The sequence below is a fragment of the Spinacia oleracea genome, chromosome 4 (assembly GCF_020520425.1).
Source record: "Spinacia oleracea cultivar Varoflay chromosome 4, BTI_SOV_V1, whole genome shotgun sequence".
In the NCBI taxonomy this organism is placed as follows: Eukaryota; Viridiplantae; Streptophyta; class Magnoliopsida; order Caryophyllales; family Amaranthaceae; genus Spinacia; species Spinacia oleracea.
This window is the reverse complement of record NC_079490.1, coordinates 35,299,268-35,371,356: the sequence shown is the minus strand read 5'-3', so window position 1 is coordinate 35,371,356 and position 72,089 is coordinate 35,299,268. Positions and strand designations below refer to the sequence as shown.

At 37.0% G+C, this 72,089-nt stretch overlaps 2 protein-coding genes across 7 annotated transcripts; one reads left to right on the top strand and one right to left on the bottom strand.

Moving 5' to 3' along the window:
• The first annotated feature begins 27,082 nt into the window (after positions 1-27,082).
• Positions 27,083-28,109, top strand: LOC110803751 (pathogenesis-related protein PR-4-like). The gene is made up of 2 exons (XM_022009283.2): positions 27,083-27,399; positions 27,798-28,109. The coding sequence occupies exons 1-2, from the start codon at positions 27,136-27,138 to the stop codon at positions 27,960-27,962; spliced, it is 429 nt and encodes a 142-aa protein (XP_021864975.1). The 5' UTR covers positions 27,083-27,135; the 3' UTR covers positions 27,963-28,109.
• LOC110803750 (uncharacterized) lies at positions 27,877-44,121 on the bottom strand. Of its 6 annotated transcripts, XR_008919731.1 has the most exons (9): positions 43,924-44,120; positions 43,044-43,610; positions 41,275-41,433; positions 39,905-40,451; positions 38,074-38,675; positions 37,213-37,765; positions 36,335-36,843; positions 35,999-36,153; positions 27,877-28,222 (listed from the first exon to the last, which is right to left on the bottom strand). XR_008919731.1 is itself a non-coding variant. In XM_056827600.1 (8 exons), exons 3-8 carry the CDS (start codon positions 41,329-41,331, stop codon positions 36,094-36,096), a joined length of 2,328 nt encoding a protein of 775 aa, XP_056683578.1. In that variant the 5' UTR covers positions 41,332-41,433; positions 43,044-43,610; positions 43,924-44,121; the 3' UTR covers positions 35,863-36,093. The 6 variants fall into 6 exon arrangements, 1 of the variants encoding a protein (XP_056683578.1); XR_008919734.1 differs by lacking the exon at positions 41,275-41,433 and having other exon boundaries at positions 39,905-40,499; XR_008919733.1 differs by lacking the exon at positions 41,275-41,433 and having other exon boundaries at positions 39,905-40,449.
• Positions 44,122-72,089: the final 27,968 nt, after the last annotated feature.

Sequence of the window (72,089 nt, the reverse complement as noted above, 5' to 3'; positions counted from 1 at the left end):
ATGTATAATGTGATATATAGATCGCCAAGATAACTCGTGAACATTGGATCGTGACGAGTTTATACCAATCTCTATTGATCTAGATCAAAGATCATTGGAACAGTATCAAGACCATCCAATACATTTGGATATGTAGGATGAGCACTTGATAAGAGGAATTGAAGATAACTAAAGTTTTGATGCTACATGCATTTGCCTAAGCAAAAGTTAGATCTTGTTGTTAGGCAAACCACAAACAAACACGGGCAATCAGGCGTCGTGATTAAAAGGTGGTTACATAGGTTCTAAATCATATGTGATGCATGGGAAACTTAATCAATGATTAGTTTCCAAGTTCTCATTTGAAAGATGTATCTCCCACATCTATGTGAACTGGTTGGAGCATTCCAAACGGAAGCATCATTTGAAATTCTACATAATTAAAATGAATTCATTGTTGCCTAAGAAGCAATAAAAGGGCATTGTTTTTAGTGGGAGTTCTTCAATGAACTCAGGTTGATCACAAGTCTGCTACCTGGATGATTTTCTATTTTAGATATGATTATCATTCTAAACAGCAACGAAAGACTAAATCATTCTAGAAACATATTCAACGATCTTTTCATCTTACATCGAAAGGCTTTCGATAGAAAAGATGCTAAGGATAGCAAAGTATGATAAACTAAACCTCTGCATTGAATGATACACAACATTCATATGCAGATATGGAATCAAGTTTGAGTTACATGAATGTTTTAAGTATTGGTTGAAAGGCCTATATCTGTAAAACATTAAATGCTTGATTTTGGGTTAGAGGCCCACAAATTGGTAGGCATTTGGTTTAAACATTTATCATTTATGAAATTATATTTCAGAGTTCATTTAATCTTGGTTTAGTATTAAATGATAAGTCCATGTGATTCAAATCATTCAAATGGGATGTCAAGATGGATTCTTCGACAAAGAAACACCCATAAGTGAACTTGAATATTGAAGTCACAAAGGATCCCTAATCCATGTCATTGAAAGGTGGACGACCAATGACTAATGAAGATTAGATTGCAAGTAGATTACTTAGTTCTGTTTCTTGAACTAGAGTGACTGGATGTCAGAATCTTTTGCATAGATACTTATTGGATCTTCTATCGGATTGACCATGAGAACGCTTTAAGAGATTAAAGTCATGTCATAGGCAGTTCTCATTAATGGTGATTAGAAACCGTTCCTCAGAACATGAGCGATTATGTCTGCTCGTTTGAGAATTAGTTCGCTTTGATACTAGCTAAACGTCGCACCGTAAAAGGAGGCTATAAAAGCAGTTATTGGGCGTACTATGAATCAAAGTGAGTGTTCATATATTGCAAGAATGGATTGTCCTTCTATCTTTGATAGGATATGGTGTTGTTGTGTAACAAGGCCTCTCGGAGAGTTAGATACTGTAAAATGCATGGCCGTGCTCAGAATGGTTAGGCTTAACCTTCTGCAAAAGTTTGACAGTTCAACTCTGTAATCCGATAAACACTTCTGGACCTAATAAGGATGGCTTGGATCTTACCTTATGTTCAGTAAGTAACACTATGTGACAAAGGAATGTGGATGCACACTTGTCTGAATGACAAGTGGGATATTGAAGGAAATATGTCCTTCATCCAAGGTGCATTAAGTCTAATACCAAGGTTCAGATTAATTGCGAACAATTAATTCAGTGAGATCAAGTGACCGGAACAGCTAGCTGGAGCAATGCTTCCGATCAGTGAGTTCTAATGCATATTTGAACTCACAACTTACTCTTGACTGAACCTAAAAGGTCACACCAATGACACGTAACAGATCACCGGATTAAATGAATCGAAAATTCATTTAATAGCTTTTCGGGAATTAGTTGGAAAACGTATTATACGATACTACCTTGCATCGGAATCGTATATCGTATCGCGAATATTCGTAAGCTAGGCGAAACAAATAAATCGTATCGTACGAAGGTGATTCGTCGTATACGAAACGATAAATAATATATCGGAAATATATTAATCGCGGATACGGAAAGGGGCAACGCTGCCAGCGCAACGAGCCAAGGCGCGCAAGCGCGCAAGGCCCACTGGGCGTAGCAGCGAGCCAGCGCGCAAGGCCCAAGCCTTGGCTGGGCGCGCCCGTGCATGCGAGGAACAACAGCAGCAGCGCACACAGCGCGGCCCAAGGCCCAGCGCCTGTGTGGCTGTGCGCGTGTGAGCTTGCACGAACGGGGCTGGCTGGCGCATGGCCTATGTGCCGTCGCCGGTTGATATTATAACCTAAGGGTTATAATATTAATCCATCTCACGTTTTCCAATAACCTAATGCAAAAATCAGATTACACATAAAACCCTAAGGAGGAGATAGAAACCCTAATTCTCTCTAGCCTCCATGGATGTGTTCTTCCCAAAATCACAAACTCTTGAATGATTGTCTAAGCTACGATTATCAAGACGGATCTGATCGTGTCGGTGAACCAAGTAGAGGAACGACAAGTGGAGTTCTTTGTTCGTGTTCGTTGACATATTATTGTGGAAAACACGCTTCGAATGTAAGTTTGCTTAATATGTGCTTTATACATGTTTCCTGGCTTTGGGGATTGTTTTGCACATGTTATTATGTTTAACTGTATTCCCCTACCATTACTAGTTGGCACCTAAAGTTTGTAGTTATGAGTACTCTAGCTTGTACATATTTAGTTTTTCATTTTAGTCGTTATTTTAATTCAAAAAAATAATAAAAAAAAAGAAAAAGAAAGAAAAAAATCAAAAAAAAAATGTTACTTATTTCCTTAGTTAGATAACCAAGGAAAGAGTAGAAGTGGATTATTAATTCATATTTTTTTTTGGTACTTCTCCCCCTATGGCTGAAAGTTGGAAATTATTGAGTACGTAGTTTTATGGGGATGATTGGCATTGGTCTCATTGGCTATATTTTGCTCCCCAAGTTAGAATTTACCCTCACATGTCTAAATTTCTCCTTACCCCTTGTTTATACCCGGCCAACATTACAAGGTTGAATAAAAGTCCTTTTTGATCATCGTGCAATGTGTGTATAACAATAGGTTAAAAATAGTCGTTTATCAAGAACCAATAGTATATGTGCATTTCGAGTCGACTCCAGGGTAGGTTGAGTGTTTAGGAGAACCTTCAAACACACAAGTATAGTGAGTTGGGAGGGGCAACTATTCATTTGATAGTATGCATATTCATATGGGAAGGTGAGTGAACATGCCACGTTTGGTTCACTTAGCCCGCCACATAACGAGAGGAGTGATTCGATCACTTGGTGAGACCCAATCTTGATTGTATGCGTATGTTTTGTGTGATAGGTTATGATACATATGACAAAACATAAATCATGCGGAAAACCTTAATGCCAGGAAACATATTATTTACACATAATCATTTAGCATAATTTAGGAGCATACACTTTGTAGCGTGCCCTCCCTAGCTGCGCCCGAACCGAACAAGAACAAGTCTTTAGGACTCCAAATGTCGTCCCTCCGTAGATAGTCCACAGTACGTCCGGATCCGCCTCAAGTTAGACCAACTAGAATCGCCCTTAAGGTTACTAGGAATTTCGGCTATTGTGTTTGCAAGTGTATGGCTGATTTTCTTTCAAAAACTTACCCTTTGAATACTTCAATCGTATCTATAAATTATGACCGTAGGCACTTATTTATAGAGGTATGGAAAAGGAATTATAATTCTATTAGGATATTAATTAGTTTAATTAGAATCCTGCTAGGACTCTATTAAATAATCATTATCTAATAGTTTTAGGATTTAATCATATTTCGAATCCCGATTGCTTTAGGATTCCCGCACAAGCATTGCACGACCACCGTACACCTGCGCAAGCCTTGCGACCCACGCTAGGCGCACAGCGCTCGGCCCATGCTGCTGTGCTCTCGCGCGCGCGCCCCCAGGCCTTGGCTGGGCTTGGCCTTGCGTTGGGCCTGGTCGAGGCTTGGCGTGCGATGGTGCGTGTGGCTCGCTGGGCGATGGCCTGGCTTCGTGCTGGGCCTTCGTCTAGCGGGCCTCGTCCGATGCTAATTCGTACGATACGCTTCCGATTAAATTCCCGATTCCGGAATTCATTTCCGATACGAACAATAACAAATATTTAATATTTCCGTTTCCGGAATTATTTTCCGATTCCGATAATATTTCCGATTCTGACAATATTTCCGTTTCCGTCAATATTTCCGATTTCGGCAACATTTCCATTTCCGATAATATTTTCCGATACGTACCATGTTTCTGTTTCCGGCAACATCTACGACTTGGATAATATTTATATTTTCGATACGATCCATATTTCCGTTTCCGGCAATATCACCGTTTTCGGAGTATTCACTTGCTTGTGACGATCTCAGCTCCCACTGAAACCAAGATCCGTCGATTCCGAATATCCATAGATAGAGTATTTAATGCCATTAAATACTTGATCCGTTTACGTACTATTTGTGTGACCCTACGGGTTCAGTCAAGAGTAAGCTGTGGATTAATATCATTAATTCCACTTGAACTGAAGCGGCCTCTAGCTAGGCATTCAGCTCACTTGATCTCACTGAATTATTAACTAGTTAATTAATACTGAACCGCATTTATTAGACTTAACATTGAATGCATACTTGGACCAAGGGCATTATTTCCTTCAGTCTCCCACTTGTCCTTAGGGACAAGTGTGCATTTCCTAATTCCTTTGTCGCTCGATGCTTGCTCTTGAACATAAGGTAAGAGTTGTCATCCTTATTATGTCCAGAGGTGTTTCTCGGTTTCAGAGTTCAACTGATCAAATAAAAAGATAATCATAGCCTATGATTCATCTGAGCACGGCCATGCATTTCACAGTTTCTAGCTCTCCGAGTGGCCTTGTACAACTTTTAAGCATCTCATCCCGATTTATGGGAGGACAATCCCAATCTTGCGATCTTGAGATTAGACTTCGTTTGATAGGTAATTACCTGAGCGTTGCCTTTATAGCCTCCTTTTACGGTGCGACGGTTGGTCAACGTCAAAGCAACCAGTTCTCAAACAAGTAATCTCAAATCACTCAGGTATTGAGGATTTAGTGTCTAATAATTTTAATGAAATTTACTGATGACAGACTTTCATCTCTTACAGTAAAGTTTCATAGGTCTGTCCGATACTAGTCTTCCCAAAGTAAGTATTTATGCAAATGATTATGACATTGCCATGTCCACGTAGTTCAAGAAACAGAACTACTAGTCATCTTGCATTCTAGTCGTCTAACGATTTCTATGCGTCCAATCATATAGAAAAACTCCGACCAGGGACCATTTTCAACTTTTGACATTCAAGTTCACTTGATAGACATTTCGTAGTCACAAGACTGGTCCTGACAGTCTATCTTGAATATATCGTCAAATTGAAGGGACTCATCATTTAATAAACCACAAATTAAATGGAAAAATGAATTCTATTCATTTATTGTGAATGATTAACCAATAATGTTTTACAAAGATTTAAACTCCAAAACTTTAAAACATTAAATAAGGACAACAAAGCCATTCTCCAATATGCTTTATCCCCATGGCTGCAGTGTGCGAGTTGTGCTTCGCCTGCGGCAGAGGTTTAGTCAATGGATCTGATATGTTGTCATCAGTTCCAATCTTGCTTATCTCGACTTCTTTTCTTTCAACGAACTCTCGTAGAAGGTGAAATCTATGAAGTACATGCTTGACTCTTTGGTGGTGTCTAGGCTCCTTTGCCTGTGCAATAGCTCCGTTATTATCACAATACAGGGATATTGGTCCTTTAATGGAGGGGACTACACCTAGTTCACCTATGAACTTCCTTAGCCATATAGCTTCCTTTGCTGCTTCATGTGCAGCAATGTACTCCGCTTCAGTTGTAGAATCCGCAATGGTGCTTTGCTTAGCAATTTTCCAGCTTACTGCACCTCCGTTGAGGCAGAAGACAAACCCAGACTGTGATCTGAAATCATCTTTGTCGGTTTGGAAACTTGCGTCCGTATAGCCTTTAACAATTAATTCATCATCTCCACCATAAACTAGGAAGTCATCTTTGTGCCTTTTCAGGTACTTCAGAATATTCTTGCCAGCAGTCCAATGTGCCTCTCCTGGGTCTGACTGGTATCTGCTGGTAGCACTGAGTGCGTACGCAACATCCGGGCGTGTACATATCATAGCATACATTATTGAACCAATCAATGATGCATATGGAATCCCATTCATTCGTCTACGCTCATCAAGTGTTTTTGGGCACTCAGTCTTGCTTGGAGTCATTCCATGAGATACAGGTAGGTAGCCTCGCTTGGAGTCTGCCATCTTGAACCTATCAAGCACCTTATTGATATAAGTGCTTTGACTAAGTCCAATCATCCTTTTAGATCTTGATGCCCAATATGTACTGTGCTTCTCCTAGATCCTTCATCGAAAAACATTTCCCAAGCCAAATCTTGACAGAGTTCAACATAGGAATGTCATTTCCGATAAGTAATATGTCGTCAACATATAATACTAGGAAAGCAATTTTGCTCCCACTGACTTTCTTGTATACACAAGATTCGTCTGCGTTCTTGATGAAACCAAAGTCACTGACTGCTTCATCAAAACGTATATTCCAGCTCCTGGATGCCTGCTTCAATCCGTAGATTGATTTCTTTAGCTTGCATACCTTTTTAGCATTCTTTGGATCCTCAAAACCTTCAGGCTGTGTCATAAACACAGTTTCTGTTAAAACGCCGTTTAAGAAAGCGGTTTTGACATCCATCTGCCATATTTCGTAATCGTAATATGCAGCGATTGATAACATTATCCGAATAGACTTTAGCATTGCAACTAGTGAAAAGGTTTCATCGTAATCCACACCGTGGACTTGCCTGTAACCTTTTGCAACCAATCTAGCTTTGAAAACTTCAAGTTTCCCATCCTTGTCCTTTTTCAGTTTGAAAACCCATTTTCTTCCAATGGCTTGGTAGCCATCTGGCAAATCGACCAAATCCCATACTTGGTTTTCAGACATGGAGTCTAATTCAGATTGCATGGATTCTTGCCATTGCTTGGAGCTAGGGCTCGTCATAGCTTGTTTGTAAGTCGCAGGTTCATCACTTTCAAGTAATAGAACGTCATAGCTCTCGTTCGTCAAAATACCTAAGTACCTTTCGGGTTGAGATCTATATCTTTGCGATCTACGCGGGGTAACATTTCTAGATTGACCATGATTCTCACCAGATTCTTCTAAAGATCTCTGAGTTTCATCCTGAATGTCATCTTGAGCATTCTCTAGAGTTTTTTGTTCGACTCGGATTTCTTCGAGGTCTACTTTTCTCCCACTTGTCATTTTGGAAATGTGATCTTTCTCCAAAAAGACATCATCTCGAGCAACAAACACCTTGTTCTCAGATGTATTATAGAAGTAATACCCCTTTGTTTCCTTTGGATAGCCCACAAGGATACATTTGTCAGATTTCGGATGAAGTTTGTCTGAAATTAATCGTTTGACGTATACTTCACATCCCCAAATCTTAAGAAAAGACACATTTGGAGGCTTTCCAAACCATAACTCATATGGAGTCTTTTCGACAGCTTTAGACGGAGCTCTATTTATAGTGAGTGCAGTTGTATTTAGTGCATGTCCCCAAAATTCTATTGGAAGTTCGGCCTGACCCATCATTGACCTGACCATGTCTAGCAAGGTTCTGTTCCTCCGTTCCGACATACCATTCCATTGTGGTGTTCCAGGAGGAGTCAATTCTGATAGACACTACTACAAAAATGGGCAAAGAGATCTTCAATAAAAGACCCTATAGTCGAGATGACGGGTCTCTTTAATATAAGTGATCTAATTTTAAAGTTAACAGGTCTCTAATAAAACTAAGGTTCCACCATTTTTCCGCTGAAAATAAAATGAGAGAAACCAGAGATCAGTTATTTGATTTAACGGGTCTCTTTTATGTCAAAGGGCCCACCATTCATTTCCGAAAAATAAAGAGAAATAAACCAAAGACCCGTTAATTTAAATAACGGGTCTCTTATATTAAATGGGCCCATGTACAAACAAATGCAGAAAAGGGAAAGACCCTTATTTGTGTTACCGGGTCTCTTTCCCAACTATTTTTCATTAAAAAAAAAAACTCTCTCTCCTCTCCATCTCTCTTCCTCTCCCAATTTCCCCACCGCCCCTCTCGATCAGAGAAGCAAGAGAGTGAACTCGTCGATGTAGGCTCTTCAGTACTGGATAATCTCACAGATCTGTACCTGAAGAAGTTATGGCATCAACCTTCTCGAGCTACAAAAGTTCACTGCTCTCATAATTTCCAGGTTGGTAATTTTTTAGATTCAATCATTGATTTTTGTTATTCTTTTTGTTGATTTCGTGTGAACTTTTTGTTGATTTTGCCGCATTTGTGTTGCTTTTTTCTTATATGTTCTGTGTTTTGCGGAATTTAGGGTTTGTTTTACTGTACGGGTATGTTGTGTGAGGTTAGGGTTTTAAGGAATTGATCTTCAAGCGGGTTTGAGTTGAATTAGGAATTCATATTGGTTTAAAAGTTTCGTGGTTTGAAGGTAATTGAGGAACTAATGGGAAAATGATTGAATTTCGGTTTGTTTGTGCAGCAAGTGTCGTTTGTTGAATGAAACCCTTTTCTATTTGATTTCCCCAATTTCACACGACCCATTAATCAACTCATAAATTCCATATTAATATGTTTTTCATGAAAACAAATCCAACTACCAAAAATCACTCAATCTAGTAGAAAAGGAATAAGTAGAAAAAGAAGTTCAAAAGTATGAATCTGAGAGGTAAATCAAGTCACTTTGAAGCATGAACCTTGTTAGAACGTTAGCTTAATTTTGCTGATATTACTTAATACAAGATTGAATTTTTAATCTGGAGTTTGATAGTTTTTCTTGATTGTTGGCAGGAGTGTTACTAGTTTAATTGTCTTTGTGGCTGGCACAACGGTATATTATAGCTGCCAATTTTAGTGTAGTGATTGGAATTTGAGGTTTTTTGTGTGAAAATTAAGGATGTCTATTTTAGTTGGGGATTAATGGTAGTGAAAGTTGAAAAGTATGATGATCCCCAATTCGTTGCATACCATATTGCATATGCATTTTCAATGTTTGGGAATTAAAGACATTTTACGGATTTTTAGGTTTAGTTCAGTACTGAATTGTGTCATTTGGATTCAAGTGTTATAAACAACTAAATACTGGATAATACGATAGCATTGTCGTTAAAATTTAAAATTGCAGTATTTGATTAATGTTTTTGTGTGTGTAAATCAACACTGTCCAGATGTTTACTGCTTCGAGGAAGATTAAAAAATAAAGGGGTGTTGACCCAACTGACCTTGAGGAGAATCTTGCTCAGGTAAATTCTGGAAATTGTGATGTGATCAACTGAGAATTAATTTGTGGCAAAGCTAGAAATGTGGATTTATATTTTGCAAGCAATATTTGACCTTGAGACCAACAACAAGGATATGGGAAATGAGTTGAAGGATCTGTTTATCAACTTTGCTTCGTAATTGCTACATAGTTTTTTGTTTGATTCCATGAAAATTAGGCTTTCCTTGAGGTTTAATAAGGTTGTCTTTTACCTTTATGCAGTCAGGTTGACATTTCAAAAACAAGAAGCCTACTGTTGTCCATGTTCCATACAGATTGAGAAAAGCGCAAAATTCACATCGGGTTGGTCATGGAGCTAGAGAAGAAGTTCAGTGTCAAGGTAAACCCAACTTGCCTTGTTTTTGTCATTGCTTCTCTTGAAGTTATAGTATAACTTTATCCATTATGAAGAATACATCCCTTCCTTCTTATGCCTACGCTAGTTAATATGATGGTGTATCAACTGTTGTGAACGACTGTTCCGTTCTTCTGATCTTCCTTTACCTGAAGAGATTGCTTGAAGCTAAAGGAAGATCAGAAGAACGGAACAGTCGTTCCATCTTCAAGTATTTTCGTTATAGACTGTATACTTGCTAATTCAACTTCTTGGGTATTAGATACAGGTTGTGGCTCACACTTATGTTCCAATCCACAGGGACTAAGAAGAAGTATAAAGTTAAGCAAGGGTGAAGTCGACCTACGAGTGGGAAATGGAGCACGGATTGCTGCATTAGCTGTAGGAACTTACTATTTGTCGTTGCCCTCCGGGCTAGTTTTGGAACTGGAAGAGTGTTTCCATGTTCCAAGTCTTACTAAAAACATCATTTCAGTTTCTTGCTTAGATGCTAAAGGATTTTCCTTTTTAATCAAAGACCATAGTTGTTCGTTTTATTTTAAAGAGATGTTTTATGGATCTGCTAGATTAGTCAATTGACTTTATTTATTAGATCACGACAAACAAGTATATAACATAAATACCAAAAGGGCCAAAAAGAATGATTCAGATCTCACCTATCTGTGGCATTGTCGATTAGGCCATATAAACTTGAAACGCTTAGAAAGACTTCAAAAGGAAGGAATTCTAGAACCATTTGACTTAGAGGCTTATGGTAAATGCGAATCATGTTTACTTGGCAAAATGACAAAGCAACCTTTCTCTAAAGTTGGAGAAAGAGCAAATGAACTATTGGGTTTAATCCATACAGGTGTATGTGGACCAATGAGTACAAATGCTAGAGGTGGTTTCAGCTACTTTATCACTTTCACTGATGACTTCAGTAGATATGGTTATGTCTACCTAATGAAGCATTAGTCTGAATCCTTTGACAAATTCAAGGAATTTCAGAGTGAAGTAGAGAATCAATTAGGCAAGAAGATTAAGGCACTGTGGTCTGATAGAGGCGGTGAATATATGAGCTATGAATTTGATGACCATCTGAAAGAATGTGGAATTCTATCAGAATTGACTCTTCCTGGAACACCACAATGGAACGGTGTGTCGGAACGGAGGAACAGAACCTTGCTAGACATGGTCAGGTCAATGATGGGTCAGGCCAAACTTCCATTAGAATTTTGGGGACATGCACTAAATACAGCTGCACTCACTATAAATAGAGCTCCGTCTAAAGCTGTCGAAAAGACTCCATACGAATTATGGTTTGGAAAGCCTCCAAATGTGTCTTTTCTTAAGATTTGGGGATGTGAAGTATACGTCAAACGATTAATTTCAGACAAACTTCATCCAAAAACTGACAAATGTATCCTTGTGGGCTATCCAAAGGAAACAAAGGGGTATTACTTCTACAATACATCTGAGAACAAGGTATTTGTTGCTCGAGATGGTGTCTTTTTGGAGAAAGATCGCATTTCCAAAATGACAAGTGGGAGAAAAGTAGACCTCGAAGAAATTCGAGTCGAACAACAAACTCTAGAGAATGCTCAAGATGACATTCAGGATGAAAGTCAGAGATCTTTAGAAGAATCTGGTGAGAATCATGGTCAAACTAGAAATGTTACCCCGCGTAGATCGCAAAGATATAGATCTCAACCGGAAAGGTACTTAGGTATTTTGACGAACGAGAGCTATGACGTTCTATTACTTGAAAGTGATGAACCTGCGACTTACAAACAAGCTATGACGAGCCCTAGCTCCAAGCAATGGCAAGAAGCCATGCAATCTGAATTAGACTCCATGTCTGAAAACCAAGTATGGGATTTGGTCGATTTGCCAGATGGCTACCAAGCCATTGGAAGCAAATGGGTTTTCAAACTGAAAAAGGACAAAGATGGGAAACTTGAAGTTTTCAAAGCTAGATTGGTTGCAAAAGGTTACAGGCAAGTCCACGGTGTGGATTACGATGAAACCTTTTCACCAGTTGCAATGCTAAAGTCTATTCGGATAATGTTAGCAATCGCTTCATATTACGATTACGAAATATGGCAGATGGATGTCAAAACTGCTTTCTTAAACGGCGTTTTAACAGAAACTGTGTTTATGACACAGCCTGGAGGTTTTGAGGATCCAAAGAATGCTAAAAAGGTATGCAAGCTAAAGAAGTCAATCTACGGATTGAAGCAGGCATCCAGGAGCTGGAATATACGTTTTGATGAAGCAGTCAGTGACTTTGGTTTCATCAAGAACGCAGACGAATCTTGTGTATACAAGAAGGTCAGTGGGAGCAAAAATTGCTTTCCTAGTATTATATGTCGACGACATATTACTTATCGGAAATGACATTCCTATGTTGAACTCTGTCAAGAATTGGCTTGGGAAATGTTTTTCGATGAAAGATCTAGGAGAAGCGCAGTACATATTGGGCATCAAGATTTACAGAGATAGATCTAAAAGGATGATTGGACTTAGTCAAAGCACTTATATCAATAAGGTGCTTGATAGGTTCAAGATGGCGGACTCCAAGCGAGGCTACCTACCCATGTCTCATGGAATGACTATAAGCAAGAATCAGTGCCCAAAAACACTTGATGAGCGTAGACGAATGAATGGGATTCCATATGCATCATTGATTGGTTCAATAATGTATGCTATGATATGTACACGCCCGGATGTTGCGTACGCACTCAGTGCTACGAGCAGATACCAGTCAGACCCAGGAGTGGCGCATTGGACTGCTGCCAAGAATATTCTGAAGTACCTTAAAAGGCACAAAGATGACTTCCTGGTCTATGGTGGAGATGATGAATTAATTGTTAAAGGCTATACGGACGCAAGTTTCCAAACCGACAAAGATGATTTCAGATCACAGTCTGGGTTTGTCTTCTGCCTCAACGGAGGAGCAGTAAGCTGGAAAAGTGATAAGCAAAGCACCATTGCGGATTCTACAACTGAAGCGGAGTACATTGCTGCACATGAAACAGCAAAGGAAGCTATATGGCTAAGGAAGTTCATAGGTGAACTTGGTGTAGTCCCCTCCATTAAAGGGCCAATAGCCCTGTATTGTGATAATAACGGAGCTATTGCACAGGCAAAGGAGCCTAGACACCACCAGAGAGTCAAGCATGTACTTCGTAGATTTCACCTTCTATGAGAGTTCGTTGAAAGAAAAGAAGTCGAGATAAGCAAAATTGGAACTGATGACAACATATCAGATCCATTGACTAAACCTCTGCCGCAGGCGAAGCACAACTCGCACACTGCAGCAATGGGAATCAAGCATATTGGAGAATGGCTTTGATATCTCTGTTTAATGTTTTAAAGTTTTAGAGTTTAAATATTTGTAAAACATTATTGGTTAATCATTCACAATAAATGAAAGGAATTCATTTTTCCATTTAATTTGTGGTTTATTAAATGATGAGTCCCTTCAATTTGACGATATATTCAAGATAGACTGTCAGGACCAGTCCTGTGACTAAGAAATGTCTATCAAGTGAACTTGAATGTCAAAGGTTGAAAATGGTCCCTAGTCGGAGTTTTCTATAAAATTGGACGCATAGAAAACGTTAGACGACTAGAATGCAAGATGACTAGTAGTTCTGTTTCTTGAACTATGTGGACATGGCAATGTGATAATCATTTGCATAGATACTTACTTTGGGAAGACTAGTATCGGACAAGACCTATGAAACTTTACTGTAAGAGATGAAAATCTGTCATAAGTAAATTTCATTAAAATTATTAGACACTAAATCCTCAATACCTGAGTGATTTGAGATTACTTGTTTGAGAACTGGTTGCTTTGACGTTGACCAACCGTCGCACCGTAAAAGGAGGCTATAAAGGCAACGCTCAGGTAATCACCTATCAAACGAAGTCTAATCTCAAGATCGCCTGAGTGACCCCGTCGCCTGCGGCTTCGGGCATCGCCTCTTCCAAGACATACTCCTTTTCTTCCTGCATAAGAACTATTTGCAAGTTCCTTTGCCAGTCAAGGAAGTTTTTCCCGCTCAACTTCTCCTTTTCGAGAATTGATCGAATGTTGAATGAATTGTTGTTTGCCATAGTTAAAACTACAATTGAAAAGAATAAACAAATAAATAACCATTCACAGTTTCTCTTAATAAACTTAAATTCTAGCATACATGCATAATTCAATGTTCATTAAGCATTTTATTCAAGTTATGTGTTCCGGCAGGTGTGAATAAAATGATTCCAAGATCCTAAAATCCATTGAAGAATTAAGCACAGTTTGTCGACTCAATCCTAAAACATCTTAGGTAAGCAAAAACCTTTTGCTAATAGTCTAGAAACTATTCTTGGTTGATAGGCACGTCTAAGAACTGAAGGAAATAATGCCCTTGGTCCAAGTATGCATTCAATGTTAAGTCTAATAAATGCGGTTCAGTATTAATTAACAAGTTAATAATTCAGTGAGATCAAGTGAGCTGAATGCCTAGCTAGAGGCCGCTTCAGTTCAAGTGGAATTAATGATATTAATCCACAGCTTACTCTTGACTGAACCCGTAGGGTCACACAAATAGTACGTAAACGGATCAAGTATTTAATGGCATTAAATACTCCATCTATGGATATTCGGAATCGACGGATCTTGGTTTCAGTGGGAGCTGAGATCGTCACAGGCAAGAAAAGAATACTCCGGAAACGATGATATTGCCGGAAACGGAAATATGGATCGTATCGGAAATATAAATATTATCCAAGTCGTAGATGTTGCCGGAAACGGAAACATGGTACGTATCGGAAAATATTATCGGAAATGGAAATATTGCCGGAATCGGAAATATTGCCGGAAACGGAAATATTGTCAGAATCGGAAATATTATCGGAATCGGAAAATAATTCCGGAAACGGAAATATTAAATATTTGTTCGAAACGGAAATCAATTCCGGAATCGGAAATATTAAATATTGTTCGTATCGGAATTGAATTCCGGAATCGAGAATTTAATCGGAAGCGTATCGTACGAATTAGCATCGGACGAGGCCTGCCAGACGAAGGCCCAGCACAAAGCCGGGGCCATCGCCCAGCAAGCCAAGCGCAACAACCACACGCCAAGCATGCGACCAGGCCCAGCGCAAAAGCCAGGCCCAGCCGAAGCTTGGGCGCGCGCGCGGGGCTGCGACGAGTGGGCTGGCGCTGTGCGTGGGCCGCAAGGCCTGCGTGCGGTGCTAGCGTATTACTCGAAGTGTGTTACTCGAATCCTAAAGCGTAGAGAATTCGTTTAATGATTAAATTCCTAATCCTAAAAGATAAATTATTTAAATAAGAGTTCCACTAGGATTCTAATTTAATTAATTCATATCCTAGTAGGATTCCAATTCTCTTTCCATACCCCTATAAATATGTGGCCTGGGTTCACAATTTATAACGAGTTTTCAAATATTCAAAGTGAGTTTTTGAGAGAAAAATTCAGTCACATACCTTGCCTAAAAGTGCCGAAATTATTAGTACCTTAAGGGCGATTCTAGTTGGTCAATCTTAAGGCGGATCCGGACGTGCTGTGGACTATCTACGGAGGGACGACACTTGGAGTCCTAAAGACTTGTTCTTGTTCGGTTCGGGCGCAGCTAGGGAAGGCACGCAACAAAGAGTATGCTTCTAAACTATGTTATATGATTATGTGTAAATAATATGTATTCCTGGCTTAATGGTTGTTTCCGCATGATTTATGAATTGTCATATGTATCATAACCTAACAAGAACTTATTAGGTAAACCTATCGATTTTGCCACTACATAAAAGGACTCCTTACTTATATCGTTGAGTTTCACCAAAACTAACATGTACTCACAATTATTTGTGTACCTTGCCCCTTTAGGACCAATAAGTAACACCTCGCTGAGCGAAAACTATTACTAGATTGATGTAAAGGATATCCAAGCAAGTGTATATTTTGGCATGGCACCTTTTAACTCAATTTTTAAGTTTGGAACTTAAGGCTCTTACTATGTTGGTTAGATTTTAAGTGAACTAAAATCCTTAATCATGCAACATAATCAAGCCACAATCTCATGCATAATTGAGACATATTTAAAGCAATAAATAACTTAAAGCATGCATAAGATAAATGTGATCTAGTATGGCCCGACTTCATCTTGAAGCTTCAACTTCAAAGTCCGTCTCGAAAATCTCCGTGGGAGGCACCATTTTCTTCAAGTAGGATAAGCTATGATTAAACTAATTACAACTATTTGATGGTACGCAGACCATATTTGAATTGAAAAACAATTTTGGTACTTTAGACCAATTACATTCAAATTAATGGTACGCAGACCATATTTTCTATCCTATTTGGGCCATACTAGTCACTTCATAACCTGCAAAACAGTACATATACAATATATACCATTCACCCATTCATTATCATGAATGGCCCACATAGCTGGTTAGTAAAACACGTTATGCATCACATAAATATTTGCAGCAATTAATCAAGGGCATCAATAATCTACAAATTATTCAGTCCTTATTAATTCTAATCAAGTTGTTTTAACCTTAAGGATTTGTAGACCTAATCAAGAGTTTATGACTAAAAGGGCTCCCACTTAAACCAATAAATTCATATGTTTTACTAATTTTAAACATAAAAATGTATTTCTGGTCTAACCGGAAACATACAAATTTAATTAAAATTTAAAGCTCATATAAATTTATAATTGAATCGACATATTTAATTTATTTTCAGTCGTATTTAAATTAATTCATGATTTTAATTTTAGTAAAATAATTAGAATAAATGAAATTTATTATAATTATAATATTCAAAATTAAAATCCAAGAAAATAATTTAAATTATTAATTTTAAAATTAATTAAAATTACGTAAACTGAAAATTTCAAATTAAAATTTTAAAACGATCTAATCGTAACTCAAGGCACGCAACATCACCACGCAACGCACAGCCATAGGCCACACGCACGCAGCCATCGCTGGCCATGTGCGCGCAGCCTATGTGCTGCATCGCATCTGCTGCTGCTCACCATCGCAAGGCATCATCGAAGCACGCACGCGAGCCAGCGCTCGCTGCGCGCGAGGCTTCGATGCAGTCGTAGCGCTCGTCGCACGCGAGCCATCGCTCGCTGCGCGCGAGGCTTCGATCGCTGCGCGAGGCAGTGCGTGTTGCACGCGACTGCTCGCTGCCTTGCTCTCGCCCTTGCCCACTCGCCCATCGCACACAGCACACGACACAAGGCAGGGCTGCTGCCTTGTGCTCGTGCACCATAGTCTTGCTCATTGCATTCGTACCGCATGGGCGACGAGCTCCCTTGCTCGTCGTCGCATGCCCGCACTATACAACACCCCTTAAGGGTAACACGTAGCGTCCATTGCTTTGTGCGTGCAAGTTATATGAGCGAATCGCATAAAAATTAAAAATTTTATTTTCAAAATTAATGACAAATTAATAAATCATATTAATTTCATAATTTTAGGGCAAAAAATCAAAAATTTATTAATTAATTGATTTCCGATTAACATGGATTCAAGTCTAGGTCATAAAAATTTAAAATTTAACACAAATTTAAAATTTAACACAAATTTACAATTTTTATGGTGGTTTTTAATCATAGGTATCTAATTTAATTATTAACTAATTATGAAAATCAAATTAATTCTAAATTATTCCAATTTTCAACAAATTAATCATAATTTCAAATTAGATTGCATAATTAACAAGGCTAGGCATTCATACTTGTTAAACATATACTGTAGGTCAATCAAAAATTCAAGATTTAACAACAAGAATCGCAAATATTTAATTTAACATCTTAAATTTACAAAATTTTGCGTTCGAAAAACTAAAACCTCCGAAAAGTCATAGTTAGGCTTCGAATTTGAGAATTCTGGGTTCGGCCGAAAAACATTATTTTTGTCAAAATTTTTGAATGCCTTTTACATGCGGAATTGACACATAAATCACTGGATTTTGATGAGTAACGAAGAAACTGCCGAAAAACTGCGTACATATAATTAAATAAACGCAATTTGCAATTAATTAACAATTACGAAAATTAATCACCCCTTTTAATTCTTGCAAATTTGTAATATTTAACCATGTTTATGCAATTTAGATTATGAAAATAATAAGAGGCTCGTGATACCACTGATAGGTTATGATACATATGACAAAACATAAATCATGCGGAAAACCTTAATGCCAGGAAACATATTATTTACACATAATCATTTAGCATAATTTAGGAGCATACACTTTGTAGCGTGCCCTCCCTGGCTGCGCCCGAACCGAACAAGAACAAGTCTTTAGGACTCCAAATGTCGTCCCTCCGTAGATAGTCCACAGTACGTCCGGATCCGCCTCAAGTTAGACCAACTAGAATCGCCCTTAAGGTTACTAGGAATTTCGGCTATTGTGTTTGCAAGTGTATGGCTGATTTTCTTTCAAAAACTTACCCTTTGAATTCTTCAATCGTATCTATAAATTATGACCGTAGGCACTTATTTATAGAGGTATGGAAAAGGAATTATAATTCTATTAGGATATTAATTAGTTTAATTAGAATTCTGCTAGGACTCTATTAAATAATCATTATCTAATAGTTTTAGGATTTAATCATATATCGAATCCCGATTGCTTTAGGATTCCCGCACGAGCATTGCACGACCACCGTACACCCGCGCAAGCCTTGCGGCCCACGCTAGGCGCACAGCGCTCGGCCCACGCTGCTATGCTCTCGCGCGCGCGCCCCCAGGCCTTGGCTGGGCTTGGCCTTGCGCTGGGCCTGGTCGAGGCTTGGCGTGCGATGGTGCGTGTGGCTCGCTGGGCGATGGCCTGGCTTCGTGCTGGGCCTTCGTCTAGCGGGCCTCGTCCGATGCTAATTCGTACGATACGCTTCCGATTAAATTCCCGATTCCGGAATTCATTTCCGATACGAACAATATTTGATATTTCCGATTCCGGAATTAATTTCCGTTTCGAACAAATATTTAATATTTTCGTTTCCGGAATTATTTTCCGATTTCGAAAATATTTCCGATTCTGACAATATTTCCGTTTCCGGCAATATTTTCGATTCCGGCAATATTTCCATTTCCGATAATATTTTCCGATACGTACCATGTTTCCGTTTCGGCAACATCTACGACTTGGATAATATTTATATTTCCGATACGATCCATATTTCCGTTTCCGGCAATATCATCGTTTTCGGAGTATTCACTTGCTTGTGACGATCTCAGCTCCCACTGAAACCAAGATCCGTCATTTCCGAATATCCATAGATAGAGTATTTAATGCCATTAAATACTTGATCCGTTTACGTACTATTTGTGTGACCCTACGGGTTCAGTCAAGAGTAAGCTGTGGATTAATATCATTAATTCCACTTGAACTGAAGCGGCCTCTAGCTAGGCCTTTAGCTCACTTGATCTCACTTAATTATTAACTTGTTAATTAATACTGAACCGCATTTATTAGACTTAACATTGAATGCATACTTGGACCAAGGGCATTATTTCCTTCATTGTGAGCCTTGTGTGAAATTTGTACATATTGATGTGTGACCATAGGGATTAAAGGATTCGATCATGATATTTGTTTGCCTCGATTTGTTCCTTAATTTATCGTTTATCTTTTCTATTGAACTTGGGGTGAGTTAATTGTCTATGTCTAATTGATGCTCTTTGCTTAGGGACAATAAAGGGTTTAGCTTGGGGGAGTTTGATGTGCCTATTTTATTAGATTTTTCACCCCCGTCCCTCGTTGATTATTGGTCTTAATTGCGCTCTTTTGAGCCACTTTTAGTACTAATGTGCTCCTTGTAGTGTGTTTGTAGTTTCAGGGTTTTTTTTGTGCAAATGAGCCACAAGGGCGGGGATGAGAATCGACCCCAGGATCACTTGGAACCGGGATGTAAGCTCTAACCAACTGAGCTATCCATCACTCTCTGTAGTTTCAGGTGTATCATTGTAGGAATTAGCATATTTGGATGCATTTCCTACGCATTTGAACCACTATAAGATATGATGTATTTTTCAGAGCACGAACATTGAGTTGGAAGATTTTTGAAGCAAGGCGAATAATGAATGAAGTAGTAAAATGACTATAATTCACCATTTTAATCATAACGTAACTTAAGTTCTACAAATCCAAATGCAGTGAAGTGGGTTGGATGGTAGACTTCAAGAGATTTACAACGAGTGGTCACTCGCCTGATTACAACTTATAACGAAAGAAATATGGCGTTTTAAAAATGAGGAATCGTGTAGTTTACGAGATGCACGCCTGATCGGGCGGCGACAACCTCTTAGGGGCGCGTTTAGCTTTTGTTTCCGATTTTCCTTCTAATTTTGGACAATACTATAAATATGAGCCCTTAATTTTTTGTAGTACTATCTAATTTTTTAGCACCTAGGCCCTGTTTAGTTCACCTTATTTCAAGACCTTATTACTTATTTCAGATTTAATCAGATCAGATTAGACAAGACCAGATCATATCAGATCATATCAGAAAAAATAAGTTCAGATCAGATCAGACCAGATCAGATTATTATTATTATTATTATTATTATTATTATTATTATTATTATTATTATTATTATATATTTATATCATTGTTATTATTATTAATATTTTATTACTATTATTGCTTTAATAAAAAAGAATGTTGTTGTCGGTGCAATTAAAATCTATTATTTAAGGCATAAAAAACATTAACAAAACATTCAAATTCATCATGCCCAAATTAAAACCATTAAGTCCAGATCAGAAACGATATGATCCGGTCATGTCCGTATCAGAACTTATTTTTATAGATCAGAACCATTATATATCCAGACCAGAACCGATATGATAAGATAATATCCAAATCATAACTGATCTGTACAGATCATGTTCAGATCATGTTCAAATCTGCAAAGATCTTGTCTACATCATAACCTATCCTTACAGAACCAATAAGTTCAGATCAGAACCGATTTGTACAGATCATGTCCAGATCAGAATCGATATGTCCAGATTATAACTAGTTTAGATATCTACTCTGTACAGGTTATGTTCAAATCAGAATTGATCTGCAAAGATCATGTCCATATCAGAATTGATTTGTACAGATCATGTCCATATCAAAATCGATCTGTCTAGATGAGAACCCATATATTCAGATCGATCTATCTAGATCATGTCTAAATTTATACTGATTTGTCAAGATCATTTCAATAACAAAACCCATATGTCCAAGTCATATCCAAAATTGAATCGATCTATTTCGATTAAAACCGATCTGTCCAGATCATGTCCGAATCATAACTTGTCTGTAAAGATCATATCCAGGTCAAAATTTCTCTGTATAGATCATGTCCAGATCTCTATTGATCATGTCCATATCAGAATCGATCTGACCAGATCATATCCAGATCATAAACAAATTTGTAGATATCATCCCCAAACCAAAACCGGTCTGTACAAATCATGTCCAGATCAGAACTTAATGTCTAGATCGTAACCGATCTATATATATCATGTCTAGGTGTAATATAAGGTATAGTTAAATCATGAGCAAAGTCAAATAAATAATAACAATATTATAAATTTGTGTAACATTTATTTTACACATAAGTCATTTATTATTAAAAAAATGTAGATTTTGTTGAAACTTAATTCTAAAAAATCAGATCAATCAGAAAAGATCAGATCAGATCAGAAAAAATAAGCTCAGATCAGATCAGGAGAAATAATTAAGGGGAACTAAACGGGGCCCGATTGGGCGGCCCAATGCCTGGTCTGGCGACGACAACCTCTTAGGGGCGCGTTTAGCTTTTCTTTCCGGTTTTCCTTCTAATTTTGGGCAAGACTATAAATATGAGCCCTTAATTATTTGTAGTACTATCTAATTTTTCAGCACTTAGTTTATTCTACACTTAGTTTTATTCTCTCAACTTTTGGTTAAACACTTTTTATTATTGCAATTAAGGATTCAAGCTTTCACTTTTCATCCTTCGTTCCTTAATTAGGTATTGCTTCGTTCCTAATTTATTATTCAATTTCAATTCGTTTATGGATTTACTATTTAATTTCATTCATGTTTCAATAATTTATTTGTTATGTTTACTTCAAATATGCGTGAGTAGTTTTAATCCAGGATTTTGGGAATCCATGAACTAATATGAAGGGATGAACTATTATTGTTAATTATTGGTATTGTTAGTTAAGTTCCTATTGATTGATTTCATTTACTATGCGATTAGATTTGCGCAGGTTTAATTGTATTCGTCTAACAACATCAAGTTAAAATTCGAGAGATGCAATTTGATGTTTAGGCTAGTGTCAATAGGTAGAATTGGAGTTAATAAATTGCGAGAACCTGTTAATCCCAACTCTATGATTAGTATCGATTAGAGAGAGCATGCTAGTCTGATTAATTGCTTTATTGACCATTAGTGATTCAGATTATTGTTCATTGGTGAACCTATACCCTAAGCCTTTTGTTATTTGATTTCCCCTTTTTTAATTATTGTCATAGTTTTAATACTCAAATCAAACTAATTTCTTGTTCCCCAATAGTCTAGACCTTTATTTTAATAATAGGAAAAACGTTGTTTACCTGTGGATTTGATCATAACTTCCATGTGCAACAACCTAGCAAGTCCCAAGAGTAATTTTATCCTATGGTTAGCTATTCTCAATAGGCTTGCTACCAAGGATAAGCTTTTTAAATGAAAATGGTTGGTGATATTGATTGTGTTTTTTTATGGTACTTCAGTTGAAACTAACTCTCATTTATTTTTTGATTGCCCGGCCTTATTCTTATGTGATATGGGTAGTGTTGTACAGGAGTTGCGCCTGGCAAGGAGTTGTCTTCCTTTCGGGTTAGAAATGCAGGAAGCGGCTAAATCATGTGGGAGGAAAGAACCCCTTCAGAAGCTTCATGACATGTGTTTCACATAGTCAGGGTACCCTATATGGATGCAAAGGAACAACAATGTTTTTAGAGACAGTTTTGAAGCACCTAATGTAGTGGTTAATTCCATTCTTTTAAAAGTAGCTTGTAGAAGCAGTGTTGTAATGTAGGACCTATTGTTGTAGCTAGGTTTGTTATTGTATGCCTATGATAGCGTCTTTTCAACCCTTGCTAGAAGGTGGGGAGAGATTGCTTGAGGCCTTTGTTGGGTTGTGGTGTTTGTATGTTCACTTTTGGTTAATAATATTTTCCTTTATTTGCCAAAAAATATTTTGGTGGCTATCAACTCCAATGATTTGGCAGGTACCTTGAGAAATTAGGGGCCTTATAAAAGATACTTTGGCGGACCTAGCCAAGGTCGAAGGTTTTATGATCAACCATTGTTACCGGGAAGCTAATCAAGCTGCATAATTTATGGCGGCAAAAGAAACTTTTTGTAATTCTTTATCGTTATTGATTACGTCTTTTGACCATTTTCTCTTTCTCTCTCATCATCTGAAAGAATGTTATAGGTTGACCCTTTTGAAAGGAATTAACCTAGTTTTCGTTGCTTATCAAAGAATAAAATAAAAAATTGAGTTGAATAGTTAATTTCTTATATAAATTAGTAAAAGTATAATAAAAATAGTCACATTTAAGATCGAGTCGAATAGTTAATTTATTATCTAATATTAGTTATAATATAAAATAAATAGTTGAACTTATGAGCTGAATAGTTAAAATCTTATATAGACTAGTTATAATATAAATACTTATACTTATGAGCAAAATAGTAAAATTAGTTCATAAATTAATTATAGTATAGTACAAATAGTTGCATTTTTGAGCCGAATAGTTATATTCTCTTATAGAAAAGTGTAATACAAATAGTTGTACTTATAAGCAAGATAGTTAAGTTGTTATTAAGGAAACAAAGAAGTTGGGAAAAAAAAGAACCAAGTTTCCTGTATGGGTTGCTTCCAACGAACCCAACCCACCCCTTTCGTATATACAAAGCAAGTATACAAAAAGAATACTATGTATTTAGTCTAGGATAATTTAATTCTAATAATCCAACCTTTGCCCGGTAATACATTAACAGCCCCACCTATGAGGTATTCCTAGTTGATCCAACCTTTGGTACCTATTTTCTTTAAATAGACCCTTTTACCGATTACCTGAAAGAAAAGTCAGTAAATTTAAAATTGACTTAATTTAGCTTGCGTGGCATTTGTTTATTGTTTTTTTTAATATTAAATGCTGACTGGGACATAAACCCTCCATTCCCCTCCCTCTCATTTCACGAACCGTTCATCTTACTTGAACCTGACATCGGGTCATCACCACCTCCGTAGATCTCAGGCGACCCATTCCTAGAACTCTGCGCATTCTGTACTTAAATAGACCCATTCCTAACATATATAACCATCTTCCACCGGTTTAAATTTCATCTGCGATACCTTAAACAACAGAGGAGGAGGCGGCTGTGTAGGTATTCCGTTAATCGGAGATTCGTTTTCACTTTCTCCCCTCAATGGAAGTACGTGGCGGTTTACTGGCGGAATTCCTCTTCTTCTCTTCCCGTCCATGTCGCGGCAGTGGCGGTGGTAGAGGAGGAGACAGAGATGGTGGAACCTGGTCCCTCTGTGGAATTGTCTGAAAATTTTGTCCTTTCTTTGTCCTTTCTTTGTCGGCGGTGGTGCCGCTGGTGGATTCACGGTGATGTTTTCGGCAGAGAAATTATCGGCGATGGTAATTCTCCTCTATTTTCAATTACAAAAGTATCAATTTTAAGTCCAAATTCACCATGCCTCAATGTCTTTCAGCGTCGAAATTTCAATTTCATCTGTTTCCTCCACCACCGCCGTCGCAACCTCCCAGATTGAAGTTCATCATTACAAACGCGATTCTCCTTTGGATAAAACTTGCTAATATCGACATCATCCAAGAATTGTCGTTTCTTCTGGCGAAAATATAAAATGGCATAAAAAAGAGGATTATGTTGACGGTGTCCCAGCTCTTCTTCATTGATATAGCTTTCTGGTTTTGTGGAGGATTAATTGGTTTGTTGTTGTAATGAGGGAGGATTTTGGGAATGGAAAGGATAATGATGAAGATGACGAAAGGAAGAGAGATAGAAGGAAGGAGAATGATTAGCAAATATGAGGTTAGCCAATATAGAGAAGGAAATGAGAGGGAGGAATTTTAAAGGAAGGAAACCTGCAAAAATCGCAAAGGTCATTGCCACGTAGGACAAGTGACCTGATTTTGCAGGTCGCTATTCCAAAGGGTCTGTTTAAAGAAAATAGGTACCAAAGGTTGGATCAGCTAGAAATACCTCATAGGTGGGACTGTTAATGGATTACCGGGCAAAGGTCGGATTATTAGAATCAAATTTTCCTTTAGTCTAAAACCCTATATCATATACATAGTCTATTAATTAATTAGCTCTAAAACCCTAGATTATGTACATGATTAATTAATTAGTGTAGTAATGAGGTTTTATCATAGTGGTTAAGCAAGAGCAAAACTAGGGGGTGGCCAAAGCCAGGTAGCCAAGGCCCCACCTATGATTCTTAATATGAACAACATGATGCCTAATATGTCCACAAAAACAAGTTGTCTGAGTTGGTTTTTAGAGCGTGAAAGTCATTTTGCGGCACAGGATCCAATCTCGTTAGGGACATCTTTTCTACATTTTGCCTCGTTATTACTCCGTGCTATACAAGCCTACAACTGGCTATGCTGTGCCTACTCATTTATATCCATTTTTTATTTTTTTAAGGAATTCTTTTCTTTATTTCTAAAGTGTCTTTAATACTTCCTCCGTTCCGGAAATATCGCACCATGTTTGACTTTTACTTCTATAACCATCACTTTGACTATTTATATCTCAAATCGTGTGCAAGTAAAAATTATAAAAAATTAATATTTAGAAAATATATATCGATACGAAACTAACATGACCCCACATGACTAAAATTTCCTTACATGCAAATCATAAAAAATGGCAAAAGTTATAGTGTGAATAGTGTAAAAAACAAATGGTGCGATATTTTCGGAACGAAGGAAGTAGTTCAATTCCCCAAATTTAACCACTTTTTTTAACAGCAACTTAATTAACATCTTACTACACAAGCTTTTACTTTTTTTTTTTTTTTTGGTATTGCAAGCAGGGTTTTACTTTATATACAAAGTAGTAATTTTAAAGTATTTTCTTAATAATAACTTGTTTCACTTTTTCTTTTTACAATTTATTAATTTAACATATTTTCTATGGTATAAAATAAGTTATGTCAAATAATTAAACGCATTTCGCAAAGAAGATAGTCTTTACTTACTACTACGTACAATTATTATCGTAGAAATGAATTTGCAAACATATACTTCGTATTTTATAAACTTTATACAGAGTAAGTAATTGTCAGCTTGAAATCAACATCACCTTAGATAAACAAAATTCATTTTGGTATAAATACCATGAACCAATAATATTTTTCATAAAATTGGGTATTTTAGACCTAATACAAAGTATATGTGGCCCCCGATAAAATATTTTTGGTTCCGCCACTGTGGTTAAAACTGAGGGTCTGTATACAATAGGTCTCATTACTCAGGTTCTCCATTTGTAATTTATATTACCCTTATGCTTCATTCGCGAACAAAAAAATCAATTAATTAGTGTTAGGCGAGAGAGAAGTGAGGAAGGGGTGAGGGTAGATTGTGGAGTGGTGTTAAGTAGAGAGGTAAAATAATATTTTCCCAACTTAAATATGGGGGTTTTGTAGTAAAATTGAACGTCGAATAACAGTGTAATTTTAGGAAGAAGTACAAATACATATCAGATATGTATGGGGATATACATATCAGAACAAAAAACAAAATAGGAAAAAGGACAAAAAAATAAATTAAATGGTACTTTTCTAAACACAAATGATACTTTTTTTTTTTTACAGAATGGTACTTTTTTACATGAATGGTACTTCATTTTTTGTCTTTTAGCTATTTGTCTTTTAGTTGATATGTGTGTTTCCACACATATCAGATATGCGAAAAAACGAACCCGCAATTTTAGAGCAAAGCAAACATCGTGTATGTGTATCTAGTTATCTACAGTTCAGAGTTTATCGTAATATAGCAGGCTAGATAATTTAAAATTATACTCCGAAGAAATAAGGGCAAAGACAAAGTTGGTTATTGTAGTGTAGTTATTTTGACCAAGACTTTTCGCATTGAAAGATAAATGATAAGGCTGCTAAAACTATAGCATGGAATTAAATGTGCTAGAAATCTAGAATGTACAATTTTCAAACACATCTTCAACCTTCCAATTGCAAGTGCATCTAACTCATAACAAACTCAATCCTATAAATAGACAACACTTTATAGGTAAATTAACAAACAAACTAATTATCAAACCAAACAAAAAGAAAAAAGAAAAAGAATGGAGAAAAACAGTATTTTGGTTGTGGTAGTGGTGTGCCTAGCACTAGCAGTTGGCAGTGCAGCACAAAGTGCAAGTAATGTAAGGGCAACTTACAATAACTACAACCCAGAAACTATTGGTTGGAATTATTTCACGGCGAGTGTGTACTGCGCAACCTGGGATGGTAACAAGCCGTTGTCGTATCGACAACAGTATGGTTGGACTGCCTTTTGTGGCCCGGCTGGTCCTACTGGTCAAGCTTCCTGTGGAAGGTGTCTTAGGGTAAGCGTTTTCTATATTCTTGATTTTGTTATTTGATAATAACATATATATACTACCTCCGTTCCGCAATAGATGCATCATTTCTTTTTTTCACGTATCCCAATATGATTCTTTAAACATTAATATCTCTAATTGCGTGTAAGTAAAAAATATAAAAAATCGATATTTGGAATATTCACATTGATACGAATTTAACAAGATCTCAATTTGTTTGTTTTTACATAATGTGAAAGAATAATTGTCAAAGTTAGTTAATGAATAGTATCCAAAAGAGAAACGATGCATCTATTTGCGGAACGGAGGAAGTACTATTATCATACTATCTTTTATAAGAATTTGTAGATTTAAGTATAAAATATTGTGAGTTTAAAGAGAAATTGATGTGAACGTACGTCCAGGTAACAAACATGGCAACGGGAGCCGCAGTAACAGTGAGAATAGTTGATCAGTGCAGCAATGGAGGGTTAGACCTTGATGTTAACATGTTTAATCAAATTGACACCAACGGTATAGGAAATGCTCAAGGTCACCTTCAAGTCAATTACCAATTTGTTAACTGCTAAACCAACTACCTAATCGATCACCTCTATACATTAATTATACACCCATTTCTGTTACTATCCAAAAGCTCTGACCAGCTTCCCTTGTTGACTGGCTAGGCAGCTACTATATCAATAAAGAAAATAAACATAATTTTATTATACGAACTACTTCTGTACTTGTTTGTTGATCCAGTGTGTTGTCCAAATTGAATTGCCTTTCTTGTTTCTTGATCCAGTGTGGACCGGCTTTTGCGAGTTTGTGAAAACTTGCTTTCTTCCACCTAATACGGAGAACGGAGTGTTAAGATCTGACCCATAAAATATCACGTGTGAGAGTCCCACTTTGATAAAAGAGAAGAGAGTTAAACACTTAATAAGGCCAAAGGGATCGGATACTTCCCTTATTGCCATATGGTTTTAAGGTGGAACCTCCTACTGACCCATGAAACATCACGTGTAAACATTGATAAAAGAGAAGAGAATTAAACAATACGTTAGGAATTTATATTTAAGGGAAATACTATACATTCAAGTCTTCTTTACATTTTTCTAATTTTCCCATGCGTAGTACATTTTTAAACATCTTACATTCCCTGTAACACAAGTCACAATAGTAACACAGTTCATCAACTCCTTTTTTGTACTCCGTATTAATATTTTTTTTTTTTTACACTTATCCACCTTTTTACATTATCGTTATTATTTTATCCATCTTGATTTGTTATTACACAAACTCATATTTTCTCGAAAATGAAATATAGTAAAAGAGTTTAACAAAAATAAGAGAGGGATTATTGAATCATAAATTTGATTTTTTTTTGGCAAATAAAAATTTTATAAACCAAAAGGAAAGAGCAACAGCTCAAAGATTACAAGCACCAGAACAACTGGAGCACTAGTTCCCCAACAGGAACAAAACAAAACCACCTAAACTAGAACCTGACAGCAACAGGCCTAATACAGCAACAAAGCAATGTCTGAATCTCTACATCTGCAAGCAACCTTAAACACAATTTCTTTAACAATTTGCTCAGCTGATTGAACATGACCAGCAAAGACTCTTTGATTCCTTTGAATCCACAGGCAATAAACTGCTTCAGCAAAACCAGCAAGGAGAAGTTTGCTCACAGCAGTACATTTTTTACTCATTCTCATAGCAAATTGGAGCTCCTGATCAAAAGCTTGGCTGCTCCTATTGATATTCAGAATCTGTAGGAATTTCTGCCAGACTTGTCTAGCATAAGAACACTGAAAGAACAAGTGCTGCACTGATTCTGGATCAACACCACATAAACTGCAAACACCATCAGTAGCTATGCCCCACTGCATGAGTCTGTCTTTGGTAGAAAGCCTCCCATGAACAGCAAGCCACAAAATGAAAAGACTTTTAGGGCTAGCAAAGTTATTACAAACCACTCTCCTCCACTGAACTTTAGGAAACTGACCCAACAAACATAGGTACATCTTCTTGATAGAGTAACCACCAGTAGCAAAAAACAGTTGCTTGCACATAGGATCCCTATCCAGCAAATCTCTACACCCCCAAATCTTCTTAAGAACCCAAGAAGCAGAACCTGGCAGAGCCATGGTGAACAAATCCTTGCCCTTGATATAGTATGCATTGACCCATTTAACCCATAGAGCATCAGGTTTGAAAGCCAAGGCCCACAAAAGCTTCAGAATAGCAGCTTTGTTCCAAAGATAGAAGTTTTTCACATTTTGCCCACCAGCAACTCTAGGTTTACACACTGAATCCCAAGCAATGGGAGCTTTCCTAGAGGTTTTGGTGTCACCAGTCCACAGATAGGTCCTACAAATTCTTTCTATCTCTCTGAGAACCTTTTTAGGGAGCATAAATATTTGGCTCCAGTAGGTTTGAAGGCTAAACAAGATCACCTTCACCAACTGTAACCTTCCAGCATAGGACAATTTCTTAGCAACCCAAGAAGAAACTCTAGAGTAGAATTTATCAATGAGAGGTTTACACTGGTTAATGGTAAGTTTGGCACTAGAAAGTGGAACTCCTAAGTATTTAAAAGGAAGACTGCCTTTAGAAATACCAAGAGAAACCATAATTGCATCTTTTTCCCACTGAGGTACACCAGAAAAATAGATCTCAGTTTTCTCCATATTAGCTTCCAACCCAGAAGCTTGAGAAAAACAGGAAAAAGCTTTAAACATAAGCTGCAGGGAGATAATGTCACCTCTAGCAAAAAGCAACAAATCATCTGCAAACATGAGATGAGTGAGCTTGATCTTCTCACATTTAGGATGATAATTGAAATCAGGATTGATAGCCAAGTTCTTCATACATCTACTCAGATACTCCATGCAAATGGCAAACAAGAAAGGAGAGAGAGGGTCCCCTTGTCTAAGGCCTTTCTTTGCAGGAAAAGGCAGCATAGGTTTGCCATTAACAAGAATTGAATAGCTCACAGAAGTAACACAGGAGTGCACCCACTGAATGAACTGCCCAGGGAAGCCAAGCTCCTGTAACACCATGAAGAGAAAAGGCCATTCAACAGAATCATATGCTTTTCTCAAATCTACCTTAACCATACACCTAGGGGACATATGAGCCCTATTATATCCCCTAATCAGCTCAGTTGCAACAATAATGTTATCAGATATGTTCCTACCTGGCACAAAACCAGCTTGATATTCAGAAACCACTTCAGACACCACCCTTTGAAGCCTAGCAGTCAAGATTTTAGAAATAATCTTGTACATGGTAGAACAACAAGCAATGGGCCTAAACTGAGTAACAGAAGTAGGACATGGGACTTTAGGGACCAAAGTCACTGCAGTACAGTTAAACTTGCCATACAAAAAACCAGAATTAAAGAAATCCATCACTGCTCTATATATATCATGTTTTATAATAGGCCAACTTTTCTTAAAAAAGAATGAGTTGAAACCATCCAAACCTGGGGCTTTGGAAGAGTCAATGCTAGCCAAAGCATCATCAATTTCACCTACAGTAACAGGCAAGCAAAGCAAAGCCCTAGAATCAAAAGATAAGACATTTCCATTTCTGATAGTAGGCACATCCAAGCCAGGCAGAGAAGAAGCAGCTGAACCCAGAAGCTGTTTATAGAAATCAATGATCTTGGACTGAATCTCAGTAAGATCAGTGATCTCCACTCCCCCATCTCCATGAAGCAGATGCACTTTATTTATACAGAATCTCTCTTTCATAGCAGAGTAAAAGAACTGGTGGTTAGAATCTCCCACTTTAACCCACTGAACCCTAGACTTCTGCTTAAGAGCTTGTTCTTCAATAGCTAACCACTTTCTGAGATTGCAAATAAGCTCTTTTTCAGTACTAAGCAAGTGAGGACTGTTATCACTTCTCATCTGAGTTTGCAAATTGTCTAACTCACTTCTATAATACTCAATTTTCTCAGCTGTATGAGAAAACTCCTCCTTATGTAATACCTTTAGCTTGTGCTTAACTCTATTCAGCTTAAACCAGATTTGAGCCATTGGTCTACCCCTATCCTCTCTATTCCAGCACTCACCCATAATACTCTCAAAAGAGGAGTGATCTGCTAAATAGTTCAAAAATTTGAAAGGTCTCCCACCAGAAGAAGGGTTAGTAATGCAAGGAATGATAATAGGAGAATGATCAGATAAGGAAGGATTCAAGTATTTAGTAGACAACTCAGAAAAAGAGTCCATCCACTTCATGTTTCCAAATGCCCTGTCAATCCTGCTCCATACTCTAGGGTCATCTGTACCCTTGCTAGACCAAGAAAAAAACCATCCAGTGCTATGCAGTTCATTTAGGTCACAATCTGAAATACATTGATTAAAATCCCTAGTTTCTGCATTACTCACAGCATTTCCATTAATTCTATCCCCAGAATAAAGAATAGAATTGAAGTCACCAGCAACCAGCCAAGGACTAGCTGAACTACTAGTACTCAGATGGTTCAACTCATCCCACAAAGCTTGCCTATGCCCTACACTATGCAAGCCATAAACAGCAGTAAAGAAAGAAGAAAATCTATGGTCCTTAGTGTGGATCCAACAATGAACATTTTGAGAGGAACTACTAAGAATCTGTAAGTCCACATCAGCAGTCCTCCAACCAACCCATATTCTACCTTTTGGAGAGTGAGGATAGTTGCAGAACCAAGTCCAAACCCCCCCAAATCTCTTCTGAACCTTCTCCTTATTTCCAAGCCTTACTCTTGTTTCTAATAAAGCTACTACATGAATACTATGATTATTAAGGAACCTCCTAACTTCATTAGCTTTGAGAGGCTCATTAAGCCCTCTAATGTTCCAAGTACAGATATTCATGGATTAGGAGGATCTTTTCCAAAACCAACTACCCCATTCCCAACATTCTCATCTCCCTCACAATCAGATAAGTCCTCATCAGACTCTTGTTCCAACACAGCAAAAGAGTTCTCTACTCCCACAGCTGTACCACCTCCCTTGCTCTGAGTCTTCCTGGTAACAACCTTCCATCCAGTGTTTGAGTCTGGAGTAGGAAGACCTTGATTACAAGGAGTGACAACTTGAGCAGCAGCAGTAACAGGGTTCACTGGTTGAACCTTCTTTTGCACCCAAACTCTCTTTGGTTTCACAACCTGCTTTGGTTTCACAGGAGCTGTCTTAGCACAGTCATGCCCCACCTTGTTGCAGGATTTACAAAAGGGGGGAGTCCAATCATAAACAACCTGTTGTTTCATCAGTTTACCTAGCTCATCTTCTATCCAGACACAATCAGGCAATGCCAAAGTGACATCCATTTCGATTAAAATTAACCCTGGCAAAAGAGATTCTGTCCTGTCTAGTTGTGCAAGCATCAGCAAATAAAGGAACACCCAAGCTGCTACCTATCCTACTCAACGAGTCAGAACTCCAACAATTGAGAGGAAGATTAGGGAACTTCACCCAAATGGGAATCACCCTAAGAATTTCTTCACAAAAATCAAAGTTTGCCTTCCATGGCTTAATAATCATGGCCTTGCCAAAGAAAAGGTGAGGACCATCTGCTAACACTGCATTCTTATCATCCATAGACATGAATTTCACCACAAAATATCCATCGTCATGAAGAAAAATCTTAGGCATGCTCACATAGGACCAATTTGCAGCAACATACTTAGACAAAGAAGCTATAGTAGGGGTATATCCTACAACATACAACACAATAGATTGCTGCCAGTGCTCATTCAATTTATCCAATTCTGAGGGTTGCAACTTAATCACTTTCTTTCCATCCTTAATAACAGGAGCAATAAAAGAGAGAGGAACTCCTTTACCTGCAAGTTTCGACCCTGCAACAACAGAGGACCACGACGTAGGCTTCTCAGGTTGTTCCATCTCCAATCTCCGATTAACTGGAGCATGCTGACCAGAAGCTCTCTGATACTCCGCAATCACCTCAAGCAACTCACGAGTGACAGGTCCAGTACTTGGATGAGGAAGGAATTTTGGATCTATATTAGAGGTATCAACAATCTCCTCCCCTCTAGCTTGATTCTCAATACTTCGTTCAAGAGAAAGAGCTACTCTCCTTATGCGTGCCGCTGTTGTCTCCTGTAACATCTCCATAGAAGAAGCAGCTTGAAATCCAGTTGAAGGGGGAAACCCAGAATTCAACCCAGAGGTCGAGTTCAGACCCCCAACCCCTCTCATGGCATTATTCGACCTATTTTGATTACCAGAAGAAGATGGCAAACCTTCCTGATTAGTTTTGTTAGAGTGAAGCTTCTTCCTCCCTCCCATTAATGGCGAAACGGTTCACGTTAGCTGAACACCCTAAACGTGCGCCGAGAGCATTTCTTGAGAGAGAAGAAATAACATGTTGTAGAAATTTTACTATATGCACCTAGATAAATAAATTTGATTTTTGAAGTAATAAATATTGATTAAAAGTACTTTTAAAGCATTTTCATAACTTTTTGAATGGTGAAAATATTAATTAAAAGTATTTTTAATGCATCCTGGGAAAGGATAGGAATACACAAGGTGTGCAAATACGTTTGCACACCACCAATTAAACTCTGCTACCTCACAAATCCCACTAAAAAAAGAGGGGGGAAAACAACATGAAAATAGAATTATGGGAGGGGGGGGGGGGGGGGAGGGGATTTCAACAAAATGCGTCATTTGCTATACTTGAGCATGATATTTTTGGCTGAGCACTAAACACATCGTCAATAATTTACATCAAATGGTATTAAATCTCTTTAAGCTTTCATCTTCCTTCATTTTCATCTTTCAATTTCTGCCACTACTGTTCTTTTATTTTCCACAAAAATTCCATTTCATCCTCATTTACATTAATATCCGTGAATGGTTTTCAAATCTGAATGAGTTCATGTGTTTAATATCACGTTTTCGAAACATATAAATTTCTATCATTAAGAAACTTTCCTTCGTAATGATGCACATAACTTGTTTGATGAAATTACTAAAAGAGTTTTGTTAAGATTTAATCTAGTTTCAGTTGTTGGGATGTACTGGGTGGAAAAAGGTGTGGTAGAGAATCAGATATGGCGATGTGTTATTCGATCTTCAACGTCTGACGAAACTTGAAACTAATGAATTGGAAGTGACAATGAGATGTTTTCTGAAATCGTATAGCATGAAATCATATACTCCGTAGGTTATGTATTTGATTCCAGAAATTGCTGATTTATGCCTTAAATACGCGTATAATTGTGACAAACCATTTTATGGGATCATCGCATTCATGAAAATATCAAAATATTGGATTTTGTTTTTCACCTTTAAATATGATTTTTTGGCTTCTCATTGTCTTTATGGGGACAATTAGATAATTAATTGTCCTTATTATTAGTTGGTTGTTCGAAATGTAAAATTGATTGATTTACTTTAATTATGTACTATATATTTTATATTTTATGATTACAAGGACTTATAACAATTTTCACTTAATAATACCATAAAATGATTACCGATCTCCAAATGAATTTTTTTATTACCGTATGTCTAAACCTGTAAATAGTAATAATATCCAAAATTAATAACTCAATCCATACATTGCAAATAAATTGTTTAGATCAAAACTTCGAAGAGTTAGCTTTTAATTACGAAGGTTAGCTAAGATTACACGAGATCGTTTTACTTTTGAAAAATTAAATTTAAATAAAATCAAACTCAGGTAAAATAGATGTGTAACTCCTAACATTTTTTATCATAAAGATCTAAGTTGTTTACTTTTTGTTATGATACAAAATTACGACCTACCACCAATATTGAAAAAAATAGCTAGAACACAATTGTTATAACATTACCTGCGATTACAAAGGATCATTTCATCTTTAATGAAATCATATTCAAAATTTTCAAACTCAGATAAAATTAAAAGATTTTTGCTAGTAATGACTTATGTGCTGATACCCCTTGTTACAATGGTCACTACTACACGTCTATAACATCTACCCTAACTGCGCACACCCGTATTTGATTCTTGTCAAGAGGAAAAATAACCAAATATTTAATTGTGACAAACCATTTATAGGATCATTTTAGATTTTTAGTCATGAAATATCAAAATATTCAATGTTTTTTTTTCACCTTTAACTATTATTTTTTGGCTACTCGTTCTTTTATGGGGAATATACTCGTTGCCTTTAGAGGGGAATAAAAGATAATTAATTACTGATTATTGGAAAGTTAAAACAAATTTTGAACTTTAAAATTAAAATTTATATTTCAGTTAAATTTTCATAAGAGAGAATCTTTTAAAGTGAGGTGTCATATTTAAAGTGATGGTGTACAAGATACTTTTGAACACTTGTGTTTTTTAATCATCTCCCCATCCCCTATGATTTGAGCTCTCCCTGAGGGAAAGTGAAAAGCGATGCCACTAGCCAGTAGCCACTAGGGCATAAAGGCTTCGGTGATTCTCTTTAATTATTTATAAATAAAAATATAGAAAAATAGATAAATTAATACGATGTATAAGTTCAAACAAGATGCTCAAATTTTGACTCTGATGAAGAAAAACAAATGCAAGAAGTTCGACATTTATATTTGGAGATCAAAATTGCTAGGAAACTACGACGTACCAAATCAGATCTGGAAATTAGTTATTGGGAGATGATCCAAGCTAAGTATTCTGATGACTTGACTGGATCACTTTCAGTGGTGGGATGGTTGAAGCTCATCCTTGAACCTTGTCATCCATTACTTTTGCTGGACTGACTTGATCTATCAGTTTCATCTGCAAATGTATAACAAGTTATTGCTATAACATTCTGAGGAACAGTCAAGGAAATGAAAATCAAAGATAATAAGGGGTCGGGTGAGATGATGACAGATCAAAGAGATTACTCTTTTAATAGAAAATTGGGGGGGTGGTGAGTCAAACAAACACCTATGGAAGAGGTACATAAAATACATACCAGGTTTTGAGGAATGTCTGATGTACGTGTAATCAAGCACCTGATTGACATTCCAGCCTTGTTCCTGATCGCGATCAACTCCTTTGATATTGAGTTTTCATCCTTTGAAAAAGATGTGATGAAATATTGTGCAACCTCAAAGTTTCGATGCATCAAGGCAAGATGTAATAGTGTGTTTCCATCATGATCCGGTGATAATAGGAATTTGGTCATGCCGGAAAGCTGTTCTTTCCATAAATATGATATGCCTTCCAATTCATTTACATCATTATACATGGCTGAAGTAGAAAGAATGTGCAACACTGTTCTGCCTTTGTAATCCCTTGTGTATATTGATTGAGGATATTGTTTACTAATTGACCTAATTAGCCAAATCTGACCAGAGTGTGAAGCTCTTAAAATAGGGGTCAAACCATCTATGTCACGCATGTACACAGCAGTACTGCTTTCTCTCACGAAGTCATATTCATATGTGCTCATACACCCTTCATTCAGACAACGTCCTGCAACTGCAGAACTAGGAATTAATTTTTTTTTTTTTTTTAAATCAATTATTATCCCCTTACAAATTAGTTAACTTCTTAGTTCTTACCAATCCTAACAATAATCAGTAGGTAGAGATTTTCATGAAGATAAGACATATTTACAGTCTCTACTTATTAGACATTTGTCGATTATATGTTTATATCCAAGTATTTAACAAATGGAAAAACATAAAGTACAGCATTATGCTGATATTCAAGGTAAGTTCTTATCATAATCATTTGTGTATGCTCAAGATACCATTATATAGTTTAGCAGATTTAAGGAGTAAATGCAAATTAATAAACAAATTAAGCAACACAACTCATCGATTTGGTAAAGGGACAGATACTCACAATCAAGTTTTTTTCCATATCTTGCAATCAAATGAAGAACAGTCTCACCATCATCGTTGATGTGTGACATTGATATCGAATCAACTCCATCAGGGCCACATAATATACGAACCATCACAGACAAAATAATGTAGTTACTAGTGCACGCAGCTTCATGAAGTGGCGTGTGGCCTCTCATATTTTTTACCTTCCATGGTGGTATACGAAGAGTTCCCCTACAGTTCACCCGCCAATAGAAGAAAGACCTCTTCAAAAATAAGAAGGCAGAATGCGACTGAAGCCTAGCAGCTATGTGCATGGGTGTGTCACCATTTGAGTCTTTCTGGTAGATCAAAGTATGTAATGGAAATTTTAATTCTTCAAAAGCCTCCTCGAGGAAGAAAGCTGCATGATCATGTTGAAGGGCTATGTGAATAATATTGCTCCCATCCCCGGCTTGAGAAATAACTCCGTCGCCATAAAAATATTGTGGCGAAAAATCACCATCTGTAGCTGCCTTGTACATCTCCTCATTCATTCTCGTTCCCATAATAGCTTCATTCATCACGTTCTTCTACAAAGCGTAAAAATTAGCACTAGTTAAGCCTACAAATTATTACTTCCAAACTGATGAAGAGATTCATCAATTCAAGCTAGACCGCTTTCAACTTTCATTACTAATAACAATGGAGGGGTTGGGACGGAAATAATAGCGGAAGAATGGGGGGGGGGGGGAAGAGGAGGTGAACTTGTTGAGAAAATGACCCTCGTGTGAGTTGAGACTTGGCCCATATCGAAGAAAAATAGAGAATGGCTAACATTAAAGACTGATGGGTGACACCATACATTTACAGATCAGTTAGAGAAAAGAGTGGTACGTACAATGTTTTCTGGAATGTCTGGACCTGCTGTAATCAAGTCAAATACTGTCTTTCCCTTATTGTTCTTGACTCTCACAATCAACTCCTTTGTTTCACTTAATTTATCATTACTGGCAGCCAAAGAAAGTTCATCTGGATACCTTCTTTTTGGTGCAAACTCAACACATAGTTGAAGGATCAATTGTGCGAGATCAAAATCCCGATCCATTATGGCCAAATGCAACGGTGTATTTCCATCTTCGTCTCGTGAAAATGTGAGAGAGTTGACTCCAGGTATTTCAAGGATCTTCTTGCAAATCCATACCGTATGATCTTTGTCTCTTGATTTAAGATCAGCCAGTCTTAGCCGCAGGTAGTGCAAAAAATTCCTTCCTTTTTGGTCACGACATTCCATTGACTGTGTATGATCACTTAGGAACCGATGAACAAGAAGAACATGACCATATTGGGCTGCTGTCATTAGAGGGTTGAGGCCCTCTGTATCATGTTCGAATATAGCTGAAGGATTTGCTTTGATCAATCGATCAATAAGTTTTGGCTTTCTATCAGATACATTAACAATATGTATGTTGTCGTGCTCTAAATTTTGAGGGAAGACCACACCTGTAAACATATGTAGTATTTTGTAATAACTAATCACCCAAACAGAAAAATTGGCTTTAAAATAATTCATGAACAACTCAAACATCAATTTGAACTTAGGAAGAAGCCAAAGAACCCATCCACAGCAACATATGTAATATACTCAACAGTCTTGGCATGCCGCAGGGCTCAAGCAAATGGAAGCTCATCAAACACGCTAAATGAGACTGAACTAAGTTGGATCCTAAAGAACGATAAAGGCTAAAACATTCACATCTGGTTATAATATTATGAAAATTCTGTAAAGAACATGGTTATAGGAAATTCAACAGCTAATACACCGAATAAATAGTTTCTAAAACACAAACTTAATGACGTCTAAAAAAGTCATCTTTCAAATGATTAAAGCTAAAAAAGGTTACTCAAAACATTTTCTCTTACCATTTTCCTGCCACTTTAATTTAAACTGAACCCTTAACCAGTCACACTTGACACATAGAGTAGTTAACCAGTAGCTTTTAGTTTGGAAAAAGTTTCCAATGATATTTTAATATCCCTTTTTCCCACTAATAAAATTGTGGTTTCACTCTCTATCATTCACATTTACGAAGTATATTTCAATAAAAACAAAATGTTATTAGTAATCACTCATATATCCTACACCGTACATTTACAGTTTTAATAATAAAAAACACTTCATTATTACCTATCAAATTTGTCTCTCAAAAATAAGCAATTAAAAATTAAAAAGCTTATCACCTAAAACTATGTGTCAAGACAAAGGTAAAGACTGTTGTAGAAAGGTACTACGTATATGGCAGGGTCATACCGAAAAGATAAAATCCGCGTCTATTTTTCAAAATAGTTTTCGTTTGTAGGCTAAAGTAATTCAACTTGACCATAAATTATGTCTAGAGTCTGATACTCCTTATGTTCACAAATGAATGTATAGTGTATAAATAGGTCAATCCACAAATAAACAGTCTGTTTATTCTTAAACAGGGAAAATGGTCAGAATTATATCTTAACAACAACAACAACAACAACAACAACAACAACAACAAAGCCTTAGTCCCAAAATGTTTTGGGGACGGCTAACATATATCTTAAAAGCTGTTGAAAAAACATTCACCAAATATACCCATCATATGACCATATACATAGCAAATGTAAAGGGCTAAACTAGAGTGGGTAGAATTTAAGCCAAAAAGATAAATAAAAAACCAAGCATAAGGGAGTAAGAAAATTACCAGCACAAAATCGGGCATAGAGATGTAGAGGAGTCTCCCCAGAGTTGTTCTTGACGACCAGGATCTGTGGGTGGGCCTCAACGTCTGTAAATAACTCCTGAGCTGCATCCAAGTTTGAGCTTCTAAGTGCGACATGTAGTGGTGAATCTCCTTCATTATTCACCTCCCATAGATGTGGTACACCAGTAACAGTAGTACTTGTACTACTACTAGGCTGGGTGCTGCGAAGATGGGTTAGGAGGACATTGATGGTGCCCGTACTTCCCAGTTCTGCTGCCTCATGAAGAGGGGTGTTACCATTCTTGTTCTTCTGTCGGAGAAGATCAGGGAACCGACCAATAGCTTCCTCGACGAATATCATGTTCCTGTGTCGAGCTGCAATGTGGACTATGCAGTTTCCCAGATCAGGCGTCCTTAGGAGGTACTTCTTCTCCCCTTGTTCTTCAATAACGGAGTTCTGCAACATGGTTGTATCGCCTTTCACGGCTGCCCGGAACATGGAGGATTGTAAGTATCCCTCCATAGATCTTTCTTTCTCTCTCTCTCTCTGTTTGTGATAGTATAGTAGTTAGTTAGGCTTCACTATTTGGCAAACCTGCCAAACCACTTCATCATAATCGATACTTCCATTTTTTGACCAATGTAGCATAGTTGCCTTATAATATTACATGTAACATAAATAAATATTGATAAGAATGACTAACAACAATGATAGTCATTAATTACTATATTTGTACTGCGTGTCTGCTCTTTTTGAGAGAAATGCCGTCAACATGCTTTCTTTTTCTAGTTCTTTTTGGAAAGTGGGACCCCACTCAGCTACAGCCTACAGGAAATGGCTATTGAAATAAAATCCAGTTTATTTAAGGCGTTGTCCTACTTATGTTTATTAAGATTAGTGTAAGTAATAATAAGTGTATTGCAACATTTGCTTTACATTTCCTACAATGCAAACATTTGGCTATTAATATTTTCAACCCTAACCCGGCACCCTGCCCCAACAAATTAACCCCCATATGAATTGTCCAGAATAAGGTCCCATTGATATACGCCGTGCACCATCTGTCAAGTACTTGGAGGACCTTGAATATCATATTCTTTTTTCATCCAACTCGGGTTGCTATCAGATGGCACTCAACGATTTTTAATGGTGTATCCAACCACAGTTAGATCCATCAAACCACGACCTGCCACTTTCTAAGTCACTAGGTCGACAAAATATGCTTGCAAAAACTACTCAGATTAGCAGAGGGACAAAACTTATCACCTTTTTTAACATACTCTGCAGACATGTGAAGAACAATCTCACCATTTTCAGCAACATTTGACATGGCTTCAGAAGTTATAATTCTTATTAATGAGAATATAACCTGATAGTTACTGATGTTTGCGGCTTCACACAAAGCTCTGGTTCCTCTACTATCCATTTTGGTTAGCCTCTTGCTTTAACTTATACTTCCAGTTGCCGCAAGTCGCCTTCAATAATGTTAACATTGCACAAAATTGAAGCCGACGAGCAACATGCAACACTGCAACGGCATGGCACCAATTAAATCTTTCGAATGGATAATATTTGGAGAGCGTGTCAGTACTTTCTCAATGAAGGGTGCATGTTCATGTTGAAGGGAATGTGAATGCTATTGTTCCCACTAAGGATTTGAAATAGAAAAAGACTATCATCACTGGCATTATCTGACTAGCTGGTTTACTTTCTATATTTTGCGGCAAGTTTCCCCTTCACAGCAACATCAAAACTAACTCACATCTCCTGCTCTAGCCTCATGAGATCTTATCCATTATTCTTCCCATAATAGCTAGTTCCAAGTTTCTTCTATAAAGCATGCATACCAACAATACCACCACTGATTGTTGCAAGAAGTCAATACTCCCTCCATTTCCAGAAACTAGTCATCATTTACCTTTTCTTGGTAAAGACTTGAAGCTTTGTTACTATGACCCTAAGAGGCTAAGATTGTTAAAATGATACTCTAATATACATTCTTATAAATTATACAAAAAATAATAATGTTTTCAGTAATAGCAGGTGTGCCGCTACAGCCTTGCAGCTTATCCTGATTTGAGTCAACAGAAGACAATGAGTTGAGATGATCAAAGGAAGAGCAGAAGAAGTTCTTTATTGGGAGTATGGAGTTATGGACTGCAATGGAGTATGGAGTTATGGACTGCAATGTAAATACATTTTTCAATTTTTTTTTATCGCTGCTATCATTTGTATTATTCTCTCTTTCGTCTGTTTGTGCAGCTATTACATCTTCTATAATAGGTCTTCTTTAGGTGCTAATTTATATAAGAAGCAGGGGTGGCTATAGACATTTGGTACGACATAACTGAAATTACACAGAAAATAACACAAAAGCTCCTGGAAGATTAATCCAGAAGAAACCAAAGTTTTAGTCTTTGCAGATATTTACTTGGTCAAAGCTGGTGTAAGATCCTGATTTCTGTAAAGGAAAAGTTCAAGGGATCTTCATCTCAAACAGGTTTAGAAAGACTCAACTTTTCTTCAAAAATTAAACCTAGAATGGTTGCTGGGGGAGATGAGTCTAATCCATTAAACCCATACAAAGATACTCTCTTTATTGCTATTATTGAGAATGCGTCAACTAATGATAATGATAATGAGTAATTACTGTGAGTTGAGGATGCTATGTGATTATGTCTTTTATTTTGACCAAACAATAATGGTACCAAGTATATTTCAATAACTTTTGGCCTACCAGATAGTGTTGGCTATATATAGGAGTATCATATAGAATTTCCCACAAAAGAATAGCAAAAGGTAGAATATTCAGAGCATTAACAGCGTGTTTGGATAGGAAAAGGGAAGTGGGCTACTTTTCTCTACAAATCTTGCGACTTTGAAAGGATTTAGTTTATCGAATAGGAAAAGAAATAGGGTCATTCCATTTCCCTATCCTTCTCATCCCTAAATTTCATATACATAATGAATCAGTTACATTCTCTCCCCTTCTTTTCTGTTCAAATCCTCTTATCTTAACACATTGTATGTCAAATGTGATGTTCAAGCACCAAAAGCGCGTTTCCTATTTTTTAGATAGTATACGTTAAAGTAACAAGTTTTGTTTGGTACCAATCAAAGGAAAGAAGTGATTCATACCAGGTTTGCAGAATTGCAGGACTATCTGATCCAGGTGTAATCAAGTCAGACCACCGTGCCATCATTACTCTTGATGCTCACAGTCAACTCCTCCCTCGTACATGATTGCACCCCAACAGACTATTGATGGATCAATTGCATTATATGAAAAACTCAATCAACATTTACCAAGTGTATTGATGAAGTTCCATCTTGGTCTTGTAATAATGTGAGGGTGTCAACTTAAGTTATACTTAGGATATTAGTTCAATCCAAAACGTAGCCACGTAGGAGTTTGACAATCGCATTGAGATCAGAACCCTTTGCCACAAGTGCAAAGAACTCTTTCCTTTTGAGTCACTAATCACTACATTCTGAAGATTGTTTGCAGCCAAGAAAATGGTGAACCACAAGCACACAGCCATATAGAGTGGCTCTCGGTAGAGGGGTGAACCCATCCTGAATCATGTCACTCATGTCCAAAGATAGCCGCAGGATAATTTACTATAATTGTCTACAATCTACCAATATGCTTTAGCTTGTTAGTTTCATTGTCATCATGTTCCAAATTTCGAGCCAAAACCCCACCTGTAACATATTTGATACATCTGAGTTCACTACTCATTCAAGCATAACAGTTTTTAAATCAATTACCCTAATAATTTGGTCCAGTCACAAAAGTTCAATTTAAACTCAGAAACAATTCACTACAAATATTCAAATTGTAGCCAACATTAACAAACACTTGACATGCAATTGGGCAGCTCAAACGCATGAACAACAACAATTTACAAGTAATAAATTTTGAATTCTACAAAATTATAAAATCGGATGACAATGACAATGGAATTAAAAGGAATTTCGTTCAATTTCGATTTAAAATTCAAAATTATCCACTTACATTGTTACTCTCAGCACCACTTGGCGTTTGAAAGAGGCACCCAGCGGCGGCCGGCAAGCGGCGAAGATGGGAGGAATTGGGCGCTAACTAGTGAAGAATTAATAAGAAATCCAATTTGACAATTTTTGTTTCCTGGAAAGAGAGGGTGTAAATTCAAATGATAGAGAGTTGGGTTTGACCGCTTGGGCACAAGCACAGACGAAGTACTCCTATACAATTTGACAAGTCAACGCTTTCAAATTTTGGATATGGTATATTTTTGCCAATTAAAACATTTTTAAAAGGAGTTTCTATAAAATTTGTAGTACCAGAATTACAACGAAATTTTTTATTTGTCCGGAGGAACAATAAAATTATAAGACAATTTTATTTATCCCTCTTCAGCGTGTATAAAATTATATTACTCTCTCCGTCTCTTTTTGTTTTTTTACGTTTTTCTTTTTTTACAAACTTTTGTTTAAGGCGGTCTTTCCTGTAAGACCACCTTATAGTTGGGTTGTATTCGCGGGTCAAGTCTTGTTGGGCTGGTCGCGGGTCACATTATTCGGGTCTTATAAAAGCCCCTTTTACACGATTTTTTCCTCATTTCTTATCACTGTTCACCTTCCAACTTTGAGGAGAGAGAAAGCTCTGTGATTCTTCGTCGATCCTTCTTCTACTTCCATTCAACTCGATTTCTTCAGATCTCTGACTCAACCTATCTGCTTCATCTTCGTTTCTACGATTTTGTAAGTTTCCCGGCGAAGAAGCGGTGAGGAAGGTGGCGGCATTGTCGCCAAATTCGATTGAATTTACTCGTTTCTATGCGAAGTTGCTCGTTTCTATGCGAATTTGATCGTTTCTCTGTGAATTTGATGTTTTAGCAACGACGAATTTCGGTGGCGTAGTCGATTGCGGCGCCGCCGGCGGTAGTGTTCGTCTTCTCTCACCACAAAGGACGCTCGTAAGTCCGCAACCACTGGATCTCCGCGTTCAAAATAGGTTTGATGTTCGATCTAAAATTATTACTCGTATTTGAATGCTGGAGATTACGATTCATTTCCTTGAAATTATTAGGATTGAGTTTTTATTTGGAATTTGATTTTCTGTTTTTGTTTTTGTGATGCCTTTTATTAAATTCCGGCGAGAAATTAGGGTTCCAGCGAAAAAAGATCGTCGGCGAACAGCGAGAGATGAAGGAAGGGAAGGAGAAGCGTCGGCGTGAAGATTGAGAGTCGCCAATCGCCATTGTTCGATGTTATGTGCTGGTTGAATGAGTTCCTCTTGCTGTGGTGGAACAGATCTTGTGGTTGTTGTGTTGGCGGCTCTAATTCCCTGGTTGCGGCTGTGGCGGTGGCGGCAATGTGAAGGAACAATGTTGCAGAGGCCTCGCAAGTCGTAACAACTATTGTTGTTGTTGGTCTTCCTTGTTGTTAAATTAAAGGAGCTGCTTTGTCATTACAGATTTGTTTTAGTCATAGTTTGGTTATATTTAGTTAATAAATAAAATGGTTTAGTAATAATTTTTATGGTAAAATTGCAAAGAAGTGCAATTAATTCCTGGATTGTAACAATTTTGGTTCATTTATATGTTTTAGTTAATAATACGTTTATTTTGGTTACACATTTCTGGATTTTAGTTAAGAGTTTTTGAGAATTAGTTATGATTTCGTGAAATTTTTTTTGTTAATATAAAATTCAATTAGTTAAGCAATGGAGTAAATTAGTTAAGTATTGAAGTCAATTATTTAAGCACCGAGACCAATTAGTTAAGCGATAAAATTTATAAGTTTACATATATAAATAAAGTATTTGTTAAGCCGGAAATTCAATTAGTTGAGCAATGAAACCGTTTAGTTAAACAATGGAATCAATTAGTTGAGCTTGAAATTCAATTAGTAAGCAATTGAACTAATTAGTGATGGAATGAAACTAATTAGTGAGGCAATGAAACCAATTAGTTAAGCATTGGAACTAATTCGTTTAACCTGAAATTCAATTAGTCAAGTAATGTAAGCTGTTAGTTAAACATTGAACCAATTAGTTAAGCATGAAATTCAATTAGTTAAGCAATTGAACCAATTAGTTAAGTTTGAAATTCAATTAGTTAATCAATGAAACCAATTAGTTACACAATTGAACCAATTAGTTATGCAATCGAACTAATTAGTTATGCAATGAAACCAATTAGTTAAGCAAGGAACTAATTAGTTAAACATGAAATTTAATTAGTCAAGTAATGTAACGCATTAGTTAAGCAATGAAACCAATTAGTTAAACAATGGAACGATTTAGTTAAGCAACGAAACCAATTAGGTAAACCTGAAATTCTATTAGTTAAGCAATCGAAACAATTAGTTAAGTTTGAAATTCAATTAGTTAAGCAATGAAACCAATCAGTTAAGTTTGAATTCAATTAGTTAAGTAATGAAACATATTAGTTAAGCAACGAAACGATTTAGTTAAAGCAATAGAACCAATTAGTTAAGCAATGAAACGATTTAGTTAAAGCAATGAGACCAATTAAGATTTTCTGAGTTTTAGTTAGGGATTTTCGAGCTTTAGTTATGGTTTTTGAAGTTTTAGTTAGGATTTAAAAAAAAAAAAATTGAGTTCTAGTTATATATTTTTAGTTTAAAAAATTTAGTATTAGTTATTTTTTTTGAGCTTTAGTTAAGATTTCTGCGGTTTTAGTTTCTTTATTTTGTGTTTTAGTTAATTTTTTTTGAGTTTTAGTGGATTTTTTCAGATTCAGAAAATTAACATCAAAAGACATTGATGATTTGTTGCTTATAACCAAAAATAAAATGCAAAAAGATAACTAAAACACTTTATTTCATAACTAAATATAAAAAAATTATAACTAAAACAAAATTCTATAAAAAAAAAAACTACAGGAGAAATTTCAATATACTGAAATACATCTACATTCAGTGGTTTTTCTTGTGACTCCATTCCTCACTCCGACTTCCTTGCCGCCGCCTAATTCACCATCATCGAATCCACCGGTGATGGGTGGCGTGACTGAATTCAACTAAATTAAAAACCACAACCACCGCAACGAATCAAAGGCAGATAAAAAATCTATAATAAAAAAAAACCTAATTTCAGCACACCCAAACACAACACCATCTCCCTCGCCAATCAAACACAACAACCATGCCCAGATTCCAATCAACCCTCCTCGCAAAACACCAATGACACCAGCATCGAATTTAGAGCACCTTCCAGAACTACTCATAGACCGCCGTAGAAGAGAATTCGTCAACCTCGACCACCAGCCATAATCAATCTTGAAGTTTTCATGTGGATACGACGGTGAGAGATCCATGGAATTCGTTTTGTGGTAGAAATCGCGGCGAAAGAAACTAGGGTTTGCGGCGGAGGAGAAGAAGAGATCGCGAAGGAGGAGTTTAGGGTTTTGAGTTACAGGGAGAACGATGAGAGCAGAGAAGATGGAGTTTACAGAAAATGAGAGGAGAGAGAAAAAAAGTCAATTTATACCGCGCGTGAAGATACGCGCGCGTGATTGTCTCACCTGGTCTTTCCTACACGCGCCGTGAGGCGGTCCTACCGAAAAGTTGCTGTTCTTTTTTGGTGTTTCAAAACGTTCTTTTACATTTCCTTTTATATTATCACATAAATGCTTTAATATTTTATCAAAATTTATGTCAGTTACTATATTAACCAATTAAATCCATTGGGTCATTTAATCCCTCACACTTTTCCATAAAGACATTAACTTTTTCTCTTTTTTCCAATATCAAAATTTTGATAATAGTGAAAACATTATAAATAAACGTATTTTTCCTCGTTTACATGAAAAACTTAGAAGAATCTCAATGAATATTAATTAGTCGTTAAAACGCGTGCAAAATACCCAACGTAAAAAACAAAAAGAGACGGAGGGAGTATTTATCATAGTATCCCTCTTGAAGCCTATTTTTCAAGGCTATAGAATATTTATTGTAATTTTCAACTAATGTATGGCAATGCCCATGTTAATGTCTTTTATTGTTGTATACTATAGTCTGACCCATTATTCACGTAGGAATTGTCCATTACAACCTTTAATTACAGTACTCTCCATTTTTTTAAAGACAATATGTTTTAGTTTTGAAAATTAATAATTATTCTGCTTTTTTAATCAATTACTAAGCAGCTTTTTAAATCAATAAAGAATAACTTTTTTAATAGAATTTAATTATGTTATGTGAAGGATGGTTTAGATTATTCAAAGGGGGACACAAAAAGTGAATTTACTATATTAACCTTAGCTTTTCACTTATATAATAGAGATAATTAGATACTCCGTATATTGACAAACAAAGTTAGACATTATTAATGGTTTCAAAAAATCCTTTTACAAGCCGTGGCTCAAAAAAGAAAATGGAGAAGGAATCTCATGTTCCTCCAGGGTTTTTGCTAGTTCAATTAACGACAACCAGAAATTGTTTTGCTAACTTTGTTTTGCAGGTGGATGGCTCGTGGGACAAAACAACAGTGAACGATGGCTATGGTTGGGCTTACAAAATTTAGGAGAGCAATCAATATTAGGATAAAGGGGGAAACTATAGACGTACCAAATCAGCATTGTAAGCGGAAGCACAAGCATGTCTACAAGACCTCCATTGGGCAAGGGAGAAGAACATCCGTTACATTATGGTCTTTACAGATTCTGTGACATTGGTGTCATCTCTACAACCAAAAGCGACACAAGAAGTTCAGATCCATTGGACCATTCAAGAAATCAAAAGGATTGCGGCAAACTTCGATATCTACACAATCATGAAGACGGATAGGAAAGCAGTACAGAAGGAAAGAAGGAACTATTTTTAGGTTATGATACATATGACAAAACATAAATCATGCGTAAAAACCTTAATGCCAGGAAACATATTATTTACACATAATCAGTTAGCATAATTTAGGTGCATACACTTTGTAGCGTGCCCTCCCTAGCTGCGCCCGAACCGAACAAGAACAAGTCTTTAGGACTCCAAGTGTCGTCCCTCCGTAGATAGTCCACAGCACGTTCGGATCCGCCTTAAGATTGACCAACTAGAATCGCCCTTAAGGTACTATGATTTTCGGCTAATTATGGGCAAGAATGTGACTGATTTTTCTGCTCAAAAATCATTGTTTATTGTATGAATACTTGTTGAAAAGCTCGTATATAAATTTATGACCCTAGGCATATATTTATAGAACCTTGGAAAGGATTTCGAATCCTGTTAGAATACTAATTAATTAATTAGAATCCGTTTAGACCTCTAAATAATTAATTTAATCTTTTAGGATTAGGATTTAATCTATGCACGAATTCCGATAGCTTTAGGATTCGTATAGCACACACACAGGTAGCGCACGAGCACCGCACGCCCATGCGCAAGCCTCGCGGCCCACGCTGAGCGCACAGCGCTGAGGCCCACTGCTCGCAGCCCATCGCTGAGCGCGCGCGCCAAGCCTTGGCTGGGCCTGGTCGAGGCCTTGGCGTGTTGTTGGATGCGTGTGGCTTGCTGGGCCTTCGTCTAGCAAGCCTCGTCCGATGCTAATTCGTACGATATGCTTTCCGATTAAATTCCCGATTCCGGAATTCATTTCCGACACGAACAATATTTAACATTTCCGATTCCGGAATTAATTTCCGTTTCGAACAAATATTTAATATTTCCGTTTCCGAAATTATTTTCCGATTCCGATAATATTTCCGATTCTGACAATATTTCCGTTTCCGGCAATATTTCCAATTCCGGTAATATTTCCATTTCCGATAATATTTTCCGATACGTACCATGTTTCCGTTTCCGGCAACCTCTACGACTTGGATAATATTTATATTTCCGATACGATCCTTATTTCCGTTTCCGGCAATATCATCGTTTCCGGAGTATTCATTTACTTGCCTTTGACGATCTCAGCTCCCACTGAATCCAAGATCCGTCGATTCCGAATATCCATAGATGGAGTATTTAAATGCCATTAAATACTTGATCCATTTACGTACTATTTGTGTGACCCTACGGGTTCAGTCAAGAGTAAGCTGTGGATTAATATCATTAATTCCACTTGAACTGAAGCGGCCTCTAGCTAGGCATTCAGCTCACTTGATCTCACTGAATTATTAACTTGTTAATTAATACTTGACCGCATTTATTAGACTTAACATTAAATGCATTCTTGGACCAAGGGCATTATTTCCTTCAGTCCCCAACTTGTCCTTAGAGACAAGTGTGCATTTCCTAATTCCTTTGTCGCTCGATGCTTGCTCTTGAACATAAGGTAAGAGTTGTCATCCTTATTATCTCTAGAGGTGTTTCTCGATTTCAGAGTTCAACTGATCAAATAAACAGATAATCATAGCCTATGATTCATCTGAGCACGGCCATGCATTTTACAGTTTCTAGCTCTCCGAGTGGCCTTGTGCAACTTTCAGCATCTCATCCCGATTTATGGGAGGACAATCCCAATCTTGCGATCTTGAGATTAGACTTCGTTTGATAGGTGATTACCTGAGCGTTGCCTTTATATCCTCCTTTTACGGTGTGACGGTTGACAACGTCAAAGTAAGAAGTTCTCAAACAAGTAACATTAAATCACTCAGGTATTGAGGATTAGTGTCTAATAATTTTAATGAAATTTACTTATGACGGATTTTCATCTCTTACAGTAAAGTTTAATAGGTCTGTCCGATACTAGTCTTCCCAAAGTAAGTATCTATGCAAATGATTATGACATTGCCATGTCCACATAGTTCAAGAAACAGAACCACTAGTCATCTTGCATTGTAGTCGTCTAACGTTTTCTATGCGTCCATCTTTATAGAAAACTCCGACCAGGGATCATTTTCAACTTTTGACATTCAAGTTCACTTGATAGACATTTCTTAGTCACAGGACTGGTCCTTACAGTCTATCTTGAATATATCGTCAAATTGAAGGGACTCATCATTTAATAAACCACATATTAAATGGAAAAATGAATTCTATTCATTTATTGTGAATGATTAACCAATAATGTTTTACAAAGTATTAAACTCTAAAACTTTAAAACATTAAACAAGGACATCAAAGCCATTCTCCAATATGCTTGATTCCCATAGCTGCAGTGTGCGAGTTGTGCTTCGCCTGCGGCTGAGGTTTAGTCAATGGATCTGAGATGTTGTCATCAGTTCCAATCTTGCTTATCTCGACTTCTTTTCTTTCAACGAACTCTCGTAGAAGGTGAAATCTACGAAGTACATGCTTGACTCTTTGGTGGTGTTTAGGCTCCTTTGCCTGTGCAATAGCTCCGTTATTATCACAATATAGGGCTATTGGTCCTTTAATGGAGGGGACTACACCAAGTTCACCTATGAACTTCCTTATCCATATAGCTTCCTTTGCTGCTTCATGTGTAGCAATGTACTCCGCTTCAGTTGTAGAATCCGCAATGGTGCTTTGCTTAGCACTTTTCCAGCTTATTGCACCTCCGTTGAGGCAAAAGACAAACCCAGACTGTGATCTGAAATCATCCTTGTCGGTTTGGAAACTTGCGTCCGTATAGCCTTTAAAAATTAATTCATCATCTCCACCATAGACCAGGAAGTCATCTTTGTGCCTTTTCAGGTACTTCAGAATATTCTTGGCAGTAGTCCAATGTGCCTCTCCTGGGTCTGACTGGTATCTGCTCGTAGCACTGAGTGCGTACGCAACATCCGGGCGTGTACATATCATAGCATACATTATTGAACCAGTCAATGATGCATATGGAATCCCACTCATTCGTCTATGCTCATCAAGTGTTTTTTTGGGCACCGAGTCTTGCTTAGAGTCATTCCATGAGACATGGGTAGGTAGCCTCGCTTGGAGTCTGCCATCTTGAACCTTCAAGCACCTTATCGATATAAGTGCTTTGACTAAGTCCAATCATCTTTTTAGATCTATCTCTGTAAATCTTGATGCCTAGTATGTACTGTGCTTCTCCTAGATTCTTCATCGAAAAACATTTCCCAAGCCAAATCTTGACAGAGTTCAACATAGGAATGTCATTTCCGATAAGTAATATGTCGTCGACATATAATACTAGAAAAATAATTTTGCTCCCACTGACCTTCTTGTATACACAAGATTCGTCTGCGTTCTTGATGAAACCAAAGTCACTGACTGCTTCATCAAAACGTATATTCCAGCTCCTTGATGCCTGCTTCAATTCGTAGATTGATTTCTTTAGCTTGCATACCTTTTTAGCATTCTTTGGATCCTCAAAACCCTCAGGCTGTGTCATAAACACAGTTTCTGTTAAAACGCTATTTAAGAAAGCGGTTTTGACATCCATCTGCCATATTTCGTAATCGTAATATGCAGCGATTGCTAACATTATCCGAATAGACTTTAGCATTGCAATTGGTGAAAAGGTTTCATCGTAATCCACACCGTCGACTTGCCTGTAACCTTTTGCAACCAATCTAGCTTTGAAAACTTCAAGTTTTCCATCCTTGTCCTTTTTCAGTTTGAAAACCCATTTGCTTCCTATGGCTTGGTAGCCATCTGGAAAATCGACCAAATCCCAAACTTGGTTTTCTGACATGGAGTCTAATTCAGATTGCATGGCTTCTTGCCATTGCTTGGAGCTAGGGCTCGTCATAGCTTGTTTGTAAGTCGCAGGTTCATCCCTTTCAAGTAATAGAACGTCATAGCTCTCGTTCGTTAAAATACCTAAGTACCTTTCCGGTTGAGATCTATATCTTTGCGATCTACGCGGGGTTACATCTCTAGATGGTCCATGATTCTCACCAGATACTTCTAAATATCTCTAAGTTTCATCTTGAATGTCATCTTGAGAATTCTCTAGAGTTTGTTGTTCGACTTGAATTTCTTCGAGGTCTACTTTTCTCCCACTTGTCGTTTTGGAAATGTGATCCTTTTCCAAAAAGATACCATCTCGAGCAACAAACACCTTGTTCTCAGATGTATTGTAGAAGTAATACCCCTTTGTTTCCTTTGGGTAGCCCACAAGGATACATTTGTCAGATTTTGGATGAAGTTTGTCTGAAATTAATCGTTTGACGTATACTTCACGTCCCCAAATCTTGAGAAAAGACACATTTGGAGGCTTTCCAAACCATAACTCATATGGAGTCTTTTCAACAGCTTTAGACGGAGCTCTATTTATACTGAGTGCAGCTGTATTTAGTGCATGTCCCCAAAATTCTATTGGAAGTTCGGCCTGACCCATCATTGAGCTAACCATGTCTAGCAAGGTTCTGTTCCTCCGTTCCGACACACCGTTCTATTGTGGTGTTCCAGGAGGAGTCAATTCTAATAGAATTCCACATTCTTTCAGATGGTCATCAAATTCATAGCTCAGATATTCACCGCCTCCATCAGACCGCAGTGCCTTAATCTTCTTGCCTAATTGATTCTCTACTTCACTCTGAAATTCCTTGAATTTGTCAAAGGATTCAGACTTATGCTTCATTAGTTAGACATAACCATATATATCTACTGAAGTCATCAGTGAAAGTGGTAAAGTAGCTGAAACCACCTCTAGCATTTGTACTCATTGGTCCACATACATCTGTATGGATTAAACCCAATAGTTCAGTTGCTCTTTCTACAACTTTAGAGAAAGGTTGCTTTGTCATTTTGCCAAGTAAACATGATTCGCCCTTACCATAATCCTCTAAGTCAAATGGTTCTAGAATTCCTTCCTTTTGAAATCTTTCCATGCCTTTCAAGTTAATATGGCCTAATCGACAATGCCACAGATAGGTGAGATCTGAATCATCCTTTTTGGCCTTTTTGGTATTTATGTTATAAACTTGTTTGTCGTGATCTAATAAATAAAGTCCATTGACTAATCTAGCAGATCCATAAAACATCTCTTTAAAATAAAACGAACAACTATTGTCTTTTATTAAAAAGGAAAATCCCTTAGCATCTAAGCAATAAACAGAAATGATGTTTTTAGTAAGACTTGGAACATGGAAACACTCTTCCAGTTCCAAAACTAGCCCAGAGGGCAACGACAAATAATAAGTTCCTACAGCTAATGCAGCAATCCGTGCTCCATTTCCCACTCGTAGGTCGACTTCACCCTTGCTTAACCTTCTACTTCTTCTTAGTCCCTGTGGATTGGAACATAAGTGTGAGCCACAACCTGTATCTAATACCGAAGAAGTTGAATTAGCAAGTATACAGTCTATAACGAAAATACCTGAAGATGGAACGACTGTTCCGTTCTTCTGATCTTCCTTTAGTTTCAAGCAATCTCTCTTCCAATTCCCCTTCTTCTTGCAATAGAAGCATTCAGATTCAGAAGTGGGTTGGCTCACCTTCTTCTTTTCAGATTTGGTGTCGCCTGGCTGGCCTTGTTGCCACCTTTCTTAGCATTCCTCTTCTTTCCAGATTTCTTGAACTTTCCCCCACGCACCATAAGCACATCTTGCTTATCACTTTTGAACGTCTTTTCAGCGGTCTTCAGCATACCGTGAAGCTCAGTGAGCGTTTTGTCCAGACTATTCATACTGTAGTTCAGCTTGAACTGATCATACCCGCTATGAAGAGAATGGAGGATGGTGTCTACATCCATTTCCTGAGAGAACTGCTGGTCCGGCCGACTCATATTCTCAATGAGTCCAATCATTTTGAGAACATGTGGACTTACGGGCTCGCCTTTCTTAAGCTTGGTCTCAAGAATTTGCCTATGAGTCTGGAATCTTTCGACCCGAGCCAGATCTTGGAACATGTTCTTTAACTCACTGATGATCGTGAAAGCATCTGAGTTGATGAACGTTTTCTGTAGATCTGCACTCATGGTTGCAAGCATTAGACATTTCACATCCTTGTTGGCATCAATCCAACGATTGAGGGCTGCCTGAGTGACCCCGTCGCCCGCGGCTTCGGGCATCGCCTCTTCCAGGACATACTCCTTTTCTTCCTACATAAGAACTATTTGCAAGTTCCTTTGCCAGTCAAGGAAGTTTTTCCCGTTCAACTTCTCCTTTTCGAGAATTGATCGAATGTTGAATGAATTGTTGTTTTCCATAGTTAAAACTACAATTGAAAAAGAATAAACAAATAAATAATCATTCACAGTTTCTCTTAATAAACTTAAATTCTAGCATACATGCATAATTTAATGTTCATTAAGCATTTTATTCAAGTTATGTGTTCCGGCAGGTGTGAATAAAATGGTTCCAAGATCCTAAAACCATTGAAGAATTAAGCACATTATGTATTTAGACTCAATTCTAAAATCTTTTAGGTAAGCAAAACCCTTTTGCTAATAGTCTAGAAACTACTCTTGGTTGATAGGTACGTCTAAGAACTTATTAGGTAAACCTATCCATTTTTCCACGACATAAAAGGACTCCTTACTTATATCGTTGAGTTTCACGAAAACTAACGTGTACTCACAATTATTTGTGTACCTTACCCCTTTAGGATCAATAAGTAACACCTCGCTGAGCGTAAAACTATTACTAGATTGATGTAAAGGTTATCCAAGTAAGTGTTATTTTGGCATGGCACCTTTTAACTCAAATTTTAAACTTTGGAACTTAAGGCTCTTACTATGTTGGTTAGATTTTAAGTGAACTAAAATCCTTAATCATGCAACATAATCAAGCCATAATCTCATGTTTAATTAAGACATATTTAAAGCAATAAATAACTTAAAGCATGCATAAGATAAATGTGATCTAGTATGGCCCGACTTCATCTTGAAGCTTCAACTTCAAAGTCCGTCTTGAAAATGGATTGGAAACTTCTTGAATTTCACCGTGGGAGGCGCCATTTTCTTCAAATAGGATCAGCATAATTAAACTAATTACAACTATTTGATGGTACGCATACCATATTTGAATTGAAAAACGAACTTTGGTGCATTAGACCAATTACATTCAAATTAATGGTACGCAGACCATATTTTCTATCCTATTTGGGCCATACTAGTCACTTCATAACTTGCAAAACAGTACATATACAATATATACCATTCACCCATTCATTATCATGAATGGCCCACATAGCTGGTTAGTAAAACACATTGTATGCATCACATAAATATTTGCAGCAATTAATCAAGGGCACCAATAATCTACCAATTATTCAGTCCTTATTAATTCTAATCAAGTTGTTTAACCTTAAAGGATTTATAGACCTAATCAAGAGTTTATGACTAAAGGCTCCCACTTAAACCAATAACTTTATATGCTTTACTAATTTTAAACATAAAAATGTATTTCTAGTCTAACTGGAAACATACAAGTTTAATTAAAATTTAAAGCTCATATAAAATTATAATCGAATCCATTTAGTTTAATTTATTTTTCAGTTGATTTAAACGAATTTAAATTAATTCAAGGTTTAATTTTAGTAAAATAATTAGTATAAATTGAAATTTATAATAATTATAATATTCAAAATTAAAATCCATGAAAACAATTTAAATTATTAATTTTAAAATTAATTAAAATTATTTCCGATCTGAAAATTCCAATTAAAATTCAAAACGACTCAATCGCAACACGACGAGGCACTTGGGCTTGCGCCCAAGCCCCATCGAGTGCACGACTGATCGCACGGCCATGGCACAATGCAGCAGCAGCTACACGCAAGACATGCACCGCTCGCTAGGAGCGAGCAATCTCTCGTGGCGAGGCAGCGCTCGTTGGTGCGCGGAGCAGTGCTTGCTGGGCGACCCAGCTTGCGCTCCCCGCGCGCGCACCTCGACCTTGTGCCATGCCCCTTCGCCCACCGCCCATCAACACAGCACACACGCCCAGGCTCCTCGCCTCGCGCGCGCGCCATGACTTGGTTGCTCGCTGCATTCGTACCGCACGGGCGACGAGCTCCCTTGCTCGTCGTCGCGTGCCCGCACTATACAACACCCCTTAAGGGTAACACGTAGCTTCCATTGCTTTGTGCGTGCAATATTTATGGGCGTTTTTCATAAATTTTAAAATTTTTAATTCAAAATTAATGACAAATTAATAAAACATATTAATTTCATAATTTTAGGGCGAAAAATCGAAAATTTATTAATCAATTAATTTTCGATTAACATGGATTCAAATCTAGGTCATAAAAATTTAAAATTTAACATAAATTAACAATTTTTATTGTGGTTTTTAATCATGGATACCTAATTAATTATTAATTAATTATGAAAATCAAATCAATTCTAAATTATTCGAATTTCAACAAATTAATCATAATTACAAATTAGGTTGTATAATTAACTAGTCTAGGCATTCAAAATTGTTAAACATATACAGTAGGTCAATCAAAAATTCAAGATTTATCAACAAGAATCGGAAATATTCAATTTAACATCTTAAATTTACAAACTTTTGCGTTCGAAAAACTAAAACCTCCGAAAAGTCATAGTTAGGCTTCGAATTTGGGAATTCTGGGTTCGGCCGAAAAAGAGTACATTTGTCAAAATTTTAGAATGCCTTTTACATGCGGAATTGGCACAAAAATCACTCGATTTGGATGAGTAACGAATAAACTACCGAAAAACTGCGTACATATAATTAAATAAACGCAATTTGCAATTAATTAACAATTACGAAAATTAATCACCCCTTTTAATTCTTTGCAAATTTGTAAAATTTAACCATGTCATGCAATTTAGATTATGAAAATAATAAGAGGCTCGTTATACCTCTGTTAGGTTATGATACATATGACAAAACATAAATCATGCGGAAAAACCTTAATGCCAGGAAACATATTATTTACACATAATCAGTTAGCATAATTTAGGTGCATACACTTTGTAGCGAGCCCTCCCTAGCTGCGCCCGAACCGAACAAGAACAAGTCTTTAGGACTCCAAGTGTCGTCCCTCCGTAGATAGTCCACAGCACGTCCGGATCCGCCTTAAGATTGACCAACTAGAATTGCCCTTAAGGTACTATGATTTTCGGCTAATTATGGGCAAGAATGTGACTGATTTTTCTGCTCAAAAATCACTGTTTTATTGTATGAATAATTGTTGAAAAACTCGTATATAAATTTATGACCCTAGGCATATATTTATAGAACCTTGGAAAGGATTTCGAATCCTGTTAGAATACTAATTAATTAATTATTTAGAATCCTTTTAGAACTCTAAATAATTAATTTAATGTTTTAGGATTAGGATTTAATCTATGCACGAATTCCGTTAGCTTTAGGATTTGTATAGCACACACACGTAGCGCACGAGCACCGCACGCCCATGCGCAAGCCTCGCGGCCCACGCTAAGCGCACAGCGCTGAGGCCCACTGCTCGCAGCCCATTGCTGAGCGCGCGCGCCAAGCCTTGGCTGGGCCTGGTCGAGGCCTTGGCGTGTTGTTGGATGCGTGTGGCTTACTGGGAGATGGCCTGGCTTCGTGCTGGGCCTTCGTCTAGCAAGCCTCGTCCGATGCTAATTCGTACAATATGCTTTCCGATTAAATTCCCGATTCCGGAATTCATTTCCGACACGAACAATATTTAACATTTCCGATTCCGGAATTAATTTCCGTTTCGAAAAAAATTTAATATTTCCGTTTCCGGAATTATTTTCCGTTTCCGATAATATTTCCGTTTCTGAAAATATTTCCGTTTCCGGCAATATTTCCGATTCCGGTAATATTTCCATTTCCGATAATATTTTCCGATACGTACCATGTTTCCGTTTCCCGCAACATCTAAGACTTGGATAATATTTATATTTTTGATATGATCCATATTTCCGTTTCCGGCAATATCATCGTTTCCGTAGTATTCATTTACTCGCCTTTGACGATCTCAGCTCCTACTGAATCCAAGATCCGTCGATTCCGAATATCCATAGATGGAGTATTTTATGCTATTAAATACTTGATCCGTTTACGTACTATTTGTGTGACCCTACGGGTTCAGTCAAGAGTAAGCTGTGGATTAATATCATTAATTCCACTTGAACTGAAGCGGCCTCTAGCTAGGCATTCAGCTCACTTGATCTCACTGAATTATTAACTTGTTAATTAATACTGAACCGCGTTTATTAGACTTAACATTAAATGCATACTTGGACCAAGGGGATTATTTCTTTCAACTATGTTTAATTGAAATTTTTAATTTTGCAAATTTTGCCAATGTCAACAAAAACAAAAGCTATCGTGAAAGTCATTAAATACGAAATAGTTTTTTTGGTGGTTGGGGCTGGGTATTTTGGGTGATGAATATGTTTCTTGGTTGCTTGGTGTGTTGCGGTGACGGTGGCCGGTGGGGGTGATGTTGGTGCTGATGAGGGTGACAAGATGATGGTGTCGTATAATGGAAATGCCTTGAGAGGTTGGGAATTAGAGTATAGGAATTTGGGGGGAATTTGGGGGAGAAAGTAAAAGGGAACGATAATTAACATGGCACTGCGAACGACAACAAAAGAAATTAACTTTGATCATCCTCTTACTCTATCCTAAATAACCCTAACCCCTTAAAATCATGGGGGCATGGTCTACCGACTACTACAAGTCAACATCCCCTGACCTAACACCAATCCCTTTCTCTTTTACGCTATATTAACATTTTCTCGCTTAATTTATAATTTTATAAAGTCGTCTTCACAACTTCATTTATAATTAGACCTATGCACAATCAACCCCCATTCACTTGGTCTCTTTCTCAGATTAGTGGAGGTGGTGGAAGCTAATGGGGTTTCTTAGGGATGCAAATTTCTCCTTGTTTCTTCTCGTGTCTTTGAGATCGATAATCTATGGCGATATGTGTAATACCTCGTAATTTTATTATTTTATAAATATAATTTTAATATATTTATAATTTAATAAAGCATTTTAAAAGTATTTATATGATTTAATAAATCATATAAGTAATAAAGGAGAACTTAATGCATTTAATATTTATTTTAATTAAATGTATTTCAAAGGAAAAGGAAAAGATTTTATTTGATTTCCATAAACGAAAATAGTTTAAATAAAAAGATGGAGAAATAAGAATTAGGAAATAAGGCAATTTAGATAACCTTGGATTTCCTAAACCTTACTTGAGGCCTAAGTAAGGGTTAGTATAAATAACCAAGGACCAAGGGAAAATAAACGCTAAATTTCAATTTGCCTCTCCTAAATTTTTTCTCTCTCCTCTCAAATTTTCTCTCTCTCCCTCCTCTTTTCCATGTGGACCGAAAAGGGACAAAAGCCAGCCGATCGCTGCCCCTCGCCGTCGTCCGCCCAGCCGCCACCGCCAGTTGCCGCACCTAGCCGTGCGCTGCCCGCTCCGTGCATGCGTGCTCCTCTCCCCTCTTCTCTTTAATTGTTTTTGGCTACTATTATAAAAAATAAAATAAAAATGTCAAGCTTTGATTAATTTAATTAGATTTCAGATTAGTATTGTTAATTAAATTGATTAAAGTTATGATTTTTATGCATGAATTTTCAGATTAGGTATTTAATTAATTTATACATGTTTTAAACCCTAGAGTGTGGATTTTTAATATTATTATTGCATTAATTTCCTAGGGGTTTGACCATGGTGATTAATTAGCAATAATTGATGTTTTATTAGGATTTTAATGACTTTTAAATATTAAATAGTTTATAGGAATTAAATTAAGGATGAATAATAATTAATTTATTATTTATTTTAGGTGGAAGCTTTGATTGATTAAGTGATTGAACAAAGTGGCACCTCTGAGAACGTACACAAGGTACGTATATGTGTAGATTGTGCTTGTGTATGTAGTATTATGCATAAGTTTTTATTTAAGTCATTTAATAACATGTCATATGTGAATGTGGTGATAATTTGACTCAAGGAAAGAAGTATGATGCACATTTTATTATGTATTCGTTAGTAGAGCATGTTTGTCATTAATAGATTATGCATGCATGTAGTATGAATTGTGCAAGAGTGTCATTCATGCTAGCATCAAGAGAATTATTATTTGTATGTGAGTTTATTGTCCATGTAAATCAAGGAGAAACAATGTTTGCATGTGAGTCATATATAGTACCCATGTAATTCATGTATTTCAATAATGCATGTGTTCCTAGCTACCCATGCTAAGCAAGTAAGTTTAATGTCATATGTGTGTCTATGTACCCTTGTGATCTGACATGATACTAGTAGCGGGTCAGGTCTTAGCTACTTAGTAGGTGACTGTCTAGTAGTAGTATACGAAGCATTTAATTAACGGATAAGCAGTAAAAGCTTTTGGACCGTATGCCTTGAGTGAACATATGTGGGAGGTTCATATCGTGTAGCCCTTTGACTTCTGTTGTGGTATAGGATGCTGTTCCATATTTATTTTTATGCACTGGAATTACGTCATAGAATTGTGACATAGTTTGGTCTCATGGGTGGCTCCCGTGATGACTGTCCCTTTGTGGGCATAGTAGTAAGAAACCTGGTTCATTGCTTAATCCAATTATTCGGAATTTAATATTCCATCAAGAAGGAAAGAAGTTATCAAGTAGTAGTGAAGTCACGAGTAAAGTCAAATAAAGTCAAGAGTAAAGTCAAGAGTAAAAGTCAAGAGTATTATTATTCATTCAATTATGCATTGCATGTTGGAATGTCTAGTAATAGTTGTTAGTGATCATTACAGTTGTCGAGTGAAGCATGTTTAGTTGCATTTCTATTACATATATGTACTCAGCTTTGCTGATTCGTGCTTTCTTGATTGTCTTGGTCATGGCCTTTGCCTTAATGACCCTTTGATGATCCATACTTTACACTTGTATTTATGGTGAGCAGTTCTCACAGGTGTTAAGTGAAGAAGCATCCCATTATCTTTGCATTCGGGTTGAGTGTGAGTGTTTCATTATGCTTCAAACGCTTTTATAGAATTTATTTTAAAGATTTGATTTCAAGTTTCGATTTCAAGTATTTAAAGGTTTGAGGTTTTGAACTAATGTTTTGATGGCCTTTAATGGTTCCAAGTTTTTTGGATTTTAAGACTTTGCAAAGCATATTAATTAGTAGTAGTTAAGTTCCGCTGCAAAATTATGATAATAGACTTAACCATTTTCATGGTGGCGGTAATGCCTTGGTAATTCCTTTTATTTATTAAAGAAAAATAGTTTTAAAAATCAAGGAATTATTAGGGTGTTACAATATGAGGATGGTGTAGTGGTGGTATGGAGGAGGGGTAGTGTAACTGCGACTGTGGTGGGTCTTAGACTCTTAGTGTGTCGTTATTAATTTTTCTAGATATGAGAGGAGATTCTAAGGAGATCTCGAAAAACTTATATGTACCCGATTATTCGAAAAGATTGACCTACTCCGCTACTCAAATTTGACTTGAAATAACGACCAAACTTAACCCGAAACTCAAAAATGATGCAACCGAAATCGAAATTGGCTGGTAAATAGACCCAGTAACCCAATTGATCCCAACCAAGTAATCAAACTGGAATACAATGAAACGAATTGACCGAACTGAAATAACCTCTTAATATCATGTATCGATTTGAGCAATTGTACGACCCCAAATACTAGTTAGATTACTATATCATAATAATTTACTTAATAACTAAAAAATTATAATACTTTTCTATTACTATTGAATACGGAGTATTTTTATAAATGGTGATCTAATCTAACACAACAACCCGATCCAATATGAGCCACCTCAAAGTCTTGACCCAATTCAGAGTCGACCCGAAGTCTTAACTTGAACCAGACCGATCCGACCACACATAAAATGAATTAAGCCCGACACCAAATAAACAAGATCAATCTTGTTTCCAACTTGAAGTAGAAGTGATCTAAAATGATCCGAATCAGATTGACCTGACTCAAAACCATTAAAGTCGACATGTTTACTAGTGATAAGAGTGAGTAACTATTAGTAGTATTTTTGGGTAAATTAATTGCATAATTATACTTTATGGTTGAATAAGGGTAATAATTGTAAGAAGTTCTTTAAATGTTTTAAAAGGGGAAACCTATTTTCACCATTATAAAGCTACCCTACCATTTAATTGCTACTTAAATTATTATTTTTCTTAATATAATCGTTTCATCTAAAAAGTGGAATATATTATCATCATACAAATTTGAGAAATTACTCTGATTATAAATTGGTTTTTGGATGGGACCTACGTACCCATGTCAAACGGACGGGTCGGCTTGCAAAAATACTTTCGGGTTCGGGTTCTTTCAGGTTGGTAACTTTCAGCTTCAAATTAACAAATGCCTGTTCATGATCCAGAAACTTAGGGTTTGTGACCCAACGTGTAACACCCTAATAATTATCTTCCTTTTAAAAACTATTTTCTTACTAAAAAACAAAAAGAATTACTACAATATTACCGTCACCGTCGTAATGGTTAAGCCTTGTACTAGAATTACGCAGCGGAACTTACAAACTAACTTTCAAAAACCAACTTTATTAATTAAGAACGTCCTTACAACTTGGAACCACAAACTCGCACTATATAAAATCCAACACTCGTAAAACTCGGTTAAAATAATTCAAGCATATTTTAAAACCAACTATAATGAAAAGGAGTTCTAAAACCACATGAAACTCTCAACATCCCAATCCCGAATGTTGACTCGTGACTTCACCTGCATGCAAGTAACCTTTCTCTTTAATAATCACGTGTGACTGCTCATCAAAATCACAAGTGCAAAGATGGGTCGTCACAAGGCCATTAAGGAATAGACCATGACCAATGAACAAACAAAACATGTAATCAACAAAGTTGAGTACACACATACTAATAGGAGTAATTAGAAACTATTCATGCATCACTCCAAAATTTAAAAAGTATTGGTTACATGCAAAAGACACTTCTTTAAATCACTTAAACATGAATAACAATTAAAGAATAAATAAACCTTGGACAATACTTCATATCTCTATACTTTCAATTTACTTTTAAGTTTGGATAAAGCATCGAGCGATTTTCTTGCCCAATTCTGTCCAAAATAACTAGCATTTGGGAGTTACCAAAATACTAATTAAAAAGACTAATCTTGTGTCACTAAATCGTGATGGAACTCCAACGCATAATAAAAAAAAACACGTCTTGTATTACAGTAGAAGCCATGGGTTACCACCGTGTACTCCCCACATATGCTCATACTCGAGGTGCATACGTTCCCAGAGCTTTAAACTTATCCTTTTTCACTTTATGTTATTAATATTTTATTCAAAAGCCGACTCAACGACTCAATTAAATAAAACAAACAACATTTCAACAATCCACGCTAAACAATCTATTTTAATAATCCTTTAAAAATTTGTGATCAAAGAATACACTTGACTTTATTAATTAATCTTCTTTGGCCCATCATGAATGAATTAACATGAGAGTTATGCCATAAGGCATAATTTAAACCTTGACATGCTTGTAATTGTACAAGACATGGTTAGCTTTACTAGACATGCATGTAATTAAAAGTACGAGGCATGATTAAACTTTCTAGACATGCATGTAATTAAAAGTAAAGTGCATGATTAAACTTGTTTGGTATGCATGTAACTAAAATTATAGTGCATAATTAAACTTGACTAACATACTTGCTATTTAATTCAACAAGACATACAAAACTCCTTGCCACTAACATGCTTGCTATTTAATTTAACAAGTCATTCAAACTCCCTTGCTACTAACATGCTTGCTATTAATTCAACAAGTTATTCAACCAACACTCAAATCAAATAATTCAATCACAACCCTAGTCATTATATACTTCCTCCGTTCCGTAATAGATGCATTGTTTCTCTTTTGGACCCTATTCATTAACTAACTTTGGCAATTATTCTTTCACATTATGTAAAAACAATCATAGTCAAGTGAAATCTTGTTAAATTCGTATCAATATGAGGAATCCAAATATCATTTTTTTAATTTTTTTTTTTACTTATACGCAATTAGAGATATTAATTTTCAAAGAAGCATGTTGGGATACGTGAAAAAAGAAATGATGCAAGTATTGTGAAATGGAGGTAGTATACTACAAGATCATATGACTATTAAATATATATTAACTTAACATGATATTACTAACATACAAATAATCTCCTACATATGTACGTACCTTGAATAAGTAATTAATTCCTTCACTTTGAAACTAGAAATCACTCTAGATTAAAACTCTTCCTATAACAAGAAATAATAAAACTAATCACTACTTGCATGCACAAATAATTTCTAGCAACTTTAAGCTAATTAAAATCCCTTAAATGATATGAAAATTATTCTTTTAATCAATAATAAATTATCCCAACAATTCCTTCAAAACCATAACCATAAACTAATTAATTAATAATTTTAGGGCTAAACAACCATGCTTTATGTTATAAAAAATAACCTGAAAATTCTCTTGAATAATATAACTAAAATCCAAAATCAATAAAATAATATATAATATGAACTTTAATCATTTAACAAAAGAAATCTTTTTTTCACATATATCATTGGAATCAAAACCGAGAAAGAGAAAAGAGGAGAGGAGAGAACTTATCGGCCAACCATTAGGACACGGCAACGGTGCAGCAGAGAGGCGGTGCAAGGCTGGCGGCGGTAGCAGTGAATGTTCGTCGCTGGTGGTGGTTCAACTCAAAGACGAGAGAGGAAGAAATAGAGTTGCAGAATTTTCAAATGGCTATACTTTTTATCTACAACTGGAAATTGATTGATTCTTGAGGAAAATTTCAATAACGTTTCTTGATCTACAACTTTGAATAAAGAACCTTTGGCTAAAAACGCCTACATGTTGGTGAAATAAGGACGACCTGATCGGCGGGACAAAGATATAAAAAGAATTAGGGTATTAGAGTTTTAATATTTGGGAGGCTTAATATGAAGATTAGTCATAAACATTGTATGACTTAAAATATTTATAGGCTCATCAATATATAATTTGACTGAGAATAGAAAACCTATATAAAAGGAAAAATACCAAAAAACCCTTACTTTAGAATATGACATATTTTCCTTAAAATAGAATGACTCTTCCTTTCTTATTTAAAACTATTTCCCCTTTAAAAATAGAAATAAATAAATATCCAATTTTTATAAATTAAATTTAATTAAATATTAAATGCATGTTAAAACTTTCCTCTTAAAATTTTAATAATAAAAGCTCTATAAAATGCACTTTTATAATTCATGCATATATAAAATACATTTATAATATAGTTTAATAAAAATACGAAGTATTACACAACGGGTTGAGAGAATTTAGTATGTCTATTATAACTTCACCCATTAGTATGATAATATAATCACATCTCAATAAAATATACAAAAATCAAGTATAAAATACCAAAGTATCATACAAACTTATATGTAGTAAAATCCAACCAAATAATGGTGCAGAACTCAAACCAAAATCATGTTACACTCTAGTAAGAATAAAAATATTTACTCCGTATTGTTCCGATATTAAATTCTCACAATTTCATTTACTTATTACTATGAATAGGAATATAAAGGTTTTTGGTCGGTCAGATTGAAAACGGGTTCGGTCGGTGCAGTGGGCTTATTTTTCGTTTACTTGTATATTTGTATTTTGAATGTATGTTTTAGAAGGTTGACGAAATCCCTTTGGAATTCTCCAAACAACCAAAGTTGGACCGATTTATCAAGAAGCGTGACTACGAGAATTAGCTTGATTTTTGACAATTCAACCCCCAGGAGAAGCCAATTTCAAGAGTCATACCAATGACCTTAACCGATTTTTGATCATTGAAAATTAAAATTCAAAAATAGAGGATAAGGACTCCTACGGCTTTTGTGAGGGGGTCGAAAAAGCACGAGGCTAATGCGTGACCTCGTCCCTCGTGGGTGTGACGATTCTTTTTATTCAATCAAGTGTAATTGGATCTCCTGTGAGTTTACACCCAATTGACTAGTAATATAGGAGTCGCCATTCAGTTTTTAACGACAATGAGAAAAACAAACAAAACCCGGTTATCGTGACATAAAGGGAGTGCAATTATGTTTGACCACGACGGCCGTAGGTTCCCTTGTGATCCCTGGTGTGGGGATCTCTCAACATACACCCGCAGGGTAGAGATTGAGGGTTCGGGGGACTGTAACTACCGAGAGGAGTACTCGCTCGTCGATAACTCCAGAGGCAGGATATCCTTACTAGCTCAGCATAAATAATTGAAGGGACATGCGTTAACTATTAAACTAATCTTAGTTGATTTTAGCAATATGCAACATATAATACTAGATCGATCGCGATTATCTGATTTAGATTGCATTAAGCTTCCTAGCATGATAATCCAATTTCCCAAAAATATTATATTTATTAAGCGTGATAGAACAATCAGATTTAGTTGGTTTAACAGTTCATAAAACGGGCGAGGAAAGCAATTAAATCATAGAAAAGGGACACATTACGACGCACCCTTGAGAGGTGCGTCACGGCTCTCAGAAAACTAACCACTTGGACTTTGCTATTTCTCCTTTTTATTTAACGAATCTCAAATTATGGGACAGGATACGTTCTGTTCGATTTATGGATCGATTGTGACAGAACGCGTGAACAATTTCGCAGCGTGAGGCTTAGGCTAGGGGTTGGAGTCAATACTCAGAATATGAATTGTGTGTTGTGTGTCCTTTTTTCACGTCGAACATGGGCTATATTTATAGAAAAGAGTTCGTGGAAAGATAGAAGTGTAGAGCTCTAATCCAAGAAGAATTAGGAGAAAACACGTACCCAGGTATTTTCAGCGCCCAGGCCTGGGCGCCGAAGATTTCGACGCCCAGCTCTGGGCGTTGAAAATAGGATCCAGGCAATTTCAGCGCCCAGGGCTGGGCGTTGGAATTGCTGTTTGGGCCGTTTCTTTGTCAGATTCGGACTCTTAGAATCCAGAGTGTATGAGACTTTAATTGAGTCTTTTAGTGCGTATTAATTTTATGACGGAATGCGTCTGGGCCCATTACGAACTCTAGGCTCGTTAGGATTTTAATTAATACGTAACTCTTATTTTCGAATCATATTAGGAATAGGATTCTCTCGTAATTTCTATCTCTTTTAGTACTTATGTTGGAGTGCAACACCTAATTCTGACAGGTTTCTATCTTTTATGACTTGCCAATTTTAACAACTACCCATTACGACAGTTACTATTTTTAGCAGGTTTCCATAAATAGCAGGTTTCTATAAATAGCAGGTTTCGGGTGAAATGAAAAGGGGAATTGAGATTCGTTATTTTATAGGAGATGCGTTGTCAAGTGGAGATTTATGTTCTCATCATCGAACCTTCCCTTTCAGGAATGGGGACAAAAGTAGGTGTCTGCAGTTAGCCCCCACTTTGACTGAGTCTTGGAGTAAGACGATGGTCAAAGTATTAGACGGAGTGCGTCACACAAGCCATGGCGACCTGTTTTTGCGAGGGTCTCACGAGCCCCCGAGTGATAACATTTGACTTAAGGGTCATCACTTGAAGTGTCGACATATCCCTCACGTGTCATTGGGATTTGTCAACGGATAGTATAGAAACTCCCTCACTTTGTCATTGGAAGTATCTAAAGAAGCGTAAAAACTCCCTCACTTTGTCATTGGGAGTAGCTACAGATGTTTTCGAAATCAAAGCTATAAAGTGTAATTGGGCCTGCCCAAGCCCAACCAAGAGGTAAATTTTTTTTTTTAAAGATTCTCATTTTCAGGGTTAGCTAAACGAGAAAACCCCCTTGTTTTTATGGGACGTAAAACGAAGGAAAATCCAGCACATCGTTCTTTTTTGGAAAAACGGAAAACCAATCTTTTAAATTTTGGAAAAAGGGAAACTACTCATATCGCTTTTTTGGAAAAACGGAAAACCCAAAGCTACTCACATCGCTCTTTTTTGGAAAAACGGAAAACCAATAACTACTCACATCGCTCTTTTTCGGAAAAAACAGAAAACCAAAAGCTACTCAAATCGTTTTTGGGAAAAACGGAAAACCAAAGGCTACTCACATCGTTTTTGGGAAAAACGGAAAACCAAAGGCTACTCACATCGTTTTTGGGAAAAACGGAAAACCAAAGGCTACTCACATCGTTTTTGGGAAAAACGGAAAACCAAAGGCTACTCAAATCGTTTTTGGGAAAAAGGGAAAACCAAAGGCTACTCACATCGTTTTTGGGAAAAACGGAAAACCAAAGGCTATCGCTGCAGCGATTAAGGACCTGTGCGGTTAGTGGCGCAGACCCCGCCGGCTAAAGATGGCGAGCCTGTTTCATTTTGTTTTTTGAAGATTCTATTTTTCGAAAACTGAGGACCTGCGCGGCTAGTGACATAGACCCCGCCCGCTGAGGGTGGGCGAACCCTGTCCGCTGAGGGTGGACGTCCCTGAATTCGTTTTTTCGATTGGGGAACTCGCGTGGTTCGTGACGCGATCTTGCCAACTGAAGATGGGCAAGTTCCTATTTTTTTTGTTCTTTGTGATTTCTTTTGAGAATTTCTTTTTATTTCATTCTTGTAAGAGCGAATTCTTTCGAGGGATGCTCAGATTTAGTTGTAACCTGAATGTGGGTTGGCAACGTGCTTAGACGGACCATTGTCTTGTGGTCATCTTCCTTCATGGTTTTGAGCTAGTCCTTACGGCTCAATTTTGCCACTACCTGGGTCCTTGATCGGGGGACCATGTATAAGTATCAACGACGACCTTTGTCTTGAGGTCGTAAACCAGTTCTTTTTCTTTTGAGATTATCCAAACACGAGACTTTGTACAGCGTAGTCTGGGAATATTGTTTTAACTTTGCAACTTTTTTTTGAAATATATATTTTCTTTCGAGCCCCCAAGCATTCGTGCTTGACGGTCATTTCTTGTCAAAGAGGTTCCTTGGGGATATGCATTTTGTAATGTCCTTGATCGTGTTTGGGGATCGTGCTCTTAAGTGCGAGCGATCTTTGAAGTGGTATGCTACTTTGACGAAGTCGTGAGGTGCGACTTTCGGCAATTTTCAAGTCGAATGAATATGGCAGGGCCCTATAAAAGTCAGAGCTGTTTTTTGGGCCTGGGCTCATTTTCGGCACCCAGGCCAGGGCGTCAGAAATAATTTACGCCCAGGTGGGGCGTTGAAAATTTTGTTTGGGCCGGTCTTTTGATGACACAGTTGGCCTCTTGTTTTTTCGTTTATTTCACTTGGAAGTTCTATGTATTCTCTTTTCTTTTGTTTTTTTCTTTATTTTTAGAACGTGATGATTTTCTCGAGAAGCCGTAGCCGATTGGTGGACTACGGTGCCTGTCGCTTTGGGGCGATTATTTTAAGGAACTGTTGCTCTTAAGGCGTACAGTTATTGCGATAGTTGGGCGAGTCTATATGGCTCGAGGAACATACCTTGAGGCGTAAAACTTTGACCACTCTTGTTGTTGTATATTTTTCCTTTTGAACGCGTTCGTGAATGTTCGATACTTAGAATGATGATATGTATGTGCGAACGAGCGTTCATAGAATGGCCGTTGTGTCCGGTCCATTAATCAGTTTGCTTGAATCATTAATTTTTTTTTTTGAGCAATGACTGATTTTGAATAGTTTGCTTAGAAGCTTGATAGGGTTCAGGCCCATTCATGAAGTGGGCTCAAACATCGTGCCCTTTCGTTTGTTCAAACATTTGCTTCGAGATTTTTTATTTTGCTATGGTTGTTTCGTAGCTTGGAGCCCCAAGTATGCATGTTGGGATGCTTCCTTTTGGCGTACGATTTTTGTAGGTTCTTTCGAAAAAGATGCCTTGGGGTTCCGCTCGTGTAGGTGCGAGCTATCCCTTTCGTGGTAGGTAATATTTTGCTACCTTTAATCCTTAATGTAGAAGTCGTGTGGCTTACATTTTGAATTTGGGCGATAAGTAGTCTTTGCCTCTTTTACACGTGCTCTTGGTCGTGCCTACATTAGTGCAATATGCCTTACTCTCGGTTTTTAGACCTGCACCGTGGGATGGCTAAACTTATGGTGCGACGTAGGCTTGTGTGGCCTAACAACATGTATTAGAACATTTCTCCAGGTGTTGGGATATCATTATTATTTTTTGCATTGGAGTACTTCATCATGCCTAGTTCAGGTGCTCGAACAAGGGTAGCACCTTCTGTGTGGGTTTGCACGGCTTATTACTTCGTTCGATGCGAGGATTCATAGGTGTTTCTTTCTTATTTTTATATCTGGGCAAAACTTGGCTAGCAGAAAGATTCAGCGCCCAGGCTGGGGCGTTAAAGATATCGGCGCCCAGCTCTGGGCGTTGAAAATGATTTCTGGGTATATTTTGGCAGTTCTTATCCTTGATTTTTTCTTTCGCTTTTGCTTTGGAACGAGGTAGACTGTGTAATGGGCGCTTGTAGGGCGAGCGTTATGTGCAGTAGTTTGATCGGAGTGTTGGTGACTCGCAATTTTCAGTTACCCTTGTTAGTGGGGTGACTTTATGTATTCTAAGTAGTGTTTAGAATTTGGGAGGGGTTGTAGCCATTCTAAGGTTCGTTTTACATGATCAAACCTTAGGATCGTGCCCCTATGACGTATGTATAGCATTAGCGTCGAGAATTTGCGATAAAATCGTCATTTCGAGCATTTTTAGAGTGTTTTTCTCAAGCCCCCAATTGTAGTTACGGGATTGTCTTGGTGCTATAATGCTTGGCATACGTTTTTATGCATTCATGGTGACATGGATCACGAATAGTTTGAACCAGACTCGTTTAGTGCGAGGTACGTTCGAGTAGTGATTTTGCTACTTCTCTTGTAAATGTCGTATTGTGCGACATTGCCATGGTCAAGGTAGCCACATGTTTTGAGTATGCCTTGGCCAAAAGCTAGGTGCCTTCCTTTACCCATAATCATATTTAGAAATCTTTTTGACTCACTTGCAACATCGAGATAAACGCATACTTAGCCTAAACCAACGACACTTTATTATGTTCGAAGAAGTCTTTGAAAATTATTTGAAAATTATTTAAAATCCGAGTCCTACTGTGTACAATCCGAGGTGTCCTAAGTAAGTTTGACTTATAGAAGGGTTCGTACAGGATTACATGAGTGAATCAAAATACTGTTACGATTTTTGGAATGTTGTCTAAGGGTTTGCTGGAAGCCAGGGTGCAGGCGTCAAGATATACTTGTGCCCGTTTGGCATATGCTTTAGGCTTTTAAGGCCATCTTTTCCAGAATTGCGGGAATATAAACCGTTTTCAAATTGACTTAGATTTACCTGGTGTATGTCTGTACAAAAGGTCAAGGTATACTTAGTTCTCTCCCTAGCTCTTTCATTTCAATCTTTAGCCCCCAGTTGCT

Coding starts and splice junctions, on each gene's coding strand:
- LOC110803750 (XM_056827600.1), bottom strand. CDS start 41,331: ATGGATAGTAGAGGAACCAGAGCTTTGTGTGAAGCCGCAAACATCAGT. Junction 37,766..38,073: donor CAGACATTCCAGAAAACATT/GTACGTACCACT, acceptor TACGCTTTGTAG/AAGAACGTGATGAATGAAGC. Junction 36,844..37,212: donor ATATGGAAAAAAACTTGATT/GTGAGTATCTGT, acceptor CTAGTTCTGCAG/TTGCAGGACGTTGTCTGAAT.
- LOC110803751 (XM_022009283.2), top strand. CDS start 27,136: ATGGAGAAAAACAGTATTTTGGTTGTGGTAGTGGTGTGCCTAGCACTA. Junction 27,400..27,797: donor CCTGTGGAAGGTGTCTTAGG/GTAAGCGTTTTC, acceptor ACGTACGTCCAG/GTAACAAACATGGCAACGGG.